The sequence below is a fragment of the Schistocerca cancellata genome, chromosome 5 (assembly GCF_023864275.1).
Source record: "Schistocerca cancellata isolate TAMUIC-IGC-003103 chromosome 5, iqSchCanc2.1, whole genome shotgun sequence".
Lineage (NCBI taxonomy): Eukaryota > Metazoa > Arthropoda > Insecta > Orthoptera > Acrididae > Schistocerca > Schistocerca cancellata.
The window spans coordinates 515,696,974-515,769,062 of record NC_064630.1 but is presented as its reverse complement, the minus strand read 5'-3'; positions in this window follow the sequence as shown (position 1 = coordinate 515,769,062).

Below are 72,089 nucleotides of genomic sequence, written 5' to 3'. Positions count from 1 at the left end.
ATACACTGTTAGTTGAAGTGTGGTTGACGATGGACGTATTTGTGGTAAGACCTCATGAGACCAAACTGCTTAGGTCATCGGTACCTACGCTTACACACTATTTAATCTAACTTAAACTAACTTAAGCTATGGACAATACGCACACCCATGCCCGAGGAATGACTCGAACCTCCGAAGAGCGGAGCCGCAAGGACCGCCACAAGACGACTGAGACCGCGCGGCGATGGACGTATTTAGTAGTGCTATGTGGATTTGTGATTGTGTCTGTTAGAAGGAGAAATTTTGAATTTTGAATAATGTCATTATTTCTGAAGAGAAGAAGTTTGAGGTAAGACTGTAACATTGCGCAACTAGGAATGGTTATTGTCAGCTAGTTAACTTGCTCGGATATGAGAGAAAGACCATCCCACTTTCCTGAGTCATCTATTTGCATATTAATTGATTAAGCTGTTTGATTTTTATAGACATTCTCTGTTAACTTAGCACTTTTTTTTAAATAGTTGTTCACTGTGTAAAGCGTAGTATTGTTCAGACAAATGTTGTGTGAAGATCACGCGAGCTTTCAATCTGTATTTTTGAATATATATTTCATTTTAAAATCATTGTCTTCGAATATCATTTCACAGGAATATTTACTTTCCCCAACGCACTGTTTATCATTACCCATTACCATATGCAACAGTTTGAATATGTATTTAGAAACAGAAATATAGCTTAGCCGCTGGCTGTTTGCTGTTGTGCTTCTGAGATATGTGCAACAATGTTGCCAAGACGCGAGGTAAGTGCAAATTTTAGTTATGGTCAGATAATTGTTTTACTTCTGTTGCTCATTTAATAAAAGTCACCCTGCATTCTGATCAGTTATAGTTCAATTCATATTAGATTCTGTATGGATGGACTAAATATCAGACAGAAGGAAATACAGAGTGCGGAAGGTGATCATGTCATTTTGATTTTTGTGTGTCATCGATATCCACGTCAGAGAAAAAGCAAGTTACGTTACTGTTAAAACTGTATGCTGGACCGAGACTCGAACTCCGGACCTTTTCCATACGCGGGAAAGTGCTCTATCATCGGAGCTACCCAAGTACGACTCACGAACGGCCCTCACAGCTTTAATTCCGCTAGTATCTCGTCTCCTACCTTCCAAACTTCACAGAAGCTCTTCCCCAAATCTTGCAGAACTAGCATTCCTGGAAGAAACGATGTTGGTAGAGCACTTGCCAGCGAAAGGCAAACGTCCCGAGTTCTAGACACGGTCCGGCACACAGTTTTAATCTTCCAGGAAGTTTAACATCAGCGCACACTCCGCTGCAGAGTGAAGATTTCATTCCGGATACGTTACTGTTAAACAATCTTTGGTCTTGGCGTTGCACAGTGTTTGCCTCTGCACTGTCTGATACATTCTTAGTTGAAGTGTGGTAGACGACGGACGTATTTAGTGGTAGTGTGTGGATTTGTTATTGATTCTGTTAGATGAAGGAAGGAGAGCAAGGATGAGCGTGACGGGTGCATTGAAAAATGAACGGAATATAAATTTTGAGTAATGTCATTATTTTTGAAGACAAGATGTTTTGAGGTAAGACTGCAGCATTGCGCAGCTAGTAATGGTTTTTGTCAGCTGGTTAACCTGCGCGGACCCGAGAGAAGTATCACCTCACTTCCCTGAATCACTGATTTTAATATTAATTGGTAAAGCTGTTTGATTTCTATAGAAATTCTCTGTTAATTTTCTACATTTTTTTTAAAAAAACCATTGATCACTATGTTAAGCGTAGTATTGTTCAAACCAATGTTGTGTGAAGATCACTCGAAGTATCTCTCTTTCTTTTTTAATATATGTTTCATTCTAAAATCCTTGTCTTGGAATATCATTTCATAGGAACAGCTACTCTCCCCACCCCAATGTTTACCATCACGCATTACCACATGCAGCAATTTGAATATGTATTTAGAAACAGAAACATAGCTTAGCCGCTGGCTCCTTAGTGTTTGCTGTTGCGCTTTCGAGAAATCCGCAACTATTGTCAAGACGGAAGGTAAGTGGAAGTTTTAATTAGGGCCAGATAATTATTTTTCTTCCGTTGCGCATTTAATACAGAGTCAAACTGTATTCATATCAGCTACATTTCAGTTCATATTAGATTCTGTACAGTTGGGCTAAATATCAGAGAGAAACAAAATACAGAGAGTAACTTACGAGGTTCTTTTCTTTGCTTCCCCACATGAACAGCATTTTTATGTTTACACTGCTCAACATGCCGCGCTGACGCTCGCCGATGGAGCGTCAGCCTTACCGTCAGGAGCTGTCATTTGTACTCAGATGATACATCTGGAAAGGTTTCCGATGTGATTATGGCCGCACGATGGGTATTAACAGCCTTTCAACGTAGAGCGGTAGTCGGAGCTAGTCGCACGGGACCTTCCATTTAGGGATTCGTTAGGTAATTCAATATTCCGATATCTACAGGGTCAAAACTATGCCTAGAATACCGAATTCCAGGCATTGCCTCTCACTACGGACAACGCAATGACAGACAGCCTTCACTTAGCGACCGAGAGCAGCGGCGTTTGCGTACAGTTGTCGGCGTAGAGTTGACAAGCAACACTGCGTGAAATCAATATGGGACGTACGACGAACGTATCCGTTCGAACAGTGAGGCGAAGTTTGGCGTTAATGAGCTATGACAGCAGACGACCGATCCGAGTGCCTTTGCAAACAGCACGAAATTGCCTGCGGTGCATCTCCTCCGCTCATGACCATATCGGATAGACCCTAGACGTCTGGAAAACCGTGACCTGGTCAGATCAGTCCTGAATTCAGTTGGTAAAAGCTATTGGTAGAGTTCGAGTGCGGCGCAGACCGCATAAAACCATGGACCCAAGTTGCCAACAAGGCACTGTGCAAGATAGTGGTTGCTCCATAATGGTGCGGGCTGTGTTTACATGGAATAGACTGGGTCCTCTGCGCCAACAGAACTGATCATTCACTGGAAATGGTTATGTTCGGCTACTTGCAGACCATTTGCAGCCATTCAAGTACTTCATGTTACCAAAAAATGTTCGAATTTTTACACATGACAATGCGCCATGACAGTATACCAACAGTCGTTCGCTAATAGTCTGAAGAATATTTTCAACAATTCTGGCGAATAATTTCACTACCCAGATCCCCCGACATTAATCCTATCGAACACTGATGGGCCGGCCGCGGTGGTCTCGCGGTTCTAGGCGCTCAGTCCGGAACCGAGCGACTGCTACGGCCGCAGGTTCGAATCCTGCCTCGGGCATGGATGTGTGTGATGTCCTTAGGTTAGTTAGGTTTAAGTAGTTCTAAGTTCTAGGGGACTGATGACCTAAGATGTTAAGTCCCATAGTGCTCAGAGCCATTTGAACCAACCATTTTGAACACTGATGGGTCATAATCGGTAGCTCACTTCGTGCGCAAAATCCTGCACCGCCAACACTTTCACAATTTCGGGTGACTAGAGAGGCAGCATGGCTCAGTTTTCTGCAGGGTAGTTTCAGAAACTTGTTGAACTCGTGCCAAGTCGAATTGCTGCACTACGTCGGGCAGTGGGCGACAGTAAGTCTGACTCGATATTAAGAGGTATCCCATGACTTAGTCACCTTAGTGCACATTCACTCACATCATTGTAGTGGCTTCATCAGATGTATCCAATCAATAATTTTCAAACAATAAATACATAATCGAGATTCTTCTTTCATGATATAAACCTACTAGAACCTGGGGGTGATGTAATAAAACTAATAATAATAATGATATTAATAATAATAATGAAAGTGACTTAATGACAATAGGCATTATTTATACTACATAAGTCTGTAGAAAGTAATACATTGCCAAATGCCATCCCACAAGGCAAGCAATGATAGCTGAGGCTGTTGAACAGGGACGTTTGTCATCAGTCGCTAGGCGAATGCGTGAATTAAATAATAAGTACTCGTACAGGAACATCATCTTTCCTTCAGCATGCTTTACACACTTCATTCTAACCTAATGCGATTTAAAAAATAAAGAGGGCCAAAACAGCATCAGAAAAACTGGCTGAAAACGGCTACGGAGCCCCTTTACTTCATTGTTGCCACCTTTTCGTGGTCAATTTTGCTAGGAGGAAAGCGTTGCTTTTTTCTCACAGGGAACTTATTTGCCAGTGTTGTCCCTGGGTCCTCTTTGTAGGTAGTAAATGGTCAGTGAATCTCATTAGGAAGCGTGGAGGTCTTCTGGTAGCTGGGCAGTTTTCAAGAAAGTAAGATGATGATGCCGTGCCGCCACTGCCATCCCCAGAGAATAGTTGAGCGTGAAAGTTTTGCTTTTCTATTAGGACATCAAAGGAAGAGACATATATACACCGCCCAACCAGTGTTGCTTTCGCTCCGATATTTGGTGTAGTCTGTCGAACTGAGCCACCCCGCCACCATACTTGGAGTGAAGAAGCCGACCAATCATTGGGATATTGTTCCATCCCAGTATCAACCTCTTATTTGTTAATGAGTGTTTTATACGCCAAGAGTGGGAAATTTCTGTAGCGTTCTCCCGTTTTTTCATGAAGTAGGTGATGTAGAGAGTTGTGGAGGAAGATCAATGTTTCGTGGTCATTTTGTCGCCACCCGTCATGAGGGTCACTCATCACCTGGCCGCCATTTGGTGCTGATGGGCGCACAGTTTGCTGATTTTGGAGAAACGCAAGTGTCGCACTTGTGGTAGCACAAGCATATTCCAAGAGTCTCGCTGATTGCTTACCTTGACAAGCAAGCAGTGTTGCTTAATTTGGTTACAATTTATGGAATCTTGTTGTATCGTTAGCTTTGATTTCGAGAGCTGCACAGACGAGCAGATCTTTCACACTCTCCATACAATCTTATATACTTTTCGATACCTCCTCCAGAGTTAGCGTCTTCTTGTAATTTGATTTGAGTGTTAGTTATCTAGTTAATCTCAGTCTTGACTTAGATCCCAAGATCCTTCACATTGTTGCACCACTTCTCTTTAGTTGGGCGAACTACTAATAGTAAATATAACTTGGTGCACACGTAAACTTGTTCTTCTCACTGTGAAGGCGTTATCATTGTGCGCATTGGCAAAGCTCAGTGATCAGTATAATTAAGAATCCAGAGAAAACAACGACTTTTGTACTCGCTTTTGTTGGGTGGTCAAAGATTTGTTTTATAACAAGCATTGCACTTACGCTCCTCGAATCTGGAAGCGAATTTTCGAAATGTATATGTATTTCGTACATTTCCTCTGAATTGTTACTTTTAGCCCAAGTCATTTCATTTATTATCTTATGTAACATAGCTACATGCTGCTGCGTTGTCGTCTTGTTCACACTTATTGCTGCAGGTCCTTTTTCACATCTATGCTCAGTTATGACACGAACAGTTAAATTAATTAAAAGTATGCTACTATAGCAAACCATTAGCTACAATCAATCTGCTCTTTGCATGGATTAAGATTACAGGTGAAGAAAAGTAATTCGTCGAATGCTGTTGTGAAAGACAAGATCTTCGAATACATTATGCATGTGTATGTTTGGTGCTTACGCCTGCTCAAAGGCGAGTTTATCAGCGCCCTTACTCATATTAAAAGTAACGAATGTAGAGAAAAGTAGTAAAATGTAACCATACACGTTAAGACAACAGGAAAGAATAAAAGACGCTATACAGGAGACTAAAACACAAGTAAAACGCCAAAGGAGCTAAAAAGAAAGCACAGGAAAATGAAACTGCCTGGCCACTTACGTAAAACATGGGTGAGTCAGCCACCCTGTGAACATATTAAAACCATCTCCCTAAAATCTTGGTAAAAACATTGGACAATTTATAAAATTTTAAAATTCGAATCACCTTCGTTTGATCATTACCTAAAATAGGCTGCAGATCCGTCGGTAAATCAGCCGTGGCCCGCTGGTTGTAAAATAAAATTCAGTCTAATAAAATGTGGCGCACAGTGGTCTGTACGCCACAAGCGCCACACGTTGGAGCGGACTCTCGCCGGAGCCAAAAGCTATGCGTCATAGGGCTGTAGCCTATGCGAAGGCGAGTGAGGAGGACCTCGTCCTGTCGACGTGGCTGGAAGGAGGTACGCCACGGCCTAGTAGCTTTACGACACGGATCTTATTGTCCATTACTTCCAGCCACTCATCCTCCCACCGACGCAAGAATCTGGAGCTCAAAATCGAGGTCATAGCACGCAGAGGGACGGCACACCGACATACCTGAGAATCAAGGCATGCCTCCTTGACTGCTAGATCCGCCCTTTCGTTTCCCACAATTCCCAGGTTCACTGGTACCCAGCAGAAAGACACCTCCTTCCCCACCCGTTGTAGGCTATCCTGGATAGTCTGGACAACTTTATCTGGTGGATACAAACGTTGAAAAGAGTAAAGGGAACTAAGAGAATCGGAACAGACAATAAATTCAGTACTTGAACAAAGTCTCATTTGCTCCAGTACCCACAAGATTTCATACAATTCTGCATCAAAGACAGTATAGGATTGAGGCAGTTGGACCTTGAGGACACGAGCTTGGATAACAACGGAGCAACCAATAGAATACCACTGTTTCGATCCATTCGTAAAAATAGTGACATAGTCATGGTGCTCAGATAAAATGTCAGAAAACAACGCATTAAAAACGGATGCAGAAGTGTTATCTTTCCTGTACTGCACCAAATCTAAGATCACCCTAGGCCTCTCCAGTAACTAGGGCGGCGGACAGTTAAAACCCTGGATTTGGGGCCGTACTGGCTTCGCGCTGCAAGCGGATCCCAAACTGCATTATGGCTCCTGAACGTTTGGAAAAAAGCACTCCAGAGGCAGACGAACAACAGTATGGAGTGCGGGTGAAGCCGGTGTTGTGAGGAACTTACACACCTAATGCAGCAGGAGCAGCTGCCGTCGGATGGTAAGTGGTGGTTCCCTGGCCTCAGCAAAATGGCTGAGTATGGGACTGGTCCTATAAGTACCAGTTGCCAGTCGGATCCCCTCACAGTGGACAGCACCAATGATCTTCAAATAGGAAGGCCTCGCTGATCCATTCACCATGCACCCATAGTCCAGCCATGAATGCACAAAGCCCTACAAAACTGGAGGAGACGCGCCCTGTCCACTCCCTGGGGCTGAGGCACCTTAAGATATCTAGTGCCTTGAGGGTTCTGGCTTTCAGGTCTCTCAGGTACGGCAATCACAATCTGGAGTCACAAATGAGGCCCACAAACCGCAATGAGTCTCTAAAGTGCAGTATTGTGTCCCCCATATGTATGGCAGGTAAATTAAAAATAGAACGAGAAAGATTAAAATGAACAGACACATACTTATCCGCAGAAAACCGAAAACTGTCTTTGCAGCCCATTCCTCTAACTGCCGCACTGTAAGCTGCAACTGGTGGCTCACTGTTGCAGCACTGGAGGAGGAACAGAAAACAGCAAAATAGTCCACAAATAAGGAACACTGTACAGGACTCCTGACCACTGACGTGATGCTGTTTATGGTTGTGGCAAAGAGGGTAACACTTTAAACACTGCCCTGATGGACACCATTCTCCTGTTCAAATCGATCTAACAGCGAGTCACCAACTCGGGTCCTACAAAATTGGGGAGACAGGAAAGACCGTATGAAAATGGGGAGTTGGCCACGAAAGCCCCATTGATGCAGTTGTGCGAGAATACAGTGTCTCCAAGTAGTATCATATGCCTTAGCCCGCCCGGCTAGCCGCGCTGTCTAATGCGCTGCTACCCAAGCAGGAAGGTGTGCCGGTCCCTGGCACGAATCCGCCCGGCGAATTAGTGTCGAGGTCCAGTGTGCCAGCCAGCCTGTGGATGGTTTTTAAGGCGGTTTTCCATCTACCTAGGCGAATGTGGGCTGGTTCCGCTTATTCCGCCTCAGTTACACTGTGTTGGCGATTGCTGCGCAAACATCGTTTCCACGTATGCGTACACCACAATTATTGTACCACGCAAAAATTTGGGGCTACACTCGTCTAGTATGAGACGTTCCCGTGGGGTCTACGAGGGGGTCGAACTGCACAGTAACCCTGGGTTCGGCGTAGGCCGGCGGTGGGGTGGCTGTACTGCGGTGGCTTCTTGTGAGGTTGTGAACCACTGAGGGCTACGGCAGGACAAAGCCTCACATCGTTTCTAGGTCCCCGATTTAATTCATACATACATACATCATATGCCTTACAGATATCAAAGAATATATCGATACCTGACGCTTGCGTAGGAAGCAAAGGCGATACTCCGACGGCTAGTGGGACATGTACGATTCTTACCCGTTTGAGGACAGGTATCAGAACTGCTTCTCTCCAGGAGTTGGGGAAGTTACCTGTCTGCCATATATAAGATTAAAACATTCAAGGAGTATTTCTTTCGATGCTACAGGCAAATTTCTAAGCAGACAGTACCCGATCTGGTCATGACCGGGTGTGATATCATGAGTCTCAGACAGGGCGGATTCCAGCTCCCACATGGAGAAAGGGTAGCTGCAAGTTTCGGAATCGTTGAATCTTAAATCCTACTTTCTCCTCTCTGAAGTCGCACGGTAGCAACGAAACGCTGGGTCCTGGCTGGAATTTGCAGTAGTTTGGGCAAAATTCCCTGCCAGCGTCTGAGCAATGTCTCTGGATGTTGTTTGGAAATGTCTCTGTGTCAGCACTGCTGCCATTGGTGAACGACTGCGTTTTTCAGAACAAGTGGAACGGTTGATGGAGTCCAGGAACGCTTGGCATGACCTTCTCTTGCTCTCCTTAATCACACGTCGGGCTTTTTCTCTCACGACTCAAAAGGCTAGAAGGTGGTCTGCCATACGGCGGCTTTGAAACTATTGAAGAGCTGCACGCCTGTTCCGAATGGCTGAACGGCACTCATCTGTCCATCAAGGCACAGGTCGCCTCCTAAAAAGATCTGAGGACTGCGGGATGGATGGTCAGTGACATGATGAACCACTCGTGTGATGTAGTCCACCCAATCCTGGACGCTCTCGCAGTGTTCGAACACAGTCAGCTGGCGAAAGAGCGTCCAATTAGCCCTGCTGACCATCCATGTTGGTGGCTTCTCTGCAGGTAGTACTCCATCCAGCAGGGGGTTGCAGAGTGGGAAGTGGTCGCCGGAATGGAGGTCATCAATATCCTGCCACTGAACAGAGTCCACGAGGGTGAGAGAGCAGAAAGAGAGGTCGATGGCTGAGAACAACGCAGTAGCAGTATAGAAACGAGTGCGAGCACCTGTGTTGAGAATGCATAGCCTGTGAGACGTCATGAGGCTCACCAAAACCCGACCACGAGGGCAAGTGGAGGTCGAGTCCCACAAGACATGATGGGCATTGAAGTCGCCAGGAGGAGAAATGGGCAGGGGAATTGTTCCACAAGAGCTAAGAGAGCCTCAGGAGCTACAGCACCTAGCAGAGGTAAATACAGCGAGCAAACTGAAATCCTCCGACGGGCATGAATTTCAACGGCAACTGCCTGCAAGTCAGCAGCCAGGGGGAGAGCAGAAGAGTGGTGCGCATTATGGACGAACCCAGCGACCTCACACTTGGCTCTTTCCCCCTATAGGTCATCCTTGTGGTAAAACATATAACCTCATAGCACAGGGACATCTGTATCTTTAAAATGAATTTCTCGTAAACACAAGCACAAGAGGCATGCCTGTGCTAAGAGTTTCAGTTCCTCCACATGAGTCCTGAATGCATTGATGTTCCACTGCAGAATGGAAGGCAAATTAACAATGTCTTTCCCCTTCTGGATCCGCTGCGGCGCACAGGGGAAATCACTTGAGGGACTTGCTAGTACCCTCAGGCAAACTTCGACATTCATACCAGCGATGGGATGATCTTCATCAGATACATCAGACAACAGCAACGTCGCATGGTCCGATGGCTTCGGAGCCAACCGCTTTGGCCATTTGGCCTTCATCCCCAGCTTGGATTTTGGGGATGTTGGCAAGGCTGATGGAAGAGAAATACCCTGCTGGACCTCGTCCAATGTCTGCCATGAGGGTTTGCTGTCTACACTGATGTCGTGTTCAGTGACAGTCAATGCTTCAGCGATAGGGACCAGCAGTGCAGGTCGGCAATTACATTTGAAAGGTCTCTGTTGGATTCCTTTCATGTTTAATTTCTTAAATCTGTTGTCATTTACGGCATAAATTCCTCTTCTAAATTTACTGTGGCGTTTCTGACTATCTGGGAGGAGACTGAGTAGTGGAACGTGTTACTTTTACACATAAACAAGAACGATCTGTCACACTACTACACTTTAAAACACAGTTTATATGTAATTCATGTCACACAGTCTCATACGGAACCTACATCCGCTTTCTTTTATACACTGTGTATGATAAGATACTGTCATCCCCCTTCCCTTCTGTGTGAGAGGATGAATGAGCAAATGTATTTGTAGTTGCATGCTTGAGGGTAGCAGACAAGCCTGTCTGCTAGAGAACAGTAGGACCAACGTCGGAACAGGTAGCTACGCTTTCTAAAAGCAAAGAGGTTTCTATCCTTAGTATGGTCCTGTCCGTCCGTTGTCATGTTGGTATACGAAGCTGCCCCTCTGGTCACTTCCGTTTGTATTTGGGAAGCACGCTCGGTAGGAGCGCAGGTCAGTCGGTCCGGGGCGAGCGTCTGAAGTGGTAAGATCTCCGGCTAAGCGCGTGTCTGCTAAGTCCGCAGGACAATGGATTTCTTAAGTTCAGCCTAACTGAAAATTTAATCACCTTTATTTCAGGTTTAGCTCTAAGATATCTAATGTTATCTTAAATTGCAGCGCAGTCTAATTCTCGTGTGAAGTTCAGATTATTTTCCGGTAGTTGCTTTGTCACTACTTTGTGAGTACAGTGGAACCACGTGTTGATCAGTACCTCTAACTAAGATCAATCTTAAATGCGAATGCTTGTGTGATTATAACATCTCGTCTTGACAATATTTTTCAATATAGCAACTTTTCTTTATGTTCAACCCACGTGGGGTGTACTTTGCGAGACCAGTACCACGTGCTTATATAACTGTTTGACCCATTACGTTAATAGTAAGACGTTAGTAACCAGTTCGAGGTTTTTCTTTTGTAAATTGCTTTTCGATCGAATTTATTTTAATTATCAAAATTATTGTGGAGTTACACTCTTTGTGTAAACCAAGTTGACCACGTGAAGCATGTGGTGTAATCATCAAAGTAGCCCTCAGCTATTCTTTTCACGAAGATTTCACAAAGAGTCAATATGAATTTAGTATACCAGTGTGTGGTAATTACATGACGGACAGGATTGTGCTACGAACGTAATTTCTTTGGGTGAAAATTTGAATCTGTTGGTAGTGGTTAACTTTCTCTTGCATACGTTTCACGTTCTTTGTGTGTTGTTTTATGAATGCAGTGTTGTATGCAGTCTCCCAATCTTGGCTCCATAATTGATGTGTTCCGTAAGATTGCAATCTCACATTTTCACATTTTCACAATCCTAAATAAGGCACCAGCTTAGTTATGACTCACATTTAATATGCTGAAATTTCAATGATAAATGTTAAAATAAATTTCCAAATATAAATTGATTTATTTCTTTTTATTTAAATTCTCTTTTATATATATATATATATATATATATATATATATATATATATATATATATATATATATATGTATATATATATATGTATATATATCACTGGATGTCGTATAACTATTAAAAGATTATAATTAATGTTAGTCTGGTTGGGAATTTGGTAAGCTTGACTGGATACCTGGTGACAGTTGCGCAGTAATCCAAGGTTAACTTCCCCAGACAGCTCACAGCTTTTAACCCGCTTTTATTGTCTATCACCACCGCTTTCATCATAGCAAATTAAAGTAACAACGTTACACATTTACACTTTTATTTTCACAATTCCGTCTTGATCACATAGATTTCTTTACACTTTATGACCGGTTTCGGCTTATCGCCATCTTAAGATCTATTGTAAATATAAACATTGTGTAAGATATGAAGATGGCGATAAGCCGAAACCGGTCATAAAGTATAAAGATATCTATGTGATCAAGACGGACTTGTGAAAATAAAAGGCTAAAAATAAAATGATCGCGGACTCCTACACAGACTTCATGTCTTCAATTGATAAACTACATTTACAATTGCAGGTAAATGTGCTCTGCTCAACAGTCACAGTCTAGGTGCTAACACTGGCCTTCTGTATAGGCTGTATCAACGCTGAGACGAAAGGCTTGACGAAAATTATGAGCTGAGTGGTCTTAAAATTCCTTCTTCGCATCATAGTATGAGATACCGTGGATGACTTAAATTTCCTGAATCTTCTTTTCTTCAGCGTAGACAGGACAATCCCTGCTCCAAATGGGATGGGTGAGAGCAATTAACACACCTGGGTGGCGCAATGCACTGGAAAACGTGTTCATGTGCTGTGCTGCCGCATCAGCCACATATAGCCCGACTGCAAAAACCGATAGTGGTGTGACTCAAGTGTTGACACTTGAAACAGCTCATCGGATTGGGGACGTATGGTCCTACAGTAAACTGGAGAAATCCTGCTGCAGTATAGTCCAGCAACTTCAGAAGATTGAGTGTCAGAATAAATGATGCTGACTTGCGGAGCTCCCCATGAACCCTTTTCATAACGTTCTGGACGTCCGTGACACGTGCACTTGCCTATTCTTGTTGCAGTTATTTCGTATCCATATCCATAATGTCGTGGCAAGTAACAATACCTTTAACACTATTCAACCCAGCATGCAGCTCATAGGTGATGGGATATTCCCCAAGTAGCTAGGCATTCAGCAGCTTCTGTACTCGGGAAGCCTTCATAGTGTCCAGCAGAAGAGCATCATACCGTAGCCTCTTGATAGATTTGAGTTGCCCAGCAAGTTCTTCGAGTGCTTTATGGATGTAAAACAGCAACAGCTTTTCAAAATAACCCTCCACACATTTCGTAACAATACAGCCATTATCCACCACAGGACGTGGTCTGTTACTGTGGTTACGTCGGAAACAGTTAGAGATGAAACCAGGTATACTAGCCACATGAGGTCTCTTAGGATTGTGTGTGGTAATACTGCTCAACGGCCCACCCGAATCGCAGGGAGTAGAAGAATGAGATTTAGACTTCGCGGTGTTCTCACGAGCAGCTAGGAAAGGAAGTCAACCCAGATGGAGCCCTGCATGCCTGGGTAAGCATTATACAACTAAAGTGCAGCAGGTGTCCCAGATGTTGCCCACTAACGACTGTTCCACCTCAACAGCCATGCATATCATCGGCTCGCAGCACACCTTAAGATTGAGGTTTTTTTTTTATTTTTATATAGACGTTTGTATCATCCTCGCGATCCGGGCGGTCAAGCCAAGATCCCCATTTCCCGAGACACACAACGTTCCACCGCCGCGCCGTGCGGTGGTCGCTGAAGCATGCCCAGAGTTTACTGTGACCGGGGGCTGGTGACACGTACCGGTCCCCAGCTCAGGAACCCCTGGGTCACCGAGCCTGTATCCAGTAAACGAATGCTGAGCCTCTCAGGGGTCAAATACAATACACAATACTGTCGTATATTAGTAAGATGTTAGGTGGAACACATGATACCGAGGGACTCTAATTGGAACAGTGTGTGTGGAGATTTTGTTTTTGTGCTACGTTGTGGCCTACATGGTATAATGAAGAGTTTGAATAAATTTTCTTTTCAAGTCTAAATTCAATTATTGCAGATACGAAGGACCATCATCATCGCGTTCCATTTATCTGTAAGCTGAAAGCATACATATTATATAAATTCTGGACATGTTCTTGATGAATTACCATATTACTTATTGTTTAATACTTAAGATATCTAGCTATGCAAAATTCATTTCCATTGAGCCTATATCCAGCAAGTGCGTGTTCTCTGATTGTATCATTAAACATTTATTGTCAGGTTGCGTTTCTATTTTGTTATCTGGGGCAAAAAAATTCATATACTACTATATAGCTTAATATTTCGGGGCTTTGTTTAACTGCTCATGGTAATAGTTCATTTTCATTACACAACACACTTAATCCTCACACTGAAATGTAATTCGTCTTATTAACTTAATACTTACGGAGAGGTAAACGGATCTTAGGTGGCCCCTGAAACAACCTATCAAGCGACTGAATAAACAAAGAAATGAGCGAAGGTATAACGGAAATTATTATTATTCTCTTTAATTAACACGGTGAAGTTAGCACACAAACCATTTTAATTTTTGTCTGCGATAATGTACATGGTTTTCGGGAGGTTTCCACCGATCGTCAAGCAAATGCTGGAACTGGAAATCCCCTCTCTAATACTGACTACTGGGATTCCTTCTGTCCCCTTCCACCTTGCTAAAGCATTTGACTGGAAAGAGCAAAGTTCCACAACAACCCGTCCTGATCTTATGATTTGGGAATGAAAGATGCAAAAAAAAAAAAAGTAGGCAAAATAGACTTCTAGCGAGGTGAAGCAAATTGCGTTCTCACATTGAGAGGCGGCCAAATAACTAAAATATTGTCTAGATGATTTTACTCTCTGGCTGCAGACCAGACAACAATATTAACACATGTTTATAGCTAAATTCCATAGAACAGTTATTCAATGAAGATTTAAGAAAGTGAATTTTCACATGCATACAGATTGCTATTTAATCACAGATGCTGTGCCCATAATTTTAATACTGTAGGTGTGAGCGAAAGAGTCAGCAGAGGAGCGCGCCGGAAGGAATCTTGCAATGCAAACCGACGAGATGGCGAGTGTAAGGCGCCACATGGCCCCTGGTTGAGTGCTGGGACGACTTTGTACAGCGATCGCCTTTTGGGACAGGAATTGAGGGCGCTGCCGCTACTTTCAAACTCCGTCCAAATGGTTCAAATGGCTCTGAGCACTGCAGGACTTAACATCTGAGGTCATCAGTCCCCTAGAACTTAGAACTACTTAAACCTAACTAACCTAAGGACATCACACACATCCATGCCCGAGGTAGGACTCGAACCTGTGACCGTAGCAGTCGCGCGGTTCCGGACTGAAACGCCTAGAACCGCTCGGCCATTACGGCCGGCCGTCAAGAAGGCAAGGTTTACGTCGTTCATTGGCCTCGTGCAGAAATCGTTCTTAGGAGGAAATCTAAGGCCCAGTTCACACAGGTAGGAAGTGGCACGGAAGTCTGGTGCAGACGTGGCTCTGTTTCACGCAACCTCCGTGTTAGTAAATGAAGCAATCCACACAGAGATGGTGTGGCAGGAACGCGGTGCTTCATGGGCCGTGTCACGTCCGTTTGTTGCCACGAGGGGCGCATCGAACCATAGACGTCCAAGTGGCGCTCTGCTTTTTTTCATTAATTTAAAGTCAGCGGATGTGACCAAAAAAAAGCAAAGCTACATCAATCTTTGTAGATGTTTTCTCAGTAAAACTTTTACTTTTAGCGCAAAAAATTAAAGAACCACTGTTCTGGGACTAGCACATGTCCTCCACTGTGCGGTGTTTCTCGTTGGGTATTCAGGAAACTATTCGGCAAAAAGAAACAAATAATAATTTTCAACATCTTATAGTATGAAATCGCAGCTTGACAGTGAACTGGTTTTATTTTAGTTATTGCCCATAGTTATTGTGATACTTCCCAAATAAGTAAACCACTGTGAATATGTTGAAAAGTTTGCAGTGAAACTGTAGTCGCTGGCCAGTTTAAGTTTGCTGGATTTTAAGACACAGATTACTATGTACGAAATGTTGCTAACATATAGAAATTGTTTTTAACGATGAAAGGAGAGCGACACCTCTTTCCAGTTTGTTGGTTGGTTGATGTGGGGGAAAGGGACCAAACAGCGAGGTCATCGGTCCCACCAGCTTAGGGAAGGATGGGGAATGAAGTCACCCGTGCCCTTTCAAAGAAACCATCCCGGTATTGGCCTGAAGAGATTTAAGGATAGTACGGAAAACCTAAATCAGGACGGTCTGACGCGAGTTTGAACCGTCATACTCCGAGTGAATAAGTGATAATTTTGACTTTTGGCTGCCACGAGCTACGAAGCATAGCACTCGATGTTACAGCCGCGCGCTAAGCGGAATTTTGCCTAATGTTTCTCTTTCGTACGTGGTTTATGAAGTCAATTACAATCAAATTTTAAGTTAATATTACGTTAGAGTTATTTTCGTTTTGAAACAAGAGGCAGAAAAACGAAAAACCAGCTATATACTTTAGCTATATATTCTAGTTAGCTATACACTCTATACTTTTTTGTTTACACTATGACTTTGATTCACGAAACATTCAATAACTATTTTCGTTCACATATTTTCGAACAAATGGCGTGTGTTCTAGCGAGCAAAGAATGAGATAGGATTTGGATGTAAATGTAACTAAAGTATTCTGTATTCTGGATGTTTCATGCTTACCTATTTGCTTCCCTATTTTATGGTTACATATGATTTTTGATGCACGCGGTGTATGTGAGGTGAAATGCCATTTTTGTAACAGTTATTACACAATTACCAAAACAAAAATTTCTGTGCTTCCTGCGGAAAAGCGCCACGCAAACAAACTCGTCGGTTTGTAAATAGTCTGTTGTTTATCCAAGCCAGTTTGCAATTTTGGAATCAATCCACAGTCACAATACTGACGTTCAACCCTATACCTACGATCGAAGTACTGCTCTTTGATCAAGAACGATTGTATTAGTTACCGTTTCGTTTACTGTAAATGATATTTGTGGCTGAGGAATCATCGTGTAATGTGAATCCGACAGTGCCACATAAACATAGAAGGCCGAGTGAGCAATTGGGCAATTGATTAATCCGAGGGGGATGTCGACGGGAGCGTACTACCATATACGCTGTACAGAGTCAATCTCGTGTTTCTGCACTGTTTCCTGACTATTCACTTTGCGAAATATTTTTTAAACAGAGGGTCTTGAAGACGGTACATTTTCTGTTGCCACTGCGGGATGCTATTTAAATTTTTTATGAAGAATATTTCAACCATATGGTGTTTGGAGTACAGGAAGCTAGCAGCAGTTCTTAAATCAAGCTCGCAGCGTCTGAGACCATTAAGAATACCGAAGAACTGTTTGAATCAGAATGGAATCGTCCATGCAGTTAGACATGCAACGCCGCTGATCCCATCGCGAAGCTTAACACATGACTGAGATCTAGGATGGAATTGGATGGGAGTTAGAGGAATCCATTGCACGGCCTTCGACGAATTCAGCCCAACACTATGCGGCTTTGTTGACACAGCACTGGAGTCCACGAAGATAACTGCAGCATTGGCAAGATCAGAAGGAAACATGCACGAGTAGCGAGCCCGTTTGTTTTCACAACTGAGATGCGTATCACTGTAATCTATCTTTTGTACAGTTTTAAAGACACAACAATGTAGTAGACACTCCACTCTTACAGTTTAAAGTCTGTTTCAAGAAATAAACTAGAAAAATTAAAGGAAAAAGTTCAAGGTAAAGACAATTTGTACAGTGAACATTCAAAATATGCGCCATAAGTATTAAACCTGTTTTCTAATTATTCCAAATAATTGCTTGACATCCCGATCAATGCTCGCAACACAGTTTCAAGGAGTCAATCATATAACGAGGAAACTTGTATTTATGTTCCACGTGATATACGGTGATAGCCAGAGCGAGAGCACCAGCAGCAGCGAGTACTGTTTGTATAAAGCGTTTATTTTGCATTTTGTTTACGACCTTCCACTAAGGAAGGGATTCTATTTGTGTTTATCTGCTCTGCGTAGTAACTAACAGTTCTTGATAAAACTTTACGTAGTTTTCGTGTTAGATTTCTTAGTGTTTTCTTGATCGTTTAGAACAGAAAGCGCCCTAAAACCGTCTTTTGTTTGTTTCGCGGCCGTTAGCCACTAGTCACTTGAATCAGCAGTTGTCTTGTGACAGCCAGAGCGAGAGCACCAGCAGCAGCGAGTACTGTTTGTATAAAGCGTTTATTTTGCATTTTGTTTACGACCTTCCACTAAGGAAGGGATTCTATTTGTGTTTATCTGCTCTGCATAGTAATTAACAGTTCTTGATAAAACTTTACGTAGTTTTCGTGTTAGATTTCTTAGTGTTTTCTTGATCGTTTAGAACAGAAAGCGCTCTAAAACCGTCTTTGTTTCGCGGCCGTTAGCCACTAGTCACTTGAATCAGCAGTTGTCTTGTGACAGCCAGAGCGAGAGCACCAGCAGCAGCGAGTAGTGTTTGTATAAAGCGTTTTTGTACTTATTTGCTGCGCTTAGCTTTTAAATAGTTTTTCTGGGAAAACCCTTGCGTAGTTTTCGCGTCTCGTATTTCAGTGAGTGTTTCTTGATTATCAGAGTAGCTCATCAGAAGATTATCTTGGGAATTTGTCACCGTATAGGGTAGGGTAAACATAGTCATGTGTAGGGACTGTGGTTGTTGTGAGCGGACGCAAGGAGAATTGGCCACTCTTCGGGGGCAGGTGGAGGCTTTGTCTGTTAGGCTCATCGAGCTCGAGGCGCAGGCGTCGGCTCGTAGTGGCGTTGGGGCAACTGTGGTGAGACCTATGCCTACTTCGGTGGCCTTGGAATCACATGGAGCCCCTGATGTCGCTGCGTCTTCCGGCAGTGAGCATCTTACCGGTCAGCCATCACTCCAGGGTGAATGGCGGACAGTGGTGGGCTCGCGCGTGCCTGGCCGAAAGGCGAAGGTGGGTTCTGGCCGCGTGGCAGCTGCCTTACCCCTTTCCAACAGGTACGGGGTGCTTCCTAGTGGTGATGACATCGTTTCCGAGCCACCACAGGATGCCTCGCCTGTTGGGCCAGTGGCCGATTCTCCGGCAAGGTCCCGACAGTCACAGAGGGCGGGCCTATTAGTTATAGGGAGCTCCAACGTTAGGCGGGTTATGGAGCCCCTCAGGAAAATAGCGGGTAGGTCGGGGAAGAATGCCAGTGTGCACTCGGTGTGCTTGCCGGGGGGTCTCGTCCGTAATGTGGAGGAGGCCCTTCCGGCAGCTATTGAACGCACTGGGTGTGACCGGCTGCAGATAGTAGCACATGTCGGAACGAATGACGCCTGCCGCTTGGGTTCTGAGGCCATCCTTGGTTCCTTCCGGCGGCTGGCTGATTTGGTGAAGACAACCAGCATCGCACGCGGAGTGCAAGCTGAGCTTAATATCTGCAGCATAGTGCCCAGAGTCGATCGCGGTCCTCTGGTTTGGAGCCGTGTGGAGGGTCTAAACCAGAGGCTCAGACGACTCTGCGACTATAATGGTTGCAAATTCATCGACCTCCGTTATTGGGTGGAGAACTGTAGGGCCCCCCTAGACAGGTCAGGCGTGCACTACACACCGGAAGCAGCTACTAGGGTAGCAGAGTACGTGTGGCGTGCACACGGGGGTTTTTTAGGTTAGAGGGACCCCCCCTTGGGCGAAACGATAAAATACCTGACGGCTTACCAGAGAGGACATTATCATCGTTGATAAAGAACGTCCGTAATCAGAGACCAAAAACAGGAAAAGTTAACGTAATATTGGTAAACTGCAGGAGTATCCAGGGCAAGGTTCCTGAATTAGTATCTCTTATTGAAGGAAATAGTGCGCATATAGTATTAGGAACGGAAAGTTGGTTAAAACCGGAAGTGAACAGTAACGAAATCCTAGACACAGAATGGAATATATACCGCAAGGATAGGATAAACGCCAATGGTGGAGGAGTATTTATAGCAGTAAAGAATTCAATAATATCCAGTGAAGTTATTAGCGAATGCGAATGTCAAATAATCTGGGTTAAGCTAAGTATCAAAGGTGGGTCAGATATGATAGTCGGATGCTTCTATAGACCACCTGCATCAGCAACCGTAGTAGTTGAGCGCCTCAGAGAGAACCTGCAGAACGTCGTGAAGAAGTTTCGTGATCATACTATTGTAATAGGGGGAGACTTCAATCTACCAGATATAGAATGGGATAGTCACACAATCAGAACTGGAGCCAGGGACAGAGACTCTTGTGACATTATCCTGACTGCCTTGTCCGAGAATTACTTCGAGCAGATAGTTAGAGAACCAACTCGTGAAGCTAACGTTTTAGACCTCATAGCAACAAATAGACCGGAAATTTTCGACTCCGTGAATGTAGAAGAGGGTATCAGTGATCATAAGTCAGTGGTTGCATCAATGACTACAAGTGTAATAAGAAATGCCAAGAAAGGAAGGAAAATATATTTGCTTAACAAGAGTGATAGGGCACAAATCGCAGAATATCTGAGTGACCACCATCAAACGTTCATTTCTGAGGAAGAGGATGTGGAACAAAAATGGAAAAAATTCAGAAACATCGTCCAGTACGCCTTAGATAAGTTCGTACCGACTAAGGTCCAAAGCGAGGGGAAAGATCCACCGTGGTATAACAATCATGTACGAAAGGTACTACGGAAACAAAGAAAGCTTCATCATAGGTTTAAGAGTAGTCGAATCATAGCTGATAAGGAAAAGCTGAACGAAGCGAAAAAGAGCGTAAAGAGAGCAATGAGAGAAGCATTCAACGAATTCGAACATAAAACATTGGCAAACAATCTAAACAAGAACCCTAAAAAGTTTTGGTCATATGTAAAATCGGTAAGCGGATCTAAATCCCCTATTCAGTCACTCGTTGACCACGATGGCACCGAAACAGAGGACGACCGAAGAAAGGCAGAAATACTGAATTCAGTGTTCCGAAACTGTTTCACTGCGGAAAATCGTAACACGGTCCCTGACTTCAGCCGTCGCACGGACGCCAAAATGGGAAATATTGAAATAAACGATATCGGAATTGAAAAACAACTGCTATCACTTAGTAGCGGAAAAGCATCCGGACCAGACGAGATACCCTTAAGATTCTACAGTGATTATGCTAAAGAACTTGCCCCCTTTCTATCAGCAATTTATCGTAGATCGCTGGAAGAACGTAAAGTACCTAGCGACTGGAAGAAAGCGCAGGTCGTTCCCATTTTCAAGAAGGGTCATAAATCAGATGCGAATAATTATAGGCCTATTTCGCTTACGTCAATCTGTTGTAGAATAATGGAACATGTTTTGTGTTCTCGTATTATGACGTTCTTAGATAATACAAATCTCCTTCATCATAACCAACATGGATTCCGCAAACAGAGATCATGTGAAACTCAGCTCGCCCTATTTGCCCAAGAAATTCACAGTGCCGTAGACACTGGCGAGCAGATTGATGCCGTATTCCTGGACTTCAGGAAGGCATTTGATACGGTTCCGCACTTACGTTTAGTGAAAAAAATACGAGCTTACGGAATATCGGACCAGATTTGTGATTGGATTCAGGATTTCCTAGAAGAAAGAACACAACATGTCATTCTTAACGGTTCAAAATCTGCAGATGTAGAGGTAATTTCGGGAGTACCGCAAGGAAGCGTGATAGGACCTTTATTGTTTACAATATACATAAATGACTTAGTTGACAACATCGGTAGCTCCGTGAGGCTATTTGCAGATGACACGGTTGTCTACAAGAAAGTAGCAACATCAGAAGACTCGTACGTACTCCAGGAAGACCTGCAGAGGATTAATGCATGGTGCGACAGCTGGCAGCTTTCCCTAAACGTAGATAAATGTAATATAATGCGCATACATAGGGGCAGAAATCCATTCCAGTACGATTATGCCATAGGTGGTAAATCATTGGAAGCGGTAACGACCGTAAAATACTTAGGAGTTACTATCCGGAGCGATCTGAAGTGGAATGATCACATAAAACAAATAGTGGGAAAAGCAGGCGCCAGGTTGAGATTCATAGGAAGAATTCTAAGAAAATGTGACTCATCGACGAAAGAAGTAGCTTACAAAACGCTTGTTCGTCCGATTCTTGAGTATTGCTCATCAGTATGGGACCCTTACCAGGTTGGATTAATAGAAGAGATAGACATGATCCAGCGAAAAGCAGCGCGATTCGTCATGGGGACATTTAGTCAGCGCGAGAGCGTTACGGAAATGCTGAACAAGCTCCAGTGGCGGACACTTCAAGAAAGGCGTTACGCAATACGGAGAGGTTTATTATCGAAATTACGAGAGAGCACATTCCGGGAAGAGATGGGCAACATATTACTACCGCCCACATATATCTCGCGTAATGATCACAACGAAAAGATCCGAGAAATTAGAGCAAATACGGAGACTTACAAGCAGTCGTTCTTCCCACGCACAATTCGTGAATGGAACAGGGAAGGGGGGATCAGATAGTGGTACAATAAGTACCCTCCGCCACACACCGTAAGGTGGCTCGCGGAGTATAGATGTAGATGTAGATGTAGATTTTAAGGCATCGTCGTAAGAGGCATTAAGCCGTAGCTTCGAACACTCCATGAGACTTTTAGGATATAGTTTCACCAATGGGTCTATCTGTTCGCGAAGTTCTATGTTGTTAGGGGAGCTGCAAGTCAGTAACCACACTTCGTCTACCAGGGACTGAAGAATTCAGCAACTGCATTACGAGAATAAAATCAAGTTAGTCTGTGATCGCTGGATCACACAAGTTCCACTCCCATTCCAACGCACCATGACTACGTTCGTAGGTCACCAGTGGCTTATATGCATTTCTCTTCTCTTTCCCGTCTTCTCTGAGTGCAGTAAAAGTTGTTTAACTTTCAATTTTTTTACTTTGTTATTCTTTTACTCTGACTGTGCCTGTACTTCGTGTACTTCTCGCGGGCAGTGGTCGTAGCAATTCAGCCTTCTTGGAAAGGTTCTGCGGCTACGCCTAGTCTGACATATCATACTTAACCTTTCATAACGAACATTCCGCTGCAGAGTAAAAGAACAAAAAAGTTATACACTGAGGCGCCAAAGAAACTGGTGTAGGCATGCGCATTCAAATACAGAGATATATAAACAGGCAGATTACGGCGCTGTCGTCGGCAACGTCTTTACAAGACAGCAAGTGTCTGGTGCAGTCGTTAGATCGGTTATTGCTGCTACAATGGCAGGTTATCAAGATTTATAACATTTAAGTTAGTTTGAACGTGGTGTCATAGGCGGCGCACGAGCGAAGGGATACAGCATCTCTGTGGCGTCGATGAAGTGGGGATTTTCCCGTACGACCATGCAACGAGTGTAACGTAAATATCAAGAATCCGGTAAAACATCAGATCTCCGACGTCGCTGCGGCCGGAAAAAGACCCTGCAAGAACGGGATCAACGACGACTGAAGAGAATCATTCGACGTGACAGAAATGCAGCCCTTCCACAAATTGCTGCAGATTTTAATGCTGAGCTATCAACAAGTGTGAGAACCTTTCAACGAAACATCATCGATATTGGCTTTCGGAGGCGTAAGCCAACTCGTGTACCCTTGATGACTGCAAGACACAAAGCTATACGCCGCACCTGGACCCATCAACACCAACATTGGACTGTTTATGACTGGAAACATGTTGTCTGCTCAGACGAGTCTCGCTTCAAATTGCATCGAACAGATGGACGTGTACGGGTATCGAGACAATCACATGAATCCGTGGACCGTCCGTGTCAGCAGGGGACTGTTCAAGCTGGTGAAGGCTCTGTAATGGTGTGGGGCATGTGCAGCTGGAGTGATATGGGACCCCTGATACGTCCAGATACGACTCTGACAGATGAAATATACGTAAGCATCCTGTCTGGTCACCTGCATTTATTCATGTCCATTGTGCATTCAGACGGACTTGGGAAATTTCAGCAGGACAATGCGACACCCCAAACGTCCAGAATAGCTACAGAGTGGCTCCAGGAACACTCTTCTGAGTTTAAACACTTCCGCTGTCCACCAAACTCCTCAGGCATGAGCATTATCAAGCATATCTGGGATGCCTTGCAACGTGCTGTTCAAAAGAGATCTCCACCCCGTCGTACTTTTACGGATTTATGGACAGCACTGAAGGATTCATGCTGTCAGTTCCCTCCAGTACTGCTTCAAACTGTCGTCGAGTCCATGCCACGGTGTGGTGCGGCACTTCTGCGTGCTCTCGGAGGCCCTACACGATATGAGGCAGATGTACCAGTTTGGCTCTTCAGTGTATATTCGACAATGTAGATTTTATTGTCTCCACCAACAATGAGTGGAATACATTTCGCAGCTTGAGAAGATCAAAAGCATTACTCGAACCTCAGTTCTAACATTTGAAGGGGCCCAGAAGCTTAAATTGTCCCTCTCTGCAACCGAAGTAGGTCACCTAGGTGCTATGGAACTTCACATATCCCAACGTAAGTCAAACAAAACATTACAGGAGATTACTGTTCTAGACTTGAACATGATCAGTCTCATTCCAGCCATGGAACCTTCGTCTGAAGATATACTGTGGATGTGTGCTAGGTGGCATGACTCAGAGCAGCCCACCCTACAAGTGCCAGCAATTGCTGACGGGAAAAGATTTATGCAGTCTACCAGTAGCACAGTTAATGGTGAGAGAAATGCGGTAACTTTGTGGTCATTAATTAATTTACTACCAAGTGACTAAAATAGAATTATACACCTTTAAAATACGCTGTCAGCGATAGACAGCAGCAAGGTTCCACATTTACCAATCCAATCCCGTTTCCACCAACATTACAAACATCACAGACAACATCACACTTACAAATTGAGCATACAGGAACGTATTTTACATAATAGAGCGCTTAACAACTGCAAATAAGAATTCACTTAAAACAAGCTGAAAATAACACCACTATATAAAAATGAGCTCTGCGTACTTATTTTGTCTACTCACGTAGAGAACAATAAAGGAAATGCTGGGGATTTATTCTCTGTCTGTAAACAGAAAGGCAAGCAGCTCTCACGGTGGGGGAAGATGTCGTTCCTGGAAGACATTACAGCTGCCGTACAGGGTGACTAAGAATCAACTCCCCCCCCCCCCCCCCCCTAGCAGTACAGAACAGTACTTCGATGGTAAATTTTATGTTGGATGGAAGCTGTTCAAGTGTCTTAAGAAGTCACCGGGCTGTTCCTCACTGTGGCTCCACACAACGAAGGTATCATCGTCATATCTGCACCACACCTTAGGTTTAAAAGGTGCAAAGTCTACTGTTTGTGCTTCGAATTATTCTATGAAGAAGTAGGCGTCCACTGAATTAAGAGAACCACTCATGGCGATGCCTTCCAGCTATTTGTAGAAGTTGCCATTCTACGTGCAATAGCTCGTTGTGAGACATGCATGAAAGAGCTGGGCGATGTCATGTGGGAAAATGGGACCGACGTGCTCCAGAGGTTTACCGAGTGTCATTTTGGCAAACAAAGAATCAATATCAAAGCTGACCGAGGTTTCATTTGGTCAAGTTTTCGTTTCTTCAGCTTCTCTATGAAATGTCCCGTGTCCTTCATGTATGTGTCAGTCTTTCACAAGTGCGACTGGAGCAGAGAGCCAAGCGTTTTTCCAGTTTACACGTGGGTGAGCCAGGATAGCCGAATTGTCTCCAGTCCATCACCATCAGTGAGTGATGAAGCTTTGACAATGCCAGCCACTCGTAAAGGAGAAACGTCAGAAAAATCATCAAACAAACGTCAGCCGGAGAACCCGAAACCGAAGCCAACAGGTAGTATGTCAACGAATGGCCACGAAAGCCCTAACAATTTTGTACAGCATATATTCTTTTGTGCTTTCTTTGGAACTTTGTAGACTTAATAGCAACAGAATACCAATCATTATATACGTATATTATATTTCATACTTTCTAAGAAAAACTTGCAAATGTCAGCTGTTTTGTGAAATGATTTGTCTAAAAGTAAGAACTAAAACAGATCAGAGAAATATTTTAGGTCCTTTGCGTGATGCTTGAAAGCATCTACGGAAAAGGTGGTGCCGAGATATTAAGCTCAAAGTTTAGCTTAGAGTATTTGAATTTTAAAGAGTGTTAGACGATATTTGTATTGTGGAATTTCCTTCCCTGGTCTCCTTACGTCACTGTCGTATGGGCATCTCAGCTTCTGCGCATGATTTCGAGTATCATTCAAAGGAGCGTCAAATGTTTCTCTTTTCTATTTTATTTCTTACTCTTACACAAATCATTTCATAAAACATTTCACCCCTTCTTTTAAAAAGTGTTTTATTCCGTACTAACTTCCGCACAACACCATATTGAAGGCCGGCCGGTGTGGCCGAGTGGTTCTAGGCGCTTCAGTCTGGAACCGCGTGACCGCTACGGTCGCAGGTTAGAATCCTGCCTCGGTCATGGATGTGTGTGATGTCCTTAGGGTAGTTAGGCTTAAGTAGTTCTAAGTCTAGGGGACTGATGACCTCAGATGTTAAGTCCCATAGTGCTCAGAGCCATTTGAACCGTATTGAACTTCTATTGTTTTTCAGAAACATGTGTTTTCTTTTGAATTACAATTATAATGTTTAGTTTACGTATAACATCTATTTTTCTATTGAACTAGCATTGTTCTTGGTGATATCCACTCACCATATTTGCCTTCTAATTTTGAGTTAATCATCAGATTGTCTCTTGACGCTTATTTTGTTTTTTTCCTTTTTCATTTCCTTCTGAATTTATCCACTCTTAATATATATCAATCAACCTAGAAAATTAATTGTTTTTGTTAGGCTGCATGATTATTTGATCATACGTTCACGAACTAATAAAGTCGACTCCCACGTTAAATAATTCAGACTATCATTTTAAAAAAAGTAGAAAGAAGCTCAAACCTCAAAATACTAAAATAATGTCGAAAGAGCACTAAAATTCAGCCCCTCTGCAATTGTCACCCGGGGCATGACAGACCCCCTTTGCCTACCCCCCTCCCCTCTCTACGCCACTGAATTCGACAGTAGCAGTGCTTAGTGCTGCAGACATTGAGGTGTCCATGTAGGAACAGCGTTGTTTGGTCCAAAGATAGGTACTTAAGGTTTCACGAAATTTCTTGAACGCAAATATAACCACAGGACACTCCTCCTCGATACGACTGTGATCTCTTTGTGCTACTGTCCATACCCTTTGAAGTGAAGGCAACTGGTCGTTCACAACACTAATGTCGATGCAACAGAACAGCGCTTATGCTGTAGTCTGTCCTAACACAATTACGTTATCAAGGTAGTTCATAGCATTCGGAGCTTTCTAAGGTAGTTATCCTAAATACCACCGCAACATAGAAGGTGTGCTGGCTATTCCAAAAAAGTAACCTTTTTTAATGGTATAATCCAAATGGAGTATTTATCACCATAAATCTTAGTGAGTCTTCGAACAAAGGGATTTGCAAATATGCTTCTTTAAGTTCCAGCTTGTCAAAATACAAAACACCAACTGATTCTGAGATCAGTTCTTCCGGCTCAGAAATAGGATATGAGTCAGTAATAGACTGATCATTAACCACTACTTTGAAATCAAGAGATCCGTAGTGAGCAGTTTGATTTCTGTACTACTATTATCGCCGTTGCCCATTTGATACCGGTTGTGGCTTCCAGAACAGCACTGTGTTCAAAACGGTTAAGCTCCTGCTTTTACTTTACCTTCTAACACACCTTCTTCCCATGCTTTGCAAACTTTCAGCATTGCATTCGGCTTCAGCATAATGTGTGCCTTGTAACACATAATACTGCTTGTTGCTTCAGAAAAAATATATTTTCTGCGACATCTGCCTTTACTTTCCATTCAGAACGTTAGTTTATGTTTGATTCATTCCCTCTGAATCTGTTGCTTCATTTGAATTTACAACTACGAATGAAGCCTGTTTTGTAAACTGTTTGTGAGTAACATGTACTAAAAATTGTCCTTCTAGAGGAATCTCATGATTGCTGTAATTTAACTGTGAACTTTGAAGGCCTGTTAACTTTGGAGATACTACGTTTCGGTAGGTCTGAAGGTTAATGAATGAAATTGACGACCCTGTGGCAGTTTGAAAAGTGATCAGCACTTTGTTAACGAGTGAAAAATGTTTCAAATGGCTCTAAGCACTATGGGACTTAACTTCTGAGGTCATCAGCCCCCTAGACTTAGAACTACTTAATTCTAACTAACCTAAGGATAGCACACACATCCACGCCCGTGTCAGGATTCGAACCTGCGACCGTAGCAACAGCGCGGTTCCGGACTGAAGCGCCTAGAGCCGCTCGGCCACAGTGGCCGGCAACGAGTGACAGATATAATGACTTACTATTATTGGTAAAATGGCATTTGCGTGACATATCATCCGCGAAAGTTTTTGAACTTGGGCATGTTTATTATGAACATTACTTTACTTTAGATTATTAACCACTGCAGTATGACAGAGTCTGACTGTTTTATCCCTAGTGCTTCACTTTGCACACCTCAGCTCTATGCCCAGAATTTTCAGATAATTACAACGTGCATTCGGATAGAAACAACTGTCTTTCTTGTTGTGTATGCCCCAGCATGAACAAGATTGTAATTTAACATTCCTAAAATTGTTGAATGTTTCAGTCAAGTAGCTTCCTCCTCTGTATTTTCCTGGTTTGGTCCCAGCGGTCGCTTAGCCGTGCCGGTTGTAAAAAATAGTGAACACGAGTGAGCACGTCAGTGTCTTCGTAGTGAGCACGTCACGTCAGTGTCCTCACACTGTACTGCTTCGGACGATAAATGTATTTGTTTTGAAAGGGTACAGTACCGCCCGACATTGAATATAGGTACAACATACTTCAGTATTTTGGTCAGAACAATACATTTTTTTTGGTAAAATAACTCAATTTCAATTAATACAGCGAAGCCGGATACCAGTGTAGGAAAGAATGACAATTTATTTATTTAATTTATCATATGTGCACTCCCACAAAATAAATCCCTACATCCAGTTTGGTGAGATCTTTTGAAATGAATGAATGTATGGTCGTCTGCTAACCACAGATAGTGAATGTGAATATATGATCATCTTTGAGTCGATCCTTTGGCCACCTTTGGTGGAACCAAAGAGATGAAATTTACCAGAGCTTTGAGCGCCTGAAATGTAGCTGGCCAATAGGGTAGTAAGGTGCTCCCCCACTTCAGCAGAGGTGGAGAGGACCTCGAGAACGGCCATGTTTTAGGCACTCTGCCGCTGGATCCTGTGCTGTTAACACCTGTTTTAGATGTGCTCCGTAATGACGAAAGAGTGGAGGCATGGTATGCATGTGGAATATTTAAGAGTAGTTTGAAATAATAATTTCTCTATTTCAGGAACTTTTGTGGGGAGAATTAAATGTCAGGCAGGTAATATTAATGGGATTGTAGTAATCTTCGGAAGTGACCAACGGTCACAAAGAAACCACGTGTAGCAATAAGTTGAAATACTTCCGTGTGCTTAAGCTAAGCTGAATTACTAGCGTGTGTACAATAAGTTGAAATATTTAAGAAATAGCGTGTGTACCATAAGTTGAAATATTTAAGAAATGGCGTGTGCAGGACTTGAAATTAGAGACGAGTACTTCCACGTGGTGGGTACTGTGTGAGTCTCGATCTGTGTATGAGACAAAGGATAAAGAGAAGTACTCGTCCATGGCATCAGTTCGTGTGTGTGATGAATACATTAATACTACATTGCGTGTGACGCTAGATTCAAACTCTGAGAGAGAAGTAAGGTGAGTCGGCCGTCTATCCAGCAACGCCACATGGCTTGCATTGCACAGGAAGACGTGCATTTATCTCCAGAGTTCACAGAAGGAAAGTAGAATTACAAAGTGGGGCAGTGTCGTGTGAAACTGGGATCAATATTAATTGAAGTGGGAAAGCTGAAAGTGATAATGTTGTAACCATTCTCTGTGTAGTATTTCATATTGTTGTGTAGTGTATGTCATGTAATTTGGGTATGTGTGGTTTCCATGGGTGTGTAGCGAAGTAGTTTCAAAAGATTAGTGGGTTATGCTTGTTCCTTCTGTACCGCTCGGTCTGGAGGAAAGTTTCGTGGTGATGATTGTGAGAGTCGAAGTGTGAGGTATAATAAAAGATCCACCATCCTATCCAGAAAGTGCACTGTAGCGTTAAATAAATTACGAGACCATAATATAGAGATTCACTAATGTAAAGCCATGCCCACTGGGCGGAATTTCTCATATGTTATTGTTGTAGGTTATAGAATTTGTGTGTTTAGGTTAGGGAATTTATCAGAATAAATCAGTTAGTGAAAAGAAGGAGATTGGTAGACTATTCCTTCAAATTGTATGTTGTCATAATGTCCCGAATTTATAATGTGTGCGCCATTCATATTCAGTGGGATGGCCACGTGTTAATAAAAGCCGTCAAATAAAAGACAAAAAAGAAAATGTGGTACTGCCAGTGCGTAGTGTACAGTCAGAGTTCTGTAAATCACTGATAGTCAGATATGCGTTTCCGTTGCGTAGTAATCATATAGGAGGATAACTTGTAACTTAAGTGAGAGTACTAGAGCTAATATTACTCGATAACTAAGAATGAATCCACTCGCTTGGCAGACCACTCATCTTGCAGGCCTGACTGCTTGATGCCACAGTATGAGCAAGGCATGTGGGTGCCTCTCAGTTTCTTATGCGCAAATCAGTGGCAGGCAATCATGTAAAGATGGGTTTGTTAGACAAATCAGGTCCTTCTTTAATTCATTGTCAAGGGATTGTACGATAAGAGTATCTCAAATTAGACTTCTTACATTGGTAATTTTCACAATGAAGTTTACAATCCCCAGACAGCACTTGTAGTTGAGTAATCCACTCCTTATAGCTTTGATTTGGCTTCTTGAAACAGTTATTACTACCAAAACTACCAAAAAAGGTACTGACTACTCAGCAAAGAGTATCTTGCCAAGAAACGTTTGACAGAACGTGGTCTGATCAACATGTGGTACCATACCGTACATACAAAGAACAGCCCCGGTTACAGCTTCGACAACATTTACAGAAATGTACACTGAAGAGCCAAACAAACTGGCACACCAGCCTAATATCTTGTAAGGCCCCCGTGAGCACGCCAAAGTGCGGCAACACAACGTGGCATGGACTCGACTAATGTGTGGAGTAGTGCTGGAGGGAACTGACACCATGAATCTGCAGGGCTGTCCATAAATCCGTAGTAGTACAAGGGGGTGGAGATCTCTTCCTAACAGCACGTTGCAACGCATCCCAGATATCCTCAATAATGTTAATGTCTGGGGAGTTTGGTGGGCAGCGGAAGTGTTTAAACTCATAAAAGTGTTCCTGGAATCACTCTGTAGCAACTCTGGACGTGTGAGGTGTCGTGTTGTCCTGCTGGAATTGCCCAAGTCCGTCGGAATGCACAATAGACATGAATGGATGCAGGTGATCAGACAAGATGCTCACATCACAGTCTTATCTAGGCGTTTCAGGGGTCCCATATCACTCCAACTGCACACGTCCCATACCATTACAGAGCCTCTTCCAGCCTGAACAGTCCTCTGCTGGCATCTAGGGTCCATGGATTCATGAGGTTGTCTCCATACCCGTACACTTCCATCCGCTCGATACAATTTGAAACGAGAGTCGTTCGACCAGGTAACATGTTTCCAGTCATCAACAGTCCAATGTCGCTACTGACGGGCCCAGGCGAGGCGTAAGGCTTTGTGTCACGCAGTCATCAAGGGTACACCAGTGGGCTTTAGGCTCCGAAAGCCCATATCGATGATGTTACGTTTAATGGTTCGCACGGTGACACTTGTTGATGTCCCACCATTGAAATCTGCAGCAATTTGCAGAATGGATTGCCCTTCTGTCACGTTGAACGATTCTCTTCAGTCATCTTTGGTCTCGTTCTTGCAGGATCTTTTTCCGGCCGCAGCGATGTCGGAGATTTGTTGTTTTGCCGCATTTATGATATTCACGGTACACTCGTGTCATGGTCGTATGGGAAAATCCTCACTTCACCACTACTTCGGAGATGCTGCGTCCCATCGTTCGTGCGCCTAGTATAACACCATGTTCAAACACACTTAAATCTTGATAACCTGTCATTGTAGCAGCAGTAACCGACCTAACAATTGCGCCAGACACTTGTTGTCTTATATAGGCGTTGACGCCCGTAGCGCAGTATTCTGCCTGTTTACATATCTCTATATTTGAATACGCATGCCTATACCATATCGTTTGCCGCTTCAATACAGTAAAGTATACGAACGGTCCACGAATGCTGAAGGCGTGATCTGTTGTTGAAAAAGTAGTAAAAGAACGTACTAAATACGATCAAGTTCCACAAACAGTGAAAGTACTCTGAAGTGTACAATTCTTGAATCATAAAATAAACTGCTTATGCAAATACATATCCCAGACTGCAGATTGAATTCAATCTACGACTACTTGTAAAGGTGCAATACTCTTTACTCTGCTCACGTGTTGTTTAGAAACCACAATTCCCAAAACGAAAAGCATCGATGTACAACAGAAAAATTCAATATAAATCGGAAATGCATTTCATATACTTACGTACTGGAAGTGCACACATTTACCGTAGGTTAACAACGAATAGGCTCAGACTCTGCCATCGACCACGTGGCAGTTTTGCTACGCAAAGCCGTTGAGCCGGCCGGAGTGGTACAGCGGTTCTAGGCGCTACAGCCTGGAAGCGCGCGACTGCTACGGTCGCAGGTTCGAATCCTGCCTCGGGCAGGGATGTGTGTGATGTCCTTAGGTTAGTTAGGTTTAAGTAGTTCTAAGTTCTAGGGGACTGATGACCTCAGATGTTAAGTCCCATATTGCTCAGAGCCATTTGAACCATTTGAAAGCCGTTGACTTTCAAGTTCCAAAACAACTCATGAACGATCTAAAATCCAGTCTCGCGCCTCTCATAATTCCGTTTAATAAACACACACTGTGAATGAATCTGCTAGACTATTGGGCTGGGAAGGCAAAGTCCGTCCTACACATTGAGCCTAGCAACTTATACACAAAGTAATCTTTACTGAAAATTTCAAGAATTACATTAAATCTTCACATGAAATTACTCCCACGATAAGTACTTTGATTAATCCTGAACACCAAAGGCACTGAAATAAAAATGATCGAAATTCGCACACTAATCCGTGGTCTGCCCGCATATCAGTCCGTACTCATCAGACTCCAGCAGAACAGTCACCCATCCAGCCACAGCCTGACGCTTCCGCTACCCCTGTGGTGATGGTGAGGGGTGGCACCAAAGATGTAAACGTCTTACCTGCCGACTTAACTTCTATGTGTGCTTTATTTGTGGCGTAATAAAGAAAAGACATATCCATGTAAACGACACACTTCCCTCTGAGAGACTAGTGGCTCACAAGCAACATACGCCATCACATAGGGATAAACATCTTTCTATATACGTGTAATATATATATGAAGGGATCTTATGAAGCCCTCTCAATGCATACTTTAAGAGATTTGAGCACTTTTTCATCTTTGACAGTGTGGGACACATGTCTTCTACTGAAAAAATGCTTATTGCTGTCAGGGTATGCATTTTAGAGCCCATGTTCGCAAGATATTTTTTTCTTATTTTGGTATAACGAACCTCCCCGTAGGGCTAGTCGGTGTTTTTTTGGGATACATTATATATGAAGGGCTTCTTTCAATAGTGGTACAAGTCCATTACGTCTATAATGCTTCTGAAATTAATGAGCCAAACAAACAGAAAGAAAGGTTCACCTCTAGCAAGAAGCCATACGCTTGAATATTTCTGGTATCTCAACTGCAGATTTTTCAGCGCTCAATATGAACAAAAATGGACTTGTACTACTGTTGAAATCAGCCCTTCATATGTAAAGCGTAAATGTTGTTAGTAAAAATCTCAAAAAGTTCAATTTTTACACAATGCTCTAATAAACATTTGGACGGATTTAGGCTATATTTTTAACAGATATCGTCACTACTATGTAGATATATAAGACTGTATAAAAGCAAGACAGTGTTTAACGTTATCACAAAAAATCTCTGAAAGTTCTTGACCGATATATTTCAAATTTGTGTACGATACGCTAGTAAACATTCGGATGGATGCCGGTGTATAATTTATTATACACTCCTGGAAATGGAAAAAAGAACACATTGACACCGGTGTGTCAGACCCACCATACTTGCTCCGGACACTGCGAGAGGGCTGTACAAGCAATGATCACACGCACGGCACAGCGGACACACCAGGAACCGCGGTGTTGGCCGTCGAATGGCGCTAGCTGCGCAGCATTTGTGCACCGCCGCCGTCAGTGTCAGCCAGTTTGCTGTGGCATACGGAGCTCCATCGCAGTCTTTAACACTGGTAGCATGCCGCGACAGCGTGGACGTGACCCGTATGTGCAGTTGACGGACTTTGAGCGAGGGCGTATAGTGGGCATGCGGGAGGCCGGGTGGACGTACCGCCGAATTGCTCAACACGTGGGGCGTGAGGTCTCCACAGTACATCGATGTTGTCGCCAGTGGTCGGCGGAAGGTGCACGTGCCCGTCGACCTGGGACCGGACCGCAGCGACGCACGGATGCACGCCAAGACCGTAGGATCCTACGCAGTGCCGTAGGGGACCGCACCGCCACTTCCCAGCAAATTAGGGACACTGTTGCTCCTGGGGTATCGGCGAGGACCATTCGCAACCGTCTCCATGAAGCTGGGCTACGGTCCCGCACACCGTTAGGCCGTCTTCCGCTCACGCCCCAACATCGTGCAGCCCGCCTCCAGTGGTGTCGCGACAGGCGTGAATGGAGGGACGAATGGAGACGTGTCGTCTTCAGCCTTGGTGCCAATGATGGTCGTATGCGTGTTTGGCGCCGTGCAGGTGAGCGCCACAATCAGGACTGCATACGACCGAGGCACACAGGGCCAACACCCGGCATCATGGTGTGGGGAGCGATCTCCTACACTGGCCGTACACCACTGGTGATCGTCGAGGGGACACTGAATAGTGCACGGTACATCCAAACCGTCATCGAACCCATCGTTCTACCATTCCTAGACCGGCAAGGGAACTTGCTGTTCCAACAGGACAATGCACGTCCGCATGTATCCCGTGCCACCCAACGTGCTCTAGAAGGTGTAAGTCAACTACCCTGGCCAGCAAGATCTCCGGATCTGTCCCCCATTGAGCATGTTTGGGACTGGATGAAGCGTCGTCTCACGCGGTCTGCACGTCCAGCACGAACGCTGGTCCAACTGAGGCGCCAGGTGGAAATGGCATGGCAAGCCGTTCCAAAGGACTACATCCAGCATCTCTACGATCGTCTCCATGGGAGAATAGCAGCCTGTATTGCTGCGAAAGGTGGATATACACTGTACTAGTGCCGACATTGTGCATGCTCTGTTGCCTGTGTCTATGTGCCTGTGGTTCTGTCAGTGTGATCATGTGATGTATCTGACCCCAGGAATGTGTCAATAAAGTTTCCCCTTCCTGGGACAATGAATTAACGGTGTTCTTATTTCAATTTTCAGGAGTGTATATACTGCGCAACAGATTTAAAAGACCACTTTTTCGAAACCCATAATTGCCTTCCACTGCGACGCATAAGTTTGAAATTTGGCTCAAAGGTGACTACATCCTTCTTATGTAATGGTGCAAAAGCGTGGCACCCTGCAACTTCATCCTCGGGCTCAGCGACGCTTCAAACAGCAAGGTGTCGACAGGTCCAAATGCCATACCAACGTAGTTAAAACTGACCGTAAGAAAGAAAACGAAACCACACATTTTCACAGCACAGCACAGAATCTTCTTTCTCACAGCTACTTTTAACAGAAAATCTGTACATTGTTTAAAAATGTACAGGGTGATCAAAAAGTCAGTATAAATTTGAAAACTTAATAAACCACGGAATAATGTAGATAGAGAGGTAAAAATTGACAAACATGCTTGGAATGACATGGGGTTTTATTAGAACAAAAAAAAAAAAAACAACGTTCAGAAAATGTCGGACAGATGGCGCTGGACAGCGAAACTGCTACCGTGACGGGTGAGAGGTACGCCGATATGTTACAGAATCGCATCATCCCCAGCCTGGCTGATAAATACCTGCTGGAACGTACGATGTTTATGCAGAATGGCGCTCCACCCCATATTGCTAAATGCGTGAAAGATCTCTTGCGCGCGTCGTTTGGTGATGACCGTGTGCTCAGCCGCCACTTTCGTCATGCTTGGCCTCCCAGGTCCCCAGACCTCAGTCCGTGCGATTATTGGCTTTGGGGTTACCTGAAGTCGCAAGTGTATCGTGATCGACCGACATCTCTACACATGCTGAAAGACAACATCCGACGCAAATGCCTCACCATAACTTCGGGCATGCTTTACAGTGCTGTTCACAACATTATTCCTCGACTACAGCTATTGTTGACGAATGATGGTGGACATATTGAGCATTTCCTGTAAAGAACGTTATCTTTGCTTTGTCTTACTTTGTTATGCTAATTATTGCTATTCTGATGACATGAAGCGCCATCTGTCGGGCATTTTTTGAACAATTGTATTTTTTTGGTTCTAATAAAACCCCATTTCATTCCAAGCATGTGTGTCAATTTGTACCTCTCTATCTACATTATTCCGTGATTTATTCAGTTTTCAAATTGATACTGACTTTTTGATCATCCGGTACATAACCTGTTTCCGAATGTCTACTAGGGTATTGTTTAAAGATGTGAAGAAAATCTGTCAAGGGTTCGTAAAGTCTAATAAAATTTTCGGTTTACATAGAAGTATTACAACGTGCAACAGAAGGATCACTTTTGCTAAACCCCGTAACTGTCTCCCGTTGCGACGCATATGTTTCAAATTTGGTGGCTCAAAGGCGCCTACAGCCTTCTTATGTAACTGTGCAGAAGCGTGGCTCCCTGCGACGTCACTCTCGGGTCAATATTTCATACTGAAAGCAGTAGCGACTCGTAATCACACATTCGCAATTTTCTTGCAAGCAGACCATTTTTGCACTCACGTGCAATGCAACATTCATGCTTCTATTGTAAATTTTCAAATACTCACTTAAAACGATTACAGGGGTAAATAAACTCTAAGGGAAAAAAATGGAAAAAGAGGTACCACGAAGGAATTATCCGAATGGGAATAGGACGGAACTCGATAGATATGATATACATGTACGGATAAACAAATTATTGCAATTTCAGAAAAAAATTGATGATTTATTCAAGAGAAAGTGCTCCACAAACTGAGAATGTCAATGACGCACTGTTCGATTCTGGCCCTTAAGCAAGCAGTTATTTCGCTTGACATTGATTTATAGAGTTATTCTACATCTACATGGATACTCTGCAAATCACATTTATGTTCCTGGCAGAGGGTTCATCACTTCCGATCTGGATGAATGACTGTGCACATAATGCTCGAAACGTTCTCTATTGATGAGAGATCCGGCGACCCTAGTGGGCAATGGAGGGTTTGACAAGCACGAAGACAAGCATTAGAATCTCCCGCCATGTGCAGATGACCATTACTTCGTTGAAATGTAAGCCCAGGAAGACTTGCCTTGAAGGGCAACGAAACAGGGCGTATGGTATCGTTAATGTAGTGTTGTGTCCCAAGGATTGCGTGGATGACAACCAAAGTGGTCTTGTTATGAAAAGAAATGGCACCCCAGATTTATCACTCCTGGTTGTCGGGCCATAAAGCGCACAACAGTCAGGTTGCTGTCCCACCGCTGCCCAGGGTGTCTCCAAACACATCTCCACTGGTCATCGGTGCTCAGTTCGAAGCGTGAGTCATCACTGAAGACAAGTCTACTCCACTCAATGATATTTCAGTCCGAATATGCCCGACACCACTGCAAACGGGCTTGTTGGTGTACGGAGGTCAATGGCAGTTGGTGCAAGGTGTGCTGTGACGTCAGGCCCCTTTCTGTGAGTGGGCTATAACAATCCTTGTGGTCACTGAAGCACCAGTTGCTCGCCGGATCGATGATGATGATGAATTCGGACTCAGAGTATCTCTCTGAAGATCTGTTCGGTCCTCACGTTCTGTCGTCTCTCTAGGTCGACCGCTTCATTCTTGAAGCCGTGTTCGGCCATAATTCACCCATTCCCGCCAACATGGTCGAGTAGTGGCATCGCTCCTATTCGGCCGGCTGCTGTGGCCGAGTGATTCTAGGCACTTCAGTCCGTAACCGCGCTGCTGCTACGGTCGCAGGTTCGAATCCTGCCTCGGGCATGGATGTGTGTGATGTTCTTAGGTTCGTTAGGTTTAAGTATTTCTAAGTCTAGGGGACTGATGACCTCAAATGTTAAGTCCCATAGTGCATAGAGTCATTTGAACCATTTTGCTCCTATTCGAATGTGGAGCTATTCGCCTATTACTTCAACCGGCTTCTTGGAACCCAGCTACACGTCCTCTCTCGAATGCTGACGTCTTCGTAAATTGTACATGCGTCTGTCTGTAGGCCATAGTTACTGTTCAACTGAGTATACGGAATGAAATACGCAAAGACTTTATGCCCTGGTATCGACATGTCCCTCGCTTACTGTTCTTGCCAGGAGCGTGGTGAAATTGGGCTGCAGTGTCACACATTCATTCATCGGCCGCCAAAGCTTACAATTTTGGATTTTCCGTACGAACCCGTATGAATATGGATTTGTGACCAATTTGAATAACATCTTCGTGGCGCGTCGTTTTAATTTATTTATTTACTTTGTTTGTCTTAGAATATATCAATGATAGAAATCCAACTCGGAGCCTGGAGAACAGGCGAATGGCAGGGCGACTGAGACGACAAGATCACCGGTTTCTGTGTGTGTGTGCGTGTATGTGTGTGTGTGTGTGTGTGTGTGTGTGTGTGTGTGAGTGTGTGTGTGCGTGTGCGTGCGTGCGTTTAGCTATTTCGCAAGAGTTAAGGGCAGTCTGCGAGTGCGCCTTGGTGACCGAACTAAGGGAATGGTGCACTTTGTTACTGTATGTGGTCCCTGTTATCCCGTCGACTTACACACAATAGGGAGACGGGAAACAACTCTCTGCGACTGCGGAGGAAGAGTAACGCCTGAACCTTTGGTGATTCATTGTTATTTCTACCAAACAGGAAGGGAGAACTGACTCTAAAATTTGAAGTCGGGCAGAACTGGCCAAGATACGGAAAGATGGAAGTTACTTAAATCTGCTGTCAACAGAATATCAAGAGCATTGCGCGAAGTTTGAGTTTTAAGATGGGACACGTATGGATGCTAATGCCGAAGTACGGACTAGTATATTTAGTCACAAAATCTGTCAATATCAACGAAGCTCTGAGCGTATGTGTGCTAGAGAACGACAGTACTGAACGATCTCGAGAAGGAGTTCGACAGGAAAGCAGTGACAAGGAAAGCTCATCGGACGTTCTGAGTATCGAAGGACTTGATGATGAATAGGAATGGGACGCTGATCAGGATGCTAATTACTGATGTACTGTATTCATTTAGAGTGCACAATTGTTTAAACAATACAAAAAATAGGAACCCATATGGTAATGCTAAGACTGGAATGCTGCCGAGCCACACCGGATCATATGGCAGTAGTTTAATACAGTGATCAACATAGATGCAAAAGGCTGTGTTGTCAGCAGTCTTGAGCAATTCCAAGGTTAATGCACTACCACTGCAACTGACAGAGCGTCCTGTGTGGGTGAGTTATTCTTTTACTTTTATTTCACTGTTCTTACTTCCTTTCATTTCTACATTTTACTACTGACATTGTTTTACTATTTTATCATAGTTGTTTGATACTGCATATTTATTCTTACAGTGGAATAAATATAGAATGTGTACGTTATAACAACTCGCCTTAGAATCACAAAACTGCAGAACTAGGTGCAACAGCAAGTAAAAGTAAACAAATATTGTTTTAAATATTGATACATCCTGCGATGACTGGAGGAATAGAATGTCAAGATCACTAGGATCTCGCTAAGACAACAATGTACGAAGTCACAGTACGGTCAGTAAAGGAGAATGAAACAGTAGCGTGGCAGCAAAAACACGCGGGCAGTTTGTAGGATGCTGCTATAGTATTTGCCTACTGCTGACGTGAGGCGACTGTGCAGTTCCTGGCGCGAGTTCTTCTGCCAGGACGACCGTCCGTCCTAATCGGATTGGCCGAGGGCCGCGGCACTTGACAGGTGTCGCCACCACTACTCGTGGCAGTTTCGCGCAACACCTTTGAGTTGCCCACAGCGACGGAGCGCTTGGGATCTAAGGTGTCTAGTTATAGGTTTCTCCGTAATGTAATGTAGTTCTTTTGTATGCATGCGTGTGTGCAGATGCAAAATTACGTTGACCTCATGCGGGAATCTCAAAGAAGCGATCATGGAGGACATGGACGGGACTACACATAGGGACACTAGGTTGGACCGTGAGTCGGCATAGAGGTGTGCCGACATAGCCGCGCAATTGCAATAAACATCCTGTCCGGTTGGCGCAGTGGTTAATACCAAGTGCCTCGTAAACAGGACACTCCAGGTTCGAATCCCGATAGGGCACAAATTCTCCCTTGTCGTCGCCGATTCTGCATGAAGTTCTGATGCAGCTGTCATCAATAGCTCCTTCTCTTCCCTTTCCTTTGTCCCACCTCCACCGTCGATTTACAGAAGGCAGCAATTCCACAGTGATTTTTTCAGCCTAAGCTCGATTGCAGGTAATCGATCTAAACTCAATCGATTGCTTCAGATGGACGCTCTTTCTTCATCACACCATAAATTTTAGCAAATAGAAGTTGATTCGGGTGTAACATAACAGATACTTTCTGCCATACCATCAATTAGCTTGAAATTATTCGCCTCTATTCGTTTCAGTCTTTTTAATTTTATTTACTTTGTCTGCTCTCACTGTGTGAATCAGCTTTCCGATTTTGGTTTACTTTTTAGAACTTATTCCCAACATTACTAACATTAACAAAATGGTTCAAATGGCTCTAAGCACGATGGGACTTAACATCTGAGGCCATCAGTCCCATAGACTTAGAACTACTTAAACCTAACTAATCCAAGGACATCACACACATCCATGCCCGAGGCAGGATTCGAACCTGCGACCGTAGCAGCAGCGTGGTTCCGGATTGAAGCGCCTAGAACCGTTCGGCCACAGCGGACGGCTAACATTAACAGAAAGTGAGAACATCTCTTATTCGCAGTAGCATAATAGGTTTTGTCGGGGCTGGCTTTAAAGTCTGATAAAGAGCACTGCTCAACTAATTTTGTCACACTTTATTTTAAAAGCAGTTTGAAATAACTAGCGTATCCATGCCGAAATATGTGATCGAAGTGCCTCTATACAGATAATTTATTAATCTAAAGAGCATATTTTAATTACTGTCAGTTAATTAAAACATCGATAAGATGCATCGATAGCTTTCAAGATACTTTCCCTTGACAAAAACTGTTTCCAGGTCTGTAATCTAACTAAGTTCTGTACTTTTTTTTTAATTTACCCCTTGTATTCCCATATTAACAAAGTTCAATTAATCTATAATACGACATAAAGACAAGTTAATGTTAAATGTTATTACCAGAAATCTGGAAAAGTTCTTAACTAATTTACTTCACATTTTTACTCGATACTCTAATAAGTCTTCGCACGGACATATAAATATTCACAGCACAGCATTTTTACTCTCACAGAGATTCACAATAGAAGACCTGCATATTTTTATTTGAAGAATATATAGCTGCGTCCGTTTGAATGTGTGTGTGTGTGTGTGTGTGTGTGTGTGTGTGTGTGCGTGTGTGTGTGTGTGGTAGTATAGACCAAAACAAGAATAGAAAATGTCCGATAAACAGCGGGCCGGTGTGGCCGCGTGGTTCTAGGCGCTTCAGTCTGGAACCGCGCGCCGGCCGGAGTGGCCGTGCGGTTCTAGGCGCTAGAGTCTGGAGCCGAGCGACCGCTACCGGTCGCAGGTTCGAATCCTGCCTCGGGCAGGGATGTGTGTGATGTCCTTAGGTTAGTTAGGTTTAACTAGTTCTAAGTTCTATGCGACTGATGACCTCAGAAGTTAAGTCGCATAGTGCTCAGAGCCATTTGAACCATTTGAACCCGGAACCGCGCGACCGCTACGCTTGCAGGTTCAAATCCTGCCTCGGGCATGGATGTGTGTGATGTCCTTAGGTTGGTTAGGTTTAAGTAGTTCTGAGTTCTAGGGGACTGATGACCTCGATGTTCAGTCCCATAGAGCTCAGAGCCATTTGAACCGTTTTGTTCGATAAATGCGTAATCTAAAATGCATAACTTAAGAGCTATCAACACTTGTTCACTTTCGCTCCTTCGAAACACAACTCTTCTAATGAACCAGTCCTCATAACTTTTAAAAAATGTTCAAATGTGTGTGAAATCTTATTGGACTTAACTGCTAAGGTTATCAGTCCCTAAGCTTACACACTACTTAAACTAAATTATCCTACGGACAAACATACACACCCATGCCCGAGGGAGGACTCGAACCTCCGCCGGGACCAGCCGCACAGTCCATGACTGCAGCGCCCCAGACCGCTCGGCTAATCCCGCGTGGCTCATAACTTTTAAGATATGCATTTTGGAGCACATGTTCAGTGGACATTTTTTTCTTGTTTTGGTCCATACTACCATTTCCCAAAATACGGAAAGCAAAGAGCTTGCAGTAGAAGAGATTTGCTTCACAGTATCGAAGATCAAGTATTGCTCATAGCTCTTAAGATATGCGTTTTAGAGCCCATAATTACTTGACTCTTTTGTTGCGAATGATAATACCTGTCATATCCCTGAATATTGACCATCACTTGTGAAACACCCTGTGTGTAAAGTTAATAGCAAAAATCTCCAAATATTCAGAAGTTCTTCACCGACTCACTTCAAATTTTTACGATACTCTAATAAACATTCAGACGAACACCGCTATATATTTTTTAAAGAAAAACTCACAGGTTTTCTGTTCAAAATGTCTTGTTGTTCTGTGAAAATCTGCGGTTTCAGTTTCTTTTTTGTAGTCAGTGTTAGGTATGATAGCAGGGCATTTAAGCCATTAGACAAATCTTTCCCCACCCATAATTATATTCTTTCTCCTTATACGTAATTTTAAACAAATATTGCATACAAAGAAATGTGCCGTTTCCTCTTCCTCACCGTATGTTTTAACAGAGAAAAGTTGGATTTACACGTTCTTCGGCTTATGACTAGAATACTACTGCGGATTCTGAATCTTCCGAAGCTTCGTAATCCTACTCGTTTGCAGATTGAAACTTTCATTGAAGCTACTATCCTCACAGATCTAGCAGTTGGAGAGGCCCGTCTCATTCCACATATACCAATGGTCTCAATCAGTTTACCCGTTTATCTGAAGCGATTTCAGTCCGGAAAGAAGATTTCATTGGCAGTAACAATAAACAAGACTCTACTGCAGGTCAGCGAGAAGGGAAAGAGGAGATGGACAGACAGCAAGGGAGAGGAAATTGACACAGGAAGGGGGAAGAAGGAGATGGACAGAAGGACGAGGTGAAGTGAGACTGGGGGAGGACGAGATTGTCAGAGAGAAGGGGAGGAGGTAATGGACAGAGAGAGGTGGACAAAGAGTTGATGAACATAGAGAGCTAAGAGTACGTATCTAAACCCATACATTGTTAGCAACTTTGTAGCATTACCGGGCTCGCTAGTACATTTTAAACATGCACTGCGTTCGAACAGAACCGACAGTCTGCCAGTATGTCCGAAATACATTTTGATGCACTGGAACTGGCTTTGAAATGGCGTTATTTGATACTGCGTAAATGGTAATTTCATTTGAAAGATATTATGCAATTATGTAGCATAGTTGACACCAAGTGAATGTCATCATAAGCCACGATTAAAAAGGTAACTTCGTCAGCTGTGCATCGGGCAGTTACGGCTTTTACTAGGATAATATGAGTGATAGGTGCGGCTCTGATATAATAGCTTCAGACTGCACTGTGTTTTCGTTTCGGAGTAATAGTGTAATGGCATCACGAACGGCGACCATTCTGAAGTGCAGTACATACATGTTTTTATTTGTGTTGAAAGCTAATAATAACAACAAACACAAATTACATAAAATTTTTGTACATTACTCGAACCTTAACGAGTGCTTCTGACATCGCACAACTGTAAGGTAAATGTATCCGCAGAAGTTGTGAATTTGAGAACCTGTTGGCGTAGGCCCGATTAGATACCAGAAAGTAAACATGGTTAGATATCAAACTTATTCTTTAGATGTACAACAAGCAACACAAAAACTGGGGCATGAGATCTCCATAGCACCCATCAGTCTCCGGCCTTTCGCTGAGAAGTGCAGCACCAATCAAACGGAGCAGGTGTATGACTTACTACTTTTGCTGTAATTAATAGATTCTGAGGAAGCTCTTGAGTCAATTCGAACAAAAACTATAGTGACAGACATTGAGAAACAGATGCTAACTTCGTGTCTTTTAGAGCGCTGCTGAATTTACAGGATCAACCTGAACTCCAGCAGCAAAATTTCGGGCATTGTTCGTGCACATTTACTGAGTATTTTCATGTATGGGACCTGTGTTCTCAGAGGCTAGTTACATTTCGTTTGCTTACGTCTCATTTATCTTTGTGTCTCTGTTGCACTCAAAATGTTTGCAGACTAGAGCGAATGTCGACGGTATCCACGGCGTGCCTTTTTTGGAAACAAGCTTGTATCATTTACTGAAGGTATTTGTAAGTTCTCCGTTGGTCGATTAGCACCTCATGAATGGATTCCCTGAAAGTAGCGGAAGAACGGTACAGCGTCTCTAGGCTGAACTGTTCCTGCAACGACGACAACCACATCACTGCGCCGTAGCATTACTCTGTGTTTCATGTTGTGCGCTTTGATGTCAGCATATTTCGTCTTTTTCACTGTTGAGAAGCTATTTCCACAGATTAAGCTAACTTGGATAAGAAACTGAATAAATCATAATTATTATTCTGTAACGAACCACTGGACCATGATACCAAATTTCTCTGAGTATATCCTCGAACAACGTTCGAAATTTTGTCGCTGGTACAATTTCTCTCTGTTTACATTAACGCCACAGCTTCCATTACAAACCATCAGGTCCGTGTGGGTTTTAGAATTGAAAGAGTTGCGGAGTAACAAGGTTCAATAACATGAAATCGTTGTCGGCCCCCATGGAGAAAGAACTTTCCTTAAACTGGGGAAAGACGAAATTATCTTTGTTAATGAATGAACTGGAATCGGCTTCAGTTTGCTGATAACATTGTGCTGTTTACCTCTGAGACAGATGAATTTCATCTCCGAGCAGAAGACCTTAAACGGTGCAAATTTGAACGTCAGACTGGAAATAAATGAAATGTGTGTGAATTTTAAGGGGCCAAACTGCTGAGGTCATCGATCCCTAGACTTACACACTTCTTAACCTAACTTATGCTAAGAACAACACACAGACCCACGACCGAGGGAGGTCTCGAACCACCGGCGGGAGGGGTAAATAAATTATATTAGGGGCAAAATGGTTCAAATGGCTCTAAGCACTATGGGACTTTACATCTGAGGTCATCAGTCCCCTAGACTCAGAACTACTTAAACCTAACTAACCTAAGGACATCACACACATTTATGCCCGAGGCAGGATCCGAGCCTGCAACCGTAGCAGCAGCACGGTTCCCGATTGAAGCGCCTAGAACCGCTCCGTCACAGCCGCCGGCTTAATAGGGGCAAAAAATGCATAATTACCATCCCAGAAACAAAATGATCTGTAGTGACACCGGCACAATAACACAGTTTTCAACGCTAAGTTTATTGTGTGTCTAAAACAGGTTGTCTACAATCTGCACACTGCGAGGTGCTGAAGCAGTTAAGATGCCGGACTCGCGTCCGGGAGGACGCTCTGCGGCTAGTCAGATTTAGGTTTTATGTGGTTTCCCAAAGTCACTTTAGGTAACTGCCGCGTTGGTTCTTTCAAAATGAACTCATCCGACTTCCACTCACATTCTTACCCAAACGGCTGTTGCACTCCGTCTCTAATGACATCCTCGTCTAAGCAGCGTTAACCCCAAACATACTTTGTGATAGGTGTGTGTTACTAAGATTGATTCACGAAAGCGTAACATAGATTTTCAGTGCAAAATAATTCAAAAACAGGGGGTTGCTGAGTCAGCAGTGGGGAGATGTATGATTGGAATTATTTGGAGAGGCGGGGAAAGAAATAAATGGATCAGAGGACTCATTGCAGAGGAAGACCTAATTACAACTCTAATGAAAAGACTAAAAGCTGTCGCGTCATGTAGTTAGACGAGTGTGTGATATATATGGTTCAAGGCTGTTCTTTCCTGTGTTCCAAGAATAGTCCGTGATAACGACGTAACTGACAAAGATATGTCATTAGAAAATATGCACGTGGAACTTGGATACACGTGTGTAAAGACTATAATTAATGGTAAAGTGTGAATGAGAATAGCGTCCTGCAGTGCATGGCAAGTGGCTGGTGATTAAAATGAAAATGTTACTGCGTAAGATATAACGTACCGCACGCTTAACCAGCTTATACAGAGTACGGAATAAAGATTTCGTTTCATACTCCACAAGCATGAGTATGTTCTATGTGAGATCAGTCCGGCTTCGTCTAGTAACAACTAAGCTATGTCACATAATATAAAGAATCCTGATCGATCTTGGTACTACACAGTAGCTAGTTACTCCGTGCATTTTTAACTACCAAATCATCCTGCTCCTCTGGTGACGCACGCAACAAATCATATTTTGAAATTCCCCCTGTTCCGTTTACCGTAGCCATTTAATTCATTTCTGCACTGTTCACAGACCTATGAGTTCTGAACCGCCAAATAAATGTGTAAATTACTTCATTATTAAAACCTACAGCAACCCAGAAAGCAGTATCCAAGCCGTCGTCAAATGTTCATTATGTAGCCCCATAGCTCGAACAGAAAGAATGATACCTAAGATGTAGCGAAATTGAAACTCAGCGGGTCCTAAACACTTCAGATGGTGCGGTCAGAAGTACATCAAGTGCCTCTACAGCCCTACTCATCATCAAGTAACCAGACATTTCTGTATTCAAAATCAAATCCTAGATGGGGTCCTTCCACGTGTGGAATGTTATTTCTTTACATTTGATATTTTGACACACAACTTTTAATTGTTCTAAGAGTTCATCGACGTCGCAACGAACGTACGTCACTTGTGTTGTCAGCGAAATGCGTTTAATGAATGGGACTTTCCAGACAACAAAACCTGACCGAGTAATGCTTGACGAGCCAGAGTAACTGTGGTGGTTCTCGCTTATTTTAGCCATTAACATCGAAGGCCATAAGCCATAGGCCTACCTCAGGACACACCGAGACGACGCCATTTGTACAGAGCCAGTAGGCAAAAACCTTTATGAAATGACGATATACTTTTGGATTTCATAAACTTTTCCTCGTGATATTTGTACTAGTAAAGAAAATACTTCGCAACTGTTTACGCGATTGACCTCGGAGACAAAAGTCTTCAGTGTAAAAAATCTTACTAATCTCTTCTTTAACTTACACATTCCGACCGAAAGATTCGTGCGCTAGCGCTGATCTACAGCAATCTTGCTATGCAGCAATAAACAGATGTATCTTGTTACCCACCGTTTGCAATACATTTCATACGAATTTGTCGAATGTGTTCGTCTGTAAACCACCATTGAGAATTTTCTTTTGAGAAGCCAATTATCCTACTACATTACGTCCTCACGGGACGCACTGATCAAGAGTGTACCATGCGAATGTGGAACAACAGACGTTAATTTACGTTTCGAATATAAAAACAGGCAAAATTTTTCGGTCGTTAGTTTCGTGTGCACTGATTACTCACTGAACTGTGATGACTTTGTTGATTCGCAGACTCGACTGCATATACTGGGCCAAACAGGCTTAATAATATTGATGGAGACTGAATTACTTGTATGCTTAATGGCTGACGTACTAGGTCCCCAATATTCTATTTTTCATTATCATATGCCTAGACGTTAAACTTGAATTACATTTATAGGTTCTTAAAGAGTCTTAACATTTAGTAATAACATTACCTTTGGCTGAAAGTGTCTGTGATCGTTATAAGATGCGATGGTCCCTTGTATCCTCCGGATGTCCAGGTGGTACGCCCATCTCTCGACATACTAGCTTTCTTATTCACATACATCGATGGCTGACTGGATGTCGAGGAGAAGACAGTTCCGATGCTGTGCACCTACACTTTCTGCAACTTGAAGTGAGCTGGCTGGCGGTCCGTGAATCGGAACTATGCACATTCCATTTGACCCAAATAATTTCAAGACGTTCAGAGCATCGAACGTCGATAGCGACTTCTATGGAACGGCCGTTGCTAGGCAACATCTCTGCCTCTGTTGTCTCTGAAACAACGATACATTTCAGTAATATCTTTTGGCGGGAGATGTACCTGAAAGTTCGTATTTAACTTTTCCTATTGCTTCACCTTTTCGGCATTAATCTTAAATTGGAGCACAGATTTCTAGTTTCAGTAGTATGAGATTTGTTCAAAAAGTAGCGGTAATTTTGTAATTTCGCGTATTGTATTAGTCCAATTAACGTAATTTGTCCAGTGTTTTGTTGCTAAGCATATCTGAAAAGTATCTGTAGAATATTAGTCACTTGGAATACTTAGTCAACTTCAGGATACATATATTTTTCTAGTAACGGCTATTTAGTTACTTATATTACCAAGTCAAAGGCTAGTGTAATCTTAACGTGTCAATGAAACGAGGCGAAAACCGTAAGCGTTTCAGCGCTCTGAAGCAATTACAATCTACACTCACGATCATAAATTAAGGATAATGCTGATACTTGGTGAACCAACGCTCTGGTGGGCGGTTTGTGGGTTTCAATCACCTCGGGGTATGACCATTCGGTGCATTTGACCTGCGGTCGTCACAGCAGTCCACATACGCAGAGCTGTGTTGGTGCATGTCAGAGTACGGTGCAGTGAGTAAGTGTGCAGACGTTTTCAGACGTGCTAATGGTGATTATGTGTTGAAAATGGCTCAAAGAACACATAGAATACTAGGGTGACTGGAGGCTGGTCAACCACAGCAGGTCATAGCACGGGCCCTCCATGAGCCACAGAGTGTGATCTCACAATTATGGCAACGATTCGTGCAGACAGAAAACGTGTCCAGGCGCTACAGTACGGGACGTCCACAGTGTACAACACCACAAGAAGACTGATATCTCACCATCAGTGCCCGCAGACGGCCAGGGAGTACTGCAGGTAGCCTTGCTCGGGACCTTACTGCAGCCACTGGAACAGTTGTCTCCAGACACACAGTCTACAGACGACTGAAAAGACGTGGTTTTTTCGCCCGGAGACCTGCAAGGTGTACTCCACTGACCACTGGTCACAGGAGAGCCCGTAAAGCCTGGTGTCAAGAACAAAATACATGGTCATTGGAACAGTAGTCCCAGGTTATGCTTACGGTATAGTCTGAACAGTGATTCTCGTCGGGCTTTCGTCTGGCGTGAACCAGGAACCAGATACCAACCCCTTAATGTCCTTGAAAGGGACCTGTATAGAGATCGCGGTATGATGGTGTGGGATGGTATTACCATTGGTCCACGTACACCCCCTGCATGTCTTTGGCAGAGGAACTGTAACAGATCAGGTGTCTCGGGACGTCATTTTGCACCAGTATGTCCGCCTTTTCAGGGGTGCAGTTGGTCCCACCTTCCCCCTGATGGATGATAACGCACGGCCCCACCGAACTGCCATCGTGGAGGAGTACCTTGAATATCAGGCGAATGGAGTGGCCAACCTGTTCTCCAGACCTAAACCCCATCGAACACGTCTGGGATGCTCTCGGTCGACGTATCGCTGCACGTCTTCAAACCCCTACAACACTTCAGGAGCTCCGATAGGCCCTGGTCCAAGAATGGGAGGCTGTATCCCAGGAGCTGCTCGACCAACTGATCCAGAGTATGCCAACCCGTTGCGCAGCTTGTGTACGTGTGCATGGTGATCATATTCCATACTGATGTCGGAGGACATGCGCAGGAAACAGTGGCGTTTTTAGCACATGTGTTTCGGAACGGTTTTCTCAACTTATCACCAATACTGTGGACTTACAGATCTGTGACGTCTGTGTTCCCTATGTGCCTATGCTATTAGCGCCAGTTGTGTGTAGTGCCACGTTGTCTGACACCACATTGTGCAATTATCCTTAATTTATGAGCATGAGTGTAGATTGATCCACATAACAAATCCCCTGTCTCTGGAATAGTCCTCAAAAACACCAGGTACGACGCCCACGGAACTCGAAGAATTTCTGGAGTTACTCTGACTGGACCTGTTACACATGGATACCCCCTATTGCTAATAGTCGTCTAGTTTGTTCACTATAAGGAATAGCAGCTGTTTTCAAGCTTCTTTGCTTCAATTTTTAAAGACGTTTGAACGGAAATGACTGATTTAACGTGCTCTGCACTTACTTTGTTTGTTAGAAACTGATAACAATATCTAGCAGTGGTTACTGAATAGTCACTTAGTAAGAACGTGATCAATCTGACAACATATCCGAGACGATCTTGTTCACCATAAAGGAAATCCTGAAGTTAGTATTTCATTGGTGGTGCTCATCTGCAACGTAACTGTAACGAACGACATCGCCACCGTTTAGCTACAGTTGGATGAGAGTTGTGTTGCACTTCCTTCGCCCATTGACGCAACTTTTTTACGACTGGCTATCAACTCAAAAGCGCTGCTTTTGTTAGTGAACTCCACAGTGAAATCCACGCAGTTCGTAATGTTTTCGTTGAGGAGGTTTCAAAGAAAGCGGAAATCTTTATTTATCTATTCATTTGCGATAACCAGACACGATCAGCTTTCGTATTAGGCCGATAACTTGAAAAAGATAAAGTCCAACGCAATTTATAGGGTGCCGAAGAAACTGTTCGAGCAGCTGGTTGAGAATCTTCGTCCAATCATTACAAAAAATTGGCCAAGTGTGCGTATGCCTTCCACTCTGACAATCAGTATTCCGTACAAACTTGTTTATGTATATAGATAGTTCACCCATTCCGAGACTCGAGATCTCAATGATTTTTGCCTGTTATCCACGTTATCGGCACGTAAAATATATAGGTCCTGGGGATTCCAATATTTTAGATAATGTTTTAATTTTAAGTGTTAAGTTTAAATGCTTTGTGTAGTTTCTCATTTGCTATTTTAATTTTTCATTTACTTTATTAATTCTGGAATTATGCTATGGTAATTAGCAACACAAATTATTAAAACTTTTTTAAGTTCATTATCGAATGATGTTTGAATTACCTGAATCAAAGTTTAAAGACCAGAAGGCGTAATTTTTTGCGATTGTATGCGCTCAGGAATCATTTAAATTTTTATCTCATAATAATTAAGGATCTATAATTATAACAGAAATTGACTAATAGATACTGAAGTTTGATACTTCATTTCAAGCCACAGGTAATTTCTAAATTTGATTCACCCAGACTTAACTTTCCACTGAAACTAGAAGTAAATATTTTACTAATATATATTTCCCAAAAAGACTTCCCGAAACATACAGGGTGTTACAAAAAGGTACGGCCAAACTTTCAGGAAACATTCCTCACACACAAATAAAGAAAAGACGTTATGTGGTCATGTGTCCGGAATCGCTTAATTTCCATGTTAGAGCTCATTTTAGTTTCGTCAGTATGTACTGTACTTCCTCGATTCACCGCCAGTTGGCCCAACTGAAGGAAGGTAATGTTGACTTCGGTGCTTGTGTTGACGTGCGACTCTTTGCTCTACAGTACTAGCATCAAGCACATCAGTACGTAGCATCAACAGGTTAGTGTTCATCACGAACGTGATTTTGCAGTCAGTGCAATGTTTACAAATGCGGAGTTGGCAGATGCCAATTTGATGTATGGATTAGCACGGGGCAATAGCCGTGGCGCGGTACGTTTGTATCGAGACAGATTTCCAGAACGAAGGTGTTCCGACAGGAAGACGTTCGAAGCAATTGATCGGCGTCTTAGGGAGCACGGAACATTCCAGCCTATGACTCGCGACTGGGGAAGACCTAGAACGACGAGGACACCTGCAATGGACGAGGCAATTCTTCGTGCAGTTGAGGATAACCCTAATGTCAGCGTCAGAGAAGTTGCTGCTGTACAAGGTAAAGTTGACCACGTCACTGTATGGAGAGTGCTACGGGAGAACCAGTTGTTTCCATGCCATGTACAGCGTGTGCAGGCACTATCAGCAGCTGATTGCCCTCTACGGGTACACTTCTGCGAATGGTTCATCCAACAATGTGTCAATCCTCGTTTCATTGCAAATGTTCTCTTTACGGATGAGGCTTCATTCCAACGTGATCAAATTGTAAATTTTCACAATCAACATGTGTGGGCTGACGAGAATCCGCACGCAATTGTGCAATCACGTCATCAACACAGATTTTCTGTGAACGTTTGGGCAGGCATTGTTGGTGATGTCTTGATTGGGCCCCATGTTCTTCCACCTACGCTCAATGGAGCACGTTATCGTGATTTCATACGGGATACTCTACCTGTGCTGCTAGAACATGTGCCTTTACAAGTACGACACAAAATGTGGTTCATGCACGATGGAGCTCCTGCACATTTCAGTCGAAGTGTTCGTACGGTTCTCAACACAGATTCGGTGACCGATGGATTGGTAGAGGCGGACCAATTCCATGGCCTCCACGTTCTCCTGACCTCAACCCTCTTGATTTTTATTTATGGGGGCATTTGAAAGCCCTTTTCTACGCTACCCCAGTACCAAATGTAGAGACTCTTCGTGCTCGTATTGTGGGCGGCTGTGATACAATACGCCATTCTCCAGGGCTGCATCAGCGCATCAGGGATTCCATGCGACGGAGGGTGGATGCATGTATCCTCGCTAACGGAAGACATTTTGAACATTTCCTGTAACAAAGTGTTTGAAATCAAGCTGGTACGTTCTGTTGCTGTGTGTTTCCATTCCATGATTAACGTGATTTGAAGAGAAGTAATAAAATGAGCTCTAACATGGAAAGTAAGCGTCTCCGGACACATGCCCATATAACATATTTTCTTTCTTTGTGTGTGAGGAATGTTTCCTGAAAGTTTGGCCGTACCTTTTTGTAACACCCTGTATAACTACTACGTTGGTATCTTTCAGGTGAGAGTGATTAGGTGTTTGCAAGACTGGAGCGTCTCCGGCATTACCTTCACTTATAATCAGATGAGATTGCAGACACACGCGGTTTTAGTAGTTCGAGTGAAAATCAAAAATTAAATTAAAATCAGTTACTTACGTATTAAATTTGAACCAAATCTGTGATGACAAAAAAGAATGAATTGCACCGCACTGCATACCACAGCTGGAATGAAACATTGTCCATAATCGTCGTGTTAGCTCTTGTAGTGCCTTGGTTTATTAATGCCTTAGGAGGATAGATAGTATAGCAAATTGCATTTTGAGGTTTGGTTTTAAAATTCAAGTTGAAATCTCCTACAACAATCACATGAGAAATACAATCATTACCGTTGCTATAGTATATATATATATATATATATATATATATATATATATATATATATATATATATATATATATATATATTGTGGCGACCTCTAGGCAGCAAGCAATCGAACCAAGAACATTTCAGAATGTACATATTCACAATGGTAGTTTGCAGCGCCTGAGTTGCTTAAGTAATATTGTTTACATGATCCATCCGTCACAGCATCTTAGATAGTGATATACATACACAATAGATCCTCAGCCTGGATTTGAATTAGCTACTGCCGGATCGTCTACTAAGCACTACTGCGCACATCTCATCAAAACCATCAAGTTTAAAAGTGTCGCTACGACATTCGCAGATTTCAACAAACAGTGCGGGAAAGGAAAGAATGATGGGATCTGTGATGATGTCTGGCAAAGGGATCGTCGGCCTTAGTATGTGACATCAATTTCAGCTTGATACGTCAACCTCGTCAACCTGTTGTTGAGAAAAAGGGGTGTTAAAGTGTATTTTGTTACCGTTATCTGAAAGAATTGAGAAAAAGGGATCTGAAAAGGACAGCCGAATCCGATATTCAAACATTATTTTAATAAAATAGATGCTGTTGCAGCCGCACCTGCTTCCTTTTTTTATCTTCGTGCTGACCAACTAGGCTCACAACAGACAGACAGATAACCCGGCGGACAACAAAGTAATCCTATAAGGGTTGCATTTTTATCAACTGATTTTATCAACTGAGGTACGGAATCCTAATAAGGACACGAACTGGAGGAAAAGCATCTCTACTCAGGAAAGGCTACTGCGTACTTTTTGAGGTAAAACGTATTCTGTTAACGATTGTAGTGTATAAAACAAAATAGTGGAAAAAATGTGAAACATATCATTTTATTATGAAATAAATCAAAATACTGATACATTTAAATCTGTTACATACGATTCAATTCTACTGTATTTTAACAGACCTTCTGATGTAAAGAAACGGAAATAACGCTGTGGGTTCTCAGAACTAAACATCTGTACTGCCAGCATCGCATTGCCACGGGCCGATGGATGTTGGTAACCCTGAGGGCCAGACGGTTAGTGGGCAATGGCATCAGCATTTGAGGTTACACGTTCATGTATGAGGTGATACATATGAAGTCATGGACATGGTGATGATGACTGTGATGTACTGGAGGGATACAGAATACCATAAGTGCGTTTCTGAATCGGCAAAATTGTTTATTAGTCATGGTTTCTATAGCTGGCAGTAGACTTCAGAAAAAAATTTCTCTGACGTTGTTCTCTCACAATACTGTGCTGACTACAGAAGTCAATAAAAGCTTTGCAGTTTGCATTCGTCTTTTACTTTCTTCGCAGTGCGTTAGGACTGGAGTTCGGGAGGTGTAGACATAACCATGGGATTAATGCTGGGTCGCGGTGACTGGGATGGAGTTGTATTATACAGGAACTATGTACCTTCGATAACTCTTCAAAAAGGATTTTAGAAACGCGGATGCCTCTCCAATGTTTCGGCCAGATTTATGCAAACCACTTGCTCCCAGTTTGACGTTACTATATATGAACCAACACATAATGCGAAGAGAATCACAAACGAGTCGCTTCAGAGGTGCTACGCAACTGCTAAAGCAGTTGCATCGGAGTTATATGTTTGTTAGTTGCAAGCACGTTGAGGTGCCAGTGGCCAAGTACAATGCGTTATAATGGGTCAAACTCAAGCGACTGATGTTCGATGCTCTCAGGACAATGCATTGCAGCTGCGTTGCGCCAATGGACGAACGGCCTTAGAGGCTGCCAATTAATTACTCTCTGTCTCACGCTGGTACGTAACGAAAACATCCACGTGGTGCAATGAGCGCTTCAGTAGAAGGGAGGCGACTGGAGATCTACTGGCGTGAGACCCCGTGGATGCGTAGGTGCTTGGGCGACTGCTGTAGACATCTCATTGTAACGGTGCTAATTCGAATAAGTGATGTTCGGAAAGAATGAAATTATTCACGCATGTGTTTTGGAGACACTTCTCTGTTTATAAAAGAGCAGCTGTGTGTGCTGTTTTATTTAATACGTTTCATGGCTGATAAGGCATCGAGACAGTGAGACGCTAAAAGAAACATGCCTACTTGCCAGCAATGTGCGAAGCCTTCAACGACTATCGTAGCAGGATCTTACAGAAATAGTTCTCAGAAACACTAAACAAATTCTGCTCTTGTATAGAGGCTGTAAGTGGCATCAATTAGTGTCCAGACACTCAGGGATGACACAGGAACGGAAATCGATGGTAGCAAACCAAAAGCAGAAATGATGAAATCCCTTTTCAAATGTTTCTTTAAAAACGAAGATCTAAGACTACTACTTCAGTTTAATTCTCGTAGCACTGCAAGAATGAGTGTTAGCGATGGTGAGAAACATTAGCCTGATGGAATCCCTATCAAATTCTAGCCGTAACATGTGGCTGAATTAGTCGTTATTTTAACTATAATATATCGTAAACCCCTCTAACCAATAACTATGCCAAGTGATTGGAACCAAGCCCAAGTCAAACCCGTCAACAAGAAAGAGAGCACGCGTGATCCAGAAAACCGCCGTCCTGTGATATTGAGTGACAGCTGTTGTAGATTTGTAGAACGTATTATGAGCTCAAACGTAGTGGAGTGTCTGAAACAGAATGACCTCCTTCATCCTGCCTGCACGAAATCCGAAAACAACTCAACTCGAGATTTTCTTAGATAACATACTGAAGGACATTGATAAAGGCAGTCATGTAGATGCACTATTAGACTCCGTATCACACTACTTCTTACTAACGAAAGTACAATCATATGGTATATCAAAAGAAATTTGTGTTAGAAGTGAGCATTTCTTAATAGGGAGGCCACAGCATGTTACTGTGGACCGAGAGTCATGCATGGATGTAGAAGTCACTTCAAGCGTGTCCCAGGGAATTATATTGGAATCCATTCGTGTCCATGTTGTATATTAACGATCTGACAGACAGCATTAATAGTAACCACACATTTTTGCTGACGATACAATTGTCTTTCACGAAATACTATCTGAAAAAGTTACACAGATAATTAGTCAGAATTTGATTAGATTTAAAAGTGGTGCAAAAATAGATAACCTGCTTTAAACGTGCAGAAATGTACGACTGTGCATTTTGCAAACACAAAACTACAGTATCCTATGACTACGATACAATGAGTCACACTTGGAATAAAACAATTCATAAAAATACTTAGGTATGGAAAATCCAGGGATATGAAATGGATGGATAAAACAGGCCCAGTCGTAGCTACATCAGCTTGCACATTTTGGTTCATTTATAGGATACTGGGCATATGTGATCGATTATTAACAAATAATGATTACAAAACACTCTTACCACCCATCCTAGGTTACTGCTCAAGCGTGTGCAACCCATATCAAATTGGACAAACAGGAGATATGGAGCATAAACATAGAACGGAAGCACGAATGGTCACAGATTTGTTTGACTCATAGGAGAGCGTCACTTAGATCCCATAGCGGTCAATAAAATGAGATTCGAATAAATTACTGATCACACAGGAATATTTAAGCAATTCTTCCCATGCTCAATACGTGAAATGAACGAGAAGAAATCATAATACGAGGTGCTATAGAAAGTATCCTCTACCATGCACTTCTTAGTAGAGTATGTATGTGGATATAGATACAGTCGGAGCGGCGTAGCGTAGTCATATAGCGGTTTCTAGCGGTCGTGGAGGCCAAGATGGACAGTTTTAGGCACGCTAAACCAGTTTCACTTACCACACTTTACCCTAAAACGACTGGAAGCACGTCCGAAATGTTGCAGTTCTGGCGACAGTTCAAGGCTTAAGGTGACTATTTGAACGTAATGCGTTTACGCGTTTACGTCTTACGCAGTTTCAAACCTCAAAGGTGAGACCAGCCAACTAGTATTCCCCGTAACTGTGGAAATAAAGAAGAGTCGTAACGAGAAGTGAACCAAGACGTTGTGATGATACCAGAAATAGCCTCCGTTTGAATGTAATCAGTCGTTTAAAATGAGGTTACAGGTTTTAACAGCGTGTTGGAACATCACAACGTCTTTGTGAGTTCTCCGTGCTCTAACTGGAGTAGTTTCAAACAATACGTTTCATGTGTTTTCAGGTGCAACTAAGCAGGGCATTCCCGTTTCTTCATACCAGGTGATTTCCTGGAGTCGACATTAAAAGAGTGCTGATTCTTCTACCGCTCTAATTATGAACACTAAAGTCAGCCACCCCGGCGGGAGGAGCATCCAGTAGCAGCAGCGTCAACAGTTTGTATTAGTGTACAGTGTTTAGTTTAGTGCATTTTTTCAAACGAGTTTCTCACAACATTTACTGTGCTTTTGTGTTATTGACTATTTTATTTACTTTTAGAGTTTGCATATTCATTTCCTGCAGTAGCTTTCGTGAGAACCGAGCCTCTAGTCACAAGTAACTATTGATCATTTGGTGTCAGCAGAAAAATTTAATTTTTTCTTAAGAACTTGCGGATCTTGCGCTCTTGGGCTATAGTGAAAACTCTACAGCGTAGATTTTAGTGTTTGCATACATCACAACTCCAGTAGCGTCACAGTCAAGTAATTTTCTCTTTTGCAGGGGTCTGCTTGTTCTTTCTTATTCACTGCAGTCTGCTGTGATTATATGTTTTGAGAATTGATAAAGCTTTTTAAGCAGTAAGATATGGATGTGGACTGTGCTTGATGAGTGCGGACTCAAGAGGAATTGGCAGCTGTCCGCAAACAGCTGGAAGCTGCCTCGGCCACTGTCAGTAAGCTTCTGGCTACTGCTTATAGGAGGACGACGGTTCAATCCCGCGTCCGGCCATCCTGATTTAGGTTTTCCGTGATTTCCCTAAATCACTCCAGGCAAATGCCGGGATGGTTCCTCTGAAAGGGCACGGCCGACTTCCTTCCCCATCCTTCCCTAATCCGATGAGACCGATGACCACGCTGTCTGGTCTCCTTCCCCAAACAACCAACCAACCAACCAACTGCTTATAGCTATGGCGACACTGGGGCCCCAGTGACGAGACCTGATACACCCATGGCGCCGTTGGAATCCTCTGGTCACCCGGGTGTCGCTGCGACTTCCGATAAGCACTATCTGACCAGTCCATCCTACTCGAGAGTGAGAGACGGACAGTGGTGGTTTCGCGTGTCACTGTGCGGAATGCGAAGAGGAAACTGGTCGCATTGCTGGCTACTTATGTCTTACCAACAGGTACAAGGTGCTACCCAGTGACGCAAACACTTCTGAGACAATATGGGATGCTTCTCTGTTACACCAGTGGCCCATTTTCCTACCCAGTCCGAACAAGTGTAGAGGGCGGGTATGCTCTACTCATTGGAGCTACGACAATTGGCGCGTAACGGAGCCCCTCATGGAAACAGCAGGCAAGTAGGGAAAAATGCCAGTCTGCACTCGGTATCTCTGCCGTAGGGCCTCGTCCGAGACGCTCAGGATGCTATAGGGTACACTGGGTGCAACCGGCTGCAAATCGTGGCTCATGTCGGTACGAATGACACCTGCCAATTGGGTTGTGAGGCCATCCTCAGTTCTTTCGAGCAGATGGCTGATTTGGTGAAGGCAACTAGCGGAGTGCAGGCTAAACTCACTGCTTGTAGCATCTTATCCACGGCGGTCCTCTCGTCTGGAAGAGAGAGAAGGTCTGAACTAGTCACGTGTGTTTTAGGCGCAGGAAGTGGCAACGAGGGTAGCGGAGCACCTGTGGCGTGCACATGGGCTTCTTATAAGTTAGAGGAACTCCCATCCGCTTTCCCTCCCCATTCCCCTTCTTGGAGTCAGAAACGAATTTCCTGCCAAAATCGAAGATCAGTGGCCACAATGTTCTCAGAGAGTGCTCGTCCTCGCAGATGGCATAGAAAAAAGATTAATATGACATTAGTAAACTGCAGGATCACCCAAGGAAAGATCCCAAAATTGGTATGGAAGTTACAATTCACATACGGCCTTAGGAAACTGAAAGAGAATAGCAACGAAATCCTAATTTCATATTGGAATATTTATCGCAAAGATAGGTTAGTCGTCAATGGTGGTGGCGTAATTATATCTAGCGAGGTTATCATGGATTCTGAACGTGAATTAATCTGGGTGGAGTTAAGCATCGAAGGTGACTCAAAAATGGTTATCGGATACTTTTATAGATCACTTGCGTAAGGAGCAGTAGTGGTTGATTAACTCATAAAGAACTAGGAGAAATTTGTGAATAATTTTCCTGCCAATAACGTTGTAATAGAAAGTGACTTCAATTTGCCAGATTTACATTGCATATCAAAACTGATGCCAGAGATGGAATTCGCATGACATTATTCTGAATGTCTTGTCCGAAAAACACTTCGAGCAGATAGAGAACCAACTCGCGAAAGTAACGTCTTAGACCCCCTAGCAACAAACAGACTGAACTTTTCGGAACAGTTAACGCATAGGAGGGTATCACTGATCATAAGGCTCTGATAGCTAGCAACAAACAGACTGAAATTTTCGAATCAATTAACGAAGAGGAGGGTATCAGTAATCACAAGGTTGCGATAGCATCTGTACTAATGGTGTTACAAGGAATGTGAAGAAAGGTAGGAAAATATTTGTGCTTAGCAACAGTGACAGGATGCAAACTGCAGAGTATCAGCGCAGTCGACATCAAATGTTCAGTTCTGGAGAAGAATATGTGGAGCATAAATGGATAAAATTCAAATGCATCCTTCAATACGTCTTAAACAAGTGTGTTCCGAGTAAGGTCTTAAGGGATGGGGAACACCCGCCGTGGTTCAATAGTCGTGGTAGAAAACTGCACAGTAAACAAAGAGAGTTTCATCACAGATTCAAGATAATTTAAAATCTAGCTAACAAACAAAAGGGTAACGAAGCGGAAACGAGCGTAAGGAGAGCAATGAGATAAGCGTTCAATGACTTTGGAAGTAAAATTTTGTCAACCAGTCCGACTCAAAACCCTAAAGGTTTTAGTCTTAAGTAAAATCTCTAAGCCGTTCGAAAACATCTATTCAGTCACTCATTGACCATAATGACACCGAAATTAAAAATGATAGAGAAAAGGCCGGCATAATGAGTCGGGCTTCCGAAATTGTTTCACCGCAGAAGATCGGGCCATCCTTTCAATCATGGTGCAAACTTGAAAATGGCAGATATTGATTTAACTAACTGCGGAACAAAAAAACGACTACAACTGTTTTGTAGTGGAAAGGCATCAGAACCAGATTACGTGCAGGTACGATTCCTCAGAAGTTATACGAAAGAACTGCCTCTTCTTCTAGTGGCAGTTTACTGTAGGTCACTGAAGCAACGAAGGGTAACTAGTGACTGGAAAAAGCGCACGTCATTCCCGTTTTCAACAAGGGTCGTCGAATAGATGCACATAATTGTGGGTCTATATAGTTGACGTTAATCTGTTGTAGAAACAGGTATGTTGCGAAACTCAGATCGCTCTCCTCCTCGATGAGATACACAGCGCTGTAGACATCGGTGAGCAGGTTATGCCGTGTTGCTCGACTTCAGGACGGCATTCGACTTTGTCCCGCTGCCGTTTAATGCAAAACAGTCGAGTTTACCGAGTATCGAACCATATTTGCAACTGGGTTCACAACTTCCTTGCAGATAGATCTCAAGACGTGGTCTTACCGGAACAGACACGATAGATGTAAAGGTCATTTCCGAAACACGCCATTACTGTTTACAGTGTATATAAATTGTTTTGTAGAAAGTGTCGTTTAGTCAGCGCGAGAGCGTTACAGAGATGCTCAACGAACTCCAGTGGCAGACCTTACAAGAGAGGGGTTCTGCATCACAGATGTGTCTACTATTGAAATTTTGAAAGAGTACTTCACGTGAAGAGTCGGACAGCATATTACTTCTTACCACATACATCTTTCAAAATGATCACGATGAAAAAATTCGAGAGCTAATACATTCTTCCCACGAACCATTCGCCAATTGAACGGGAACGGCAGGATCAGTGAGTGCTGCCAGAGATACCCTCCACCACACACAGTTTTGCGCCTTGCGGAGTACTGATGTAGATATAGCTGTGGTGGATACATTTGAAGCTATGAAGCTATCTTGCAAGAGGAGGACAACTGTTCTCAGAGCTGTAAGGTAGAATGAATTTGTATTTTGTGCATAGTATTCTGTTCATTAAAACTATATTGAAGAAGCCGACATACAACATTTTCGTTGTTTACCAGGAAAAAATGTACCGGGTGATCAAAAAGTCAGTATAAAACTGAAAACTGAATAAATCAAGGAATAATGTAGATAGAGAGGTACAAATTGACACACATGCTTCGAATGACATGGGGTTTTATACAAAAGTTCAAAAATACAAAAGTCCAAAAAATGTCCAACAGATGGCGCTTCATCTGATCAGAATAGCAATAATTAGCATAACAAAGTAAGACAAAGTAAAGATGATGTTCTTTGCAGAAAATGCTCAATATGTCCACCATCATTCCTCAACAATAGCTGTAGTCGAGGAATAATGTTGTGAACAGAACTGCAAAGCATGTCCGGAGTTATGGTGAGGCATTGGCGTCGGATGTTGTCTTTCAGCATCCCTAGAGATGTCGGTGGATCATGATACACTTGCAACTTCAGGTAACCCCACAGCCAATAATCGCATGGACTGAGGTCTGGGGACCTGGGAGGCCAAGCATGACGAAAGTGTCAGCTGAGCACACGATCACCACCAAACGACGCGCGCAAGAGATCTTTCACGCGTCTAGCAATATGGGGTGGTTCTAATAAAACCCCTGCCATTCCAAGCATGTGTGTCAATTTTTACCTCTCTATCTACATTATTCCGTGGTTTATTAAGTTTTCAAATTTATACTGACTTTTTGATCACCCGGTATGTTAACGTTCGCGACTGTGACCTGAGAAGCCCTTGGTTGAAACAGCCATTCGACAAAAGCTGCCATCAGCTGCTTGTAAAAGAGAAGGTCATACTGCGGACGATGATCGCAGTGATTCGTAGGTGGCGGTGGGGTAGGTGGTGGAGAGGAATGGGCTTGTAAAGCAAATGATGAATACCTGGTACATTAAACTGCTGGCTACAATTCATTTGACATCTGTCCGGTAAGCAGAAGTGAGATGGTTGCGGGAATCCAGTCAAGTACAGGTGGCCAGAAAAGCGTCCGCTAGCCGAGAGGTTGGTGCCTTAATATCCCTCAGCCCTTCGGAAGTTGTGAGCCCTTACTTCCTAATGTTCAAATGTGTGTGAAATCTTATGGGACTTAACTGCTAAGGTCATCAGTCCCTGAGCTTACACACTACTTAACCTAAATTATCCTAAGGACAAACACACACACCCATGCCCGAGGGAGGACTCGAACCTCCGCCGGGACCAGACGCACAGTCTATGACTGCAGCGCCCAAGACCGCTCGGCTAATCCCGCGCGGCCTTACTTCCTACTCAGAGCAAGATCACTCATATTTTTGAGAAGGGGGATGTAGGGACTTACCTGTAATATCGGCGAACCTTTTTTAAATGTTGCAGACGACAATGCCGGACGAATCGATAGAACGATAGCACTATCCTATGAATACGGAGGTGAATAGCCTACATTTACTTTTGAACTGAAACCATGCAGAGACAGGTGAAAGCATTTAAGTGAAACATAACACAACGATTGATCCATCGTAACCACAGACTACTTGGAGGTGTTGTGGGAAACAGGGGATATAATTTTAAAAAAATGTTGGATCAGGGCAACTGTGACAACGCTTAAATAAAATTTTGATGCAGAGATCCTCTTCTTAAGTTATGGGAAAAGTATGAAAATTATTCCTCAGAGAACGTGAGATTGTATCCTCCTGTAGATTCCGTTCCGCAGATTTAAGAGTCTGTGATAATTTAGAGTGGCGATACCGATACATATCGAATGCCAGAAACAGATATGCTCAGTAATACTGCTCAATCATGTGCAATTAAAAATTATTGTGGGTAAAGAATATATGAGAAGGTAATGTGTAAAGGAAAAGAACTAACTGCTGCTATGTCGGCAGTCAGCTACATCGCGAGAAGTGGTTGATCAATGTCGGAAATACCAAAGATTATGGTAATGAGGAACTTGTAAATACGTACACCTGGCTGCAGATCCAAAAGTACAGTGTTCGATTCGTGGTTGGTCATAGAATCCCTTCTTCTGGCACTTGAAGTGCATTTTATCTCTGGCAAAATTCTGTTCATGTCAAAATTTTCAAGTAGTGCCATGGTTCGATCTAATATAAAACCCTAGGTACTCTCTATGCTGTTCATTTTTGGATCACAGCCTACGACCAGCTTGGAGACAGAAGTGATGACACTTTCTGCAGGACCTGACCATCATTTTGCAGGACAATGCTCAAGCACGTACAGTGCAAGCTGTTACTGATTTGTTTGGCTGATGGGGCTCCTAAGAGCTATACCACCTATTGCACTCCCCTGACTTATCCCTCATGAATTCAACTCGATTTCTAAACTGAAGGAAACACTTCATGGCATTCGCTTCAAAACTGCTACAAATTCGTCGGGCAATAGACCGCGCCGTTCGAACTGTCAACACAACTGTCACTACTAAAAGTATCCTACGACTTCCACTTTTCTAATAATTCGTCTTTCAACTTCTGTTTTTTGTCTGTCTTATAGTTCCTCGTCACATGTCTCCATGTATATGAACATTCCGGCCTTATCACTGTGGTATAGTATTTTAATCTGCATTCCTAGATGTGCGTTGCTTATTTAAATACTTTAGACAAATCATATGCCTTACCCATTTTTATATCACATTTTACCTATTTGTTTTCCTATATATTTCAGAGTATTATTTGTCATGAATTTTGTTTCTTCAGCTGAAATTTTTGGACCAGTTTTATTCACTATTCTTTCCAGAAGACATATTTGAGTAACTGCTGGTGTCAGGTTTCCTGAAAGTATTGCAAATTCACCTGTGAAAGCTAGCCAGTTTACCTTAATTCCATTTGAGCTCTTCAGAACTATTCACTTTTGCAGTTATGTGATTTTGCCTCCAAAATTCAGATCCTTACAATTTTTTCCAAAGCACAGCCAAACAGCAAAGATGATAAGCTGTCCACTTGTCTAACACCACGTTTTATTTCAACTGGATGACATATTCCTGCTATAGATTTCACTTTAGGTATTGTATTTGTTATAGTTTCACTAATTACATTAGCGAATTTTGCTTTACAAAGTCTATTCAGTCATCTTCAAGTTGCAAATGCCGTATTCAAGTCTAGCTGGATTATAATCATCTTGTGAATGTTTTAGTTCTTCTCATTTTCCGTGCTAGCAAAGAAAACTGGAGAGCAATTCCGCCTTAATCAAGACAAGGCGGAATTTCTTTCCAAGTAGGATTATAATTAAGAAACTAATAACCTCAGTCTTCGACAAACTCTGTTACTACGTACCTGACGCTCAATCAAGATATTTATACGGGGTTATCACAACCGGATTTCATAAACTGGTTTCCCAATACCGCTTCTGGGTGATAATGTGAACTCTGCAATATCGATTCTGTAAATTCAGTTCTAGTTGACGTATTTCCTCCTCTACGATCTATTTTCACTCTTGTGTAAACGTACAACCGTTTTGAAACGAGCTTAGATTACCAGGTGTCGTTTTGCTTTAAAACTTTTGTCTAATCTGACGGACTTGGCTTGCTCTGCAGCGTAGTAGAAAAAGAAATCGGTTCCAAGATGCTACTCCAGGCGTGTGTAAAATGAATGTGAGCAACGGAAAATACTGAACGCTAAAATGAAGATTTGGCCCTGTCTGACTACCCCCTGAAGCAAGTCTTAGGATCTCTTAATGATGATATCTCCTCCTCCTTGCTGTTTAACATACAAATTACAACATAAACATAAATGGATGATTAAGGGAACTAGTAACTATAAAATGATAAATGCTGTTTATGCTTATACATTTATTGTAGATTAAAATCCCTTTATTTTACAACTGTGTATATATCAATGTCCAATGGACATAAAGAGATACAAATTAATTTCATGCCTAATATTATTGATAAATTGCCCAGATCTGCCTCTTTTTATGGGTACATAGTCGAATATAAATAACGCGAGACGACTGACGTCATCTACGTACCAAACACTAGAAGACACTACTTTCAAAGATGATCTACAGTGGTGTGCAACCTCAATGGAAATAAAATTTACGTGATCACAACTGTTTAGCATTATAACCCTAATAAGCCGAAGCAGTTAGCAATATCACCGTATGTACTGCATCTGGTGCGTCGGAGTGATGGTTCTTGTACACATCTGCGACTATGAAAGAACTGCAGCCCCAAAATAAACTTTTGCAAACAGTAGGACGGAAGAAGGCAGTCTTCTGACGAGTATACTCTGCTTCTCCTCTCTGTGTTCTACAGACGAGAAACCCGAACTTCCAGCCACAAGGACGGAGTTCAGATAACGTCTCAATGTGAGTATAGGCGGAAGAAGTGCTCTCAATCACTGAGAGCTGTGTACTCAACGTCGACTCCCTACCAGAGGCGAAGTCCAGAATCGAATAAGTTCGCAACAGTACAGTGTCTATCCGTTCTAACTATAAAATCTCCTGAGAGCAAAGACAGCAAGTCCATCTGTGCCAACAAAAGCCGATACTGAGCGACCGTCAAACCTGGGCGCTCCAAATGGAAGACCTCTTCTCTCCACCGCATGCTTCCCAGCAAAGCTCGCCTCCCCTCCCTTGTAACTCAGAAGGCGAACCATATTGTCGAAACCACCGAATATTCTCCCTCTCTACAGATTCTTCCGAACACCGACTAACCATCTTTTAGTCTTTTGTTGTCCAGTGAGGAAAGTTTGCGAGGAAATACCTATACTCATACAATGGTACACTCCTCAGAGTAAAAAATCCTTGGAAATAACCCAGCCTACGATTTCCAAGGTAACGCTTCCTCGTTCCTCTCTACTGCGTCTAAGAATTTCAGAGTTTCTGAAGTATTATCCGGTTATCCTTGCGGCTCTATTACAGAACTGGCCGGCCGCCGCTATATTGTGCTTCCGCGCTCAGGTGCCCAGACTGTCCCGTGAAGCAGGACCAACACACCTGTGTGGGCTTTTCCACCCAGGGCTTGCGTTACGCCTGCCGTTTCATTTCCACTGGCGTTCCAACCTCTACTAGTATAGGCAATCATTCATTACGCTATTTCGATAATAAGGTCACTCTGTCACCTTTCATGCAATAATCGTTAACAACTATTTACAAGGTGTACGTGACAATGTCAGTCTTCTTTAAATACACATGTATACGATATAAAACCTACAAAATGATACCTAATTGCGGTTGCAAATCACGGCAAAGTATGTAGATGAGTGCTTGTAAGGTGCGAAATTATAGCCACCTTACATGCTGGCTGTTGAAAATACATGTGATAGTTTTGCAGCCATTTCGATTCTCCAAAAGGCTGGAGTACAATATTTTTCCACCAACGATCACGTTTTCTTCCTCAAAGTACGCGATATTAACAGTGCTAAAGAAAAGTTCCATCTGGATTAAATTGCTTGAATAAGACTTGACATCATTCTGCTAATGTTGTAATTCCTATCGAAAGAAATATCAGAAGTATTGAATGACGGAAGTAAAACTGAGCAAGGAGTAGGGTCAGGCATTGCAGTTTTCGTCAGAAAAAAGCTAACCTACCTGATAAATATTAACTGAGAAATGAATGCTTCAACAATTACTCACAGGGCTTTGCCGTTTTAAAGGCCATCGAAAAACTAAACAAATGAGATGGCCTACAAAGAGAGACAGTAATGCAGACCAACATCAAACCAACATTACTTTCTTTGAGAAATTCTAACCGTCACAACAGCCCAGACGAACAAGAAATAAGATTAGAATTTTGGAAAAGAATAGGAAGGTTGTATACATTATATTAATTAGAGTTCGCACAGGTATACAAGAAAAAGAATCCGCAGGGCAGCTGGCCTAAGAGGCATCCAGATGGCAAGAGAAAGTTAACTACATCAAACGTCCCAAAACCTTCGTGAAACAAATGTCATGAAAAGCAGCTCTGAAAGAACGGGAAAGAATAGCAACAGACTACAAAAGGAATCGTTACAGAATATGTCCCACCAACCGATCACTTCTTCTAGTCAAGTTGTGCCACAAACTCCTCCCCAATTCTGTTCAATACCTCCTCATTAGTTATGTGAGCTACCCATCTAATCTTCAGCATTCTTCTGTAGCACCACATTTCGAAAGTTTCTATTCTCTTCTTGTCCAAACTATTTATCGTCCACGTTCCACTTCCATACATGCCTACACTCCATACAAATTCTTTCAGAAACGTCTTCCTGACACATAAATCTATACTCGATGTTAACGAATTTCTCTTCTTCAGAAACGCTTTCCTTGCCATTGCCAGTCTACATTTTATATCCTCTCTACTTCGACCATCATCATTTATTTTGCTGCGCAAATAGCAAAACACATTTACTACTTTAAGCGTCTCATTTCCTAATCTAATGCTTTCAGCATCGCCCGATTTAATTCGACTACATTCCATCATCCTCGTTTTGCTTTTGTTGATGTTCATCTTATATCCTCCTTTCCAGACACTGTCCATTCCGTTCAGCTGCTCTTCCAGGTCCTTTGCTGTCTCTGACAGAATTACAGTGTCATCGGCGTATCTCAAAGTTTTAATTTCTTCTCCATGGATTGTAATTCCTACTCCGAATTTTTCTTTTGTTTGCCTTGCTGCTTGCTCAATATACAGACTGAATAACATCGGCGATAGGCTACAACGCAGTCTGACTCCCTTCCCAACCACTGCTTCCCTTTCATGTCCCTCGACTCTTATAATTGCCATCTGCTTTCTGTACAAATTGTAAATAGCCTTTCGCTCCCTGTATTTTACCCCTGCTACCTTCAGAATTTGAAACAGAGTATTCCAGTCAACATTGTCAAAAGATTTCTCTAAGTCTACAAATGCTAGAAACGTAGGTTTTCCTTTCTTTAATCTATTTTCTAAGATAAGTCGTAGAGTTAGTATTGCCTCACGTGTTCCAACATTTTTACGGAATCCAAACTGATCTTCCCCGAGGTGGGCTTCACTAGTTTTTTCATTCGTCTGTAAACAATTCTTGTTAGTATTTTGCAGGCGTGGCTTGTTAAACTGATAGTTCGGTAATTTTCGCATCTGTCAACCCCTGCTTTCTTTGGGATTGGAATTATTATATTCTTTTTGAAGTCTGAGGGTATTTCGCCTGTCTCATACATCTTACTCACTATATGGTAGAGTTTTGTCAGGGCTGGCTCTCCCAGGGCTATCAGTAGTTCTAATGGAATGTTGTCTGCTCCCGGGGCCTTGTTTCTGCTTAGGTTTTCAGTGCTCCCTCAAAGTCTTCACGCAGTATCATATCTCCCATTTCATCTTCATCTGCATCCTCTTCCATTTCCATACTATTGTCCTCAAGAACATCGCCCTTGTACAGACCCTGTCCGCTTTCCCTCCTTTGCTTAGAACTGGGTTTCCATCTGAGCTCTTGATATTCATGCAATTGGTACTCTTCTCTCCAAAGGTCTCTTTAATTTTCCTGCAGGCAGTATCTATCTTACCCCTATCTCATCTGTTACCCAAGGATTTCTATTAGCCCTAGTCTTTTTACCCACTTGATCCTCTGCTGCCTTCACTATTTTATCTCTCAAAGCTACCAATTCTTCTTCTACTGTCTTTCTTTCCCCATTCTTGTCAATCGTCCCCTAATGCTCTCCCTGAAACTCTCTACAACCTCTGGTCCTGTCAGTCCATCCAGGTCCCATCTCCTTAAAGTCCCACCTTTTTGCAGTTGCTTCCGTGATGTTGCAGTTTCTTTAGTTTTAATCTACAGTTCATAACCAATAGATTGTGGTCAGAGTCCACATCTGCCACTGGAAATATCTTAAAATTTAAAACCTGGTTCCGAAATCTCTGACTCACCATTATACAATCTATCTGAAACCTTTCAGTACCTCCAGGCTTCTTCCATGTATACAACCTTCTTTTATGATTCTTGAACCAAGTGTGAGCTACGATTGAAATTTTTTATAAATTCTATAATTCAGCATAATTTCCAAACGCATTGCCGGCCGGTGTGGCCGTGCGGTTAAAGGAGTCTGGAACCGCATGACCGCTACGGTCGCAGGTTCGAATCGTGCCTCGGGCATGGATGTGTGTGATGTCCTTAGTTTAATTAGGTTTAAGTAGTTCTAATTTCTAGGGGACTGATGACCACTGATGTTAAGTCCCATAGTGCTCCGAACCATTTTGAACCATTTTTTTCCAAACGCATTAATTTTAGTCACTGACTCGCCCGGATAATCGTGCGTGTCAAAGCGCCGCTTCCGGGATATCGAAGCTCCTACGGCGGGTTAAGGGGGTAGACGGGAGTGATGCTGGACTTTGGAACCAATACCTATGATTTTCTTCCAGACAAAGTAACAAATAAATTATTTGACAGTAGACCTATACTGTACACTCTTAAGATTATATTCCGTATTTTTAAAGTAAAAAACTTGCAGTCGGAGGACAGTATACGACATCGAGAAAAGACGTTCGTGGAATGCGAAGGCGGTTGGTTGGAGCTCTGAACGCCATATTTTTCTATCTACAACGAAATTTCAAAAATTGCTTTGAAACTGATAATATTGTCTAACGTAATACGTAGGCACACTAAAACAATGGTTATAAGAAAAGGGCGGTACTCTGAAATAAAAGTCAATTTTTTTCCGAAAAGAAAGTCGTTATAAAAATGTGTACAAAAAATTGAATTTAAAATATACCGCAAAAGTCCTGCGTACTACGGTAGAGAAAACGTCAACTCACAAATCACAAAAAGGTTTAATGTGATTGCATGTATATTTCATGAGTTACAGCTCCTGCCAACTTGAAAAATATTGTTTTGAAAAACAAATGTTTAAAGTTTCAACTTGTGTTTTTTTTAATATTGAAATCGAGCAAACCTTTAATGGGCAATGTCAGCACCGTGCAGTTGGCCATTTTTTCCGCGAATGTCGAGATAATGTCATTTAGACGAAATTATATCGATGAACTGGCTTCCGCCAACCACCTCGAGCCGTGTTTTGCTCAGATTGGGATTACTTTTTGACAAGCAGAGGCGAGTCAAGACAAGCTTCCAGATTGTTTATCGCAAACAAATCATGTTACGATGAGGAATCTTGTTGATAATAGTATTTTAGTTCATAGTAATGCCATCTGCAGTACGGTCCCAAAATTAAAAAGACTCCTGTTCCGTCGGTAACTATCATAGGATTATTTCGGTCGCATTTAGGCTCTCGTATGCGCCAGAACCTCACGCTTTAAATCGCGGTTTTAACATATTTTAACGTTTATGGCACGTTTTATATAAATTAATCTTAGAGACAAACTCTCTAAGGTATATTTTACGCCAATAAAAAATATAGGCAGAAAAGAATGCTACCCCCTGAACGACGAGAGTCGGTGTGGCGGCCAGCAAGAATGTGGTTTTTGGGTGGTTTCCCACATACAACTATATGAATCCTAGGTTGGTACCCATATCCAGCCTCAGTTACACGATTCGCAAGCATTTAGAAATACTTTTGTATGCTTTGACATGAATAATGCTACACTCAGATCGTTAGGATACACGCTCTCCGTCCCAGAGGGTATTGGGGTGGGGGAGGATGTCCATCCTGCCACCCTTTGAATTAACCATGCCACATCCGTTAATAACCATGCCACATTCATTAATGTTGCATGTTCGGACCCTGTGCGATTGTGAGACAAGGCACAAGAAAAAGAGGAAGATTAATTTCAGTCTCTAACTGAAAAACAGCGTCTGTACTAATTTTAACGCAGTAGCCGTTATAAGAGAAACATGCCGTATCTAAAATAAGCTTTTTGTGCCTACAATAAAAGTTATACTTAATTAAATCAACACATTTAGTATTACTCTGCGTAATAATGGAAATATTGTTTTTAAATAACCCTCTCCTCTACGCGAGTTCAATCACATTCGTCAGATATTTATATTAGCTCTTTATGAGAAACTTTACGAATGAACAGCTTAAACCATTCACAAATAATGAGCTTGACATCTCTCTGACTAAAACGAGAACCGTGTGCCGTTTCTGCCACATTTTTCACCCATATTACACATTTATATTACTTCTGCTTGCTATTAGCCGAACCAGTCAGCAGCAACAAGGTAAGGAGAGAGAAGCATGCACTGAGTTGCAGAGCTTGGCAACACACCTGTCGACGGTGACTGTATTATGCTGGTGTACCGTATAGACAGACGGGAATCACACAGTAAGCATGTAGCTAAGTTATATTAATATTTATAATTTGGACACTTTTATGACCCTACCGAAAAACCGTCAACTTCAGTCACACTGACAGAAGGTTAAGAATAATTTGATAAAGTCGTTAACTAAAGTGAAAACATAAATGAGAAGAACTTTTTAACTTAAACGTCACTGGTGGAAAACGAATGACCAACCAGAAGGGCGCGCTGAACCTTTCTTCTTTCTTTCGCTAGTGCCTTGTGGCCAGATGCCCTTCCTGCCGCCACTTCGTACCCCCAGGGACGGAACTAGTGTACCCCAGCTTTCTGTGTGTACGAAAGAGTGCGAACGTGTTCAGATGTCTCTGAATCGTGTAACTGAGGTGGAACGTGCGAACCAGTCGGGTATTCACCTAGAGGGATGTGGAAAGCCGCCTAAAAACCACATCC